The sequence below is a fragment of the Rhea pennata genome, chromosome 3, assembly GCF_028389875.1.
Source record: "Rhea pennata isolate bPtePen1 chromosome 3, bPtePen1.pri, whole genome shotgun sequence".
Taxonomy (NCBI): Eukaryota; Metazoa; Chordata; class Aves; order Rheiformes; family Rheidae; genus Rhea; species Rhea pennata.
This window is the reverse complement of record NC_084665.1, coordinates 65154902-65226990: the sequence shown is the minus strand read 5'-3', so window position 1 is coordinate 65226990 and position 72089 is coordinate 65154902. Positions and strand designations below refer to the sequence as shown.

The following is a 72089-nucleotide window of genomic DNA, read 5'->3' as shown; positions in this document are numbered from 1 at the left end:
ATCACATGGCAAAGTGGGGAATTTACAGAATGACCAAAGTTGGAGACTGACTGGACTACTGCTATTAGGCCTATCAACCAAGGACAGAGGCCTAAGATCTATGGATAAAAGCATATGTGCTTTGGTATCATGCCACTACTGCCACATCTCCCCAATGGAAAAGCTGGTTCACTGCATACTCCAGAGTTCGTTAAGTATCTAGTCAGCTGCCTGGGTGCCTGCATTGTACGTGTATTCACAAAATTGTGTGAAAAAATTGTTGGCATGCAGTAGGCAGAGCCTAAATTTGAATATTAGCTTATCTCTGGATAGTTCAGAGAGCTCTAGACAGGCTGGAGAGTTGGGTGGAGAGGAACCTCATGAAGTTCAACAAGGGCAAGTGCAGAGTCCTGCACCTAGGGAAAAATAACCCTAGGCACCAGTACAGGCTGGGAACCGACCTGCTGGAAAGCAGCTCTGCAGAGAAGGACCTGGGAGTGCTGGTGGACAACAAGTTGACCATGAGCCAGCAATGTGCCCTTGTGGCCAGGAAGGCCAATGGTCTCCTGGGCTGCATTAGGAAGAGTGTTACCAGCAGGCTGAGGGAGGTGATCCTGCCCCTCTACTCAGCCCTGGGGAGGCCTCATCTCGAGTACTGCATCTAGTTCTCCAGTACAAGAGAGAAATGGACTGGACTGGACTAGAGAGAGTCCAGTGCAGGGCTACAAAGATGATCAGAGGGCTGGAGCATCTGCCCTATGAGGAACAGCTGCAAGACCTTGGCCTGTTTAGCCTGGAGAGGGGATCTACAAATACCTTAAAGAGGGGTGGCAAGAGGATGGGGCCAGACTCTTTTCAGTGGTGCCCAGCAACAGAACAAGAGGCAACAGGCACAAACAGAAACACAGGAAATTCTGCCTGAATATAAGGAAAAACTTCTTCACTGTGAGAGTGACAGAGCACTGGAGCAGGTTGCCTGGAGAGGTTGTGGAGTCTCTTTCTCTGGAGATCTTCAAAACCTGCCTGGACGCAGGTCTAACATGCTCCAGGTGACCCTGCTTGAGCAAGGGAGTTGGACTAGATGATCTCCAGAGGTCCCTTCCAACCTCAACCATTCTGTGATTCTGTGATTAATGTCTAACCCCACCTTCCCAATGTTTTGTTATTGTTGTCTTAATAACTGGGCCTCACGTGACAAATCTCACCTCAGGAAATCTTATGGAATAGGTTGTATGTCTGGGCTACACTCAAGTTGTATCCTTATAGGTCCAGTTTTGCTGACATGGAAAAGTTATATCAATTCTACTAATAGTATTAAGTCAAATTATTTAAATGACAGTAAATATCATAATCATCAAGTTTCTACTGGTTATTGTCTGCCAAGGCAGGGGAACCAAAAATGTGACAGATTTCACCTTTGGGAAGTCAGATTTTCAGCCTCTAGGTCTGCCTCATAGACCTGTTAATTTCAGTGTAGCAAGGGAGGCGTTGGGGATTCACATAGATTAGACTGAGTGTACACCTAGCTCTATGGAGGAACTAGACTGAGTTTAAATTCACAGTGAAACTAAAATTCCCAGGTCACCCATTAAACTTTCTCATGTGGACAAGCTGTTAGTGTCAAGAAACGAGAGAACTGTCACGTTCTCACTCCTGGAGGTCTACACTTACCAAGGCAGCTGGGGATGTCCGCTGTGCTCCCTCTTCCGAGCAGATGCAGAATTTCAAGACGACAGATAGGCTGCCTTTTGAGGTTTCTTTGCAAAGATTATTGCTATTGTATCTAATAGTCAAATCTGAAATGCTCATAGAGTTTTCAAAGCAAGTGCTCATTTTCAGGCATTACAGTGATGTTTTTTCAAAGTAACACTTAGATGTTTCCATCTTGCAAATCACAAGATAATCTTAGTCTTGTGTGATCTGCTTTAGAGCTTAAGGTGTGTGTGGTTTTTTTTGTTTGTTTGTTTGTTTTTTTTCCCTCTGGGCATAGTAAGCCTCCTGCTGTCTACTGTCTGCACATGCTTGTAGTCTGTTATAGTTATGAAGCACAAGGTTTTTGTAAGCCTTTATCTATAAAAATCTTTTGCACTTCAGCCAGGGCTCCAAAGGATAGGGTGACAAACAGGATTCTCAAATTGCAACATTCAGAATTGCCACATTCAGCATTGCAGTATTTAATTTCTAGGCATGATGCCTAGTGCGGGGCACAATCTCGGATGAAGTGTCCAACTGCTGGGAAGAAGTTTCATTGCTCTTACCTTCTCTGTCTTATTCCCATACTCCTACACTGCATTTTTTTTCCTGTCTTGCCTTTCTCAAAGTGTTATATTCTGGCCTATTTTTACTCTTTGACTGCTGTTTTCTCTTTCACTTGCCTTCCTGGCTGCTGCAGAGCAGCTGGATGGAGCCCCTGCAGCAAGGTGCTGAAAAGGAAAGGTGGCAGTGCAAGGCCTCCATCTCGCCCCTTTCAGCAGGGACATCGGAGAAATGCTGCTACTTCCCTGAGGCTTCAGCCTTAAGCACAGCTTGGGAAGAGCTGCTGGTGGGTGCCTGCTAAAGACGAAGGGGTGTCCCTTAAATCAGGTTACTGGCACTGCAGTAGGTGCTGGGTGGGCTGCCCCCATTGCTACTGGGATCCCACAGCTGAGGGTAGCTTGGTCACTAGTTAAGTGCGTTCTTCCAGGATGTAGCAAGTGACTTTTACAGAGCAGGGGATTGAATTTAGGCTTCCTGCCTCCCTAGCGGCTGTTTGTCTTGGAGCTGTGTGCAGTATTGGGCAGCTTTCTCTAGTCTGCAATAACAGCAAGTATGCAAATAATTATTAGTGCAGAGAGCAGGACACTATGTGAGAGGCAAAACTGCTGGGCTGTGGAGTAACTTTTTTCAGCCTTTCTTTCCTGGGCTCAGTAACATTAATTGTATTAAAATAATACAAATTTTAACCCTTCCACTACAGCTGTACTTTGCATATACCTTTTACAGGTAGAGTTTCTTTCTGCTTGTGAGGAAACTTTAAGTCCATTGGTATTTGTGTCTGTGTTTATCCTGACAACTGATATTTATATCAGTACAGAAAGGAGAATTATGCACTGAATAGTGGTGGGGATGTGAAATAACTTTGTCATGTGCCAACAGCTGCAGAAAAACTGCTCATTTTACTGTAGGTAATAATATTGCAGTGATACTTCTTCATATTAGACTGGCAGAAAAAAAGATCATTTGCATTAAGTTACATGGCCGTATTTTATTTCTTCTTTGTAATTAGTATTTGAATTACATTGACTTCAAATAATTGTAGGACAGGCTAGAAAAAAAAAATCATATTGTATTAGCTGAGTTTTAGTCACTTGTTTCAAGGTAAAACTTGCAAAGGAGCAGCTTTTTCACCTATGAAGACAGACAGGTGCCTAGAGGGGCTCAGATATGCAACTCTGAAATTCTGCATTGACAGCACATACCATTTCTGCAAGTGCCATGAGTAACAAATCATTCTGAATGGTCTTATAATAGAGAAAAGAAAGAGGAAAATAAGTAGTTTCACCAGAGTGTGCACATGTTCACTTCCAGAAAACATTTCCTCAGTAAGCTGAACTGGAATTGCCTGCTCATTTCCGCATACTGCAGAAATAGTCTTCTGTAGCTCTGTGTTTTTCTGTGCCTGAGGAGGCACATACTATCCTAGATAACACTGAATAACAAAACCAAATTCACTTCAATATAAAGTTTAGCAGAGTCAAAACTGCTGCTGCATCAACTCACCTCTTTCCACATAAGCATGCAATTGATAGCAATCTGTTTTCAATTACAACAGGTAGTTAAAATGTCAGCATATTACAGGGGTTAAAACATCTCAAACTACAGCTTGAGAATCCACATTTTTGCTGACTGGAGGAGTAAATGAATGGGCATTTTCTGCTAAAGCAGGGTACATACTTTTTTGTTCAGTGAAAACATTTTGCTACTTGTTTAGTATTTTCTTCCATATTGCAGAAAAAGGACATGACCATAATCATTCAGGATGGACTCATAAAACAGGGTATCATTTATGTTGTTAAGCCAGAGTTTCTGTAATTTTAGGCTTCTGTTGAAATACAGCATGTCAGAATGGATATTTTCCCTCAAAATGATTTGGCACTTAGAATTTGGACTGACCTTTAAACACTGAAACTGTGGGCTGTGATATAAGCTCTGTCATTATCTTTATTACAAATGCTTATGTTCAAATTTAGCATCATTTATTACTTTATAAGAATGAATTACTTTGAAGGGAGACAGAACAATTTTAAGTTTTTACTTTAATTGTACTACTTAACAGAGCAGTATTGGAACAATCTAGTACTGAGGTCCTCAGACCAGAGCAAAACAGGTCTGTTTTCCTGCACTGCCCTATATCTTCTGTATAATCTTAGCAAGTCACTTAGTTCAAAGATTTTTGGAGTGTTTAAGTCCCTTTGACATCTCTAAATATAGATCAGATTTTCAGAGGCATATTGCAAAGATAAATTTTAAAGGCACTCTGAAACCAGAGGTATTCACGTGCTTAAGTCCCATTGAAGTCAGTGGTTTCTCAATACTGGGTTCTTCAGAGAACTTACCTAGAAAAAAAATTCATTAGCTGGGTTGCTGTTTAAATGACAGCAGTCTCTGTGATCATAAGAAGAGGCTCCATGGTACAAACCTTCCTCGTAGTCCAGAAAGAAAAGCACAACTTCTGTTGTACAGCAAGTAACCCTACAGAAATCTAGTTTGTGCAACTGCTTAGATGGTGAAACACTGGCTGATAACAGCGATATCATTCACATCATCCTTTATCCTCCACCCAACTTCTTGTGATTCCATGGAATTGAAAGGTTTTCTGAGTTTATGCTAGAGGCATAAACTGAAATCATTAGAGGCAGATGACAATGTTTTATTTTCAACCACCTGAGGTATTTGCTACGAAGGCAGAGGCAAGGTTAGTGAGTTTTATTTGCACTTGTTGATCAAAGCACATGGGTAAAGAGAGGTATACTGTGATCATTTTTAATGTTTTTTAGCTGTCTTATTTGAAAGGCTAGAATTCTTCAGCCTGAAATCTTGAATTCTGAGGGCTGAGATACAAAGGCTAAACTGACTTTTGGTCACCATGTCTAATAGGGACTTAAAATTCAGACAGTTTATTCATTGCCACAGTTCTGGGAATTCTTTTGGCTGTAAGGTCTTTTTCCTCTGAACAAGTGTTGTCTCATGGTGTCTGAACAGTTTGTGTCTGAACTTTTTTCCTGTAGCATCAGAGATCTGGAAGAGATTATTCAACTGAATGATTCAGGGATGATTCTTTAGAAAAACTTTCTTGCTGGCTGAAACCTCAGAATTTGAAGGTCTCTGAACACACCCTTGCATCATAGGCAGTAGGATTTTTGGTTTTCACTTTACAGACAGGGAGATAATGTGTTCTTACTTTCTACAAATAGAGGAGACTTTTTACTGTACTAAGATATGGAAACACTTCAGTTGTTCCAGACACTGTCATCACAAAAACTGGAAGGAAACGGTCATGAGTTCTTGCGTGTGTAATTTGACAGGTTCCTCATCTCTGTCCTCAAATCAGAGGGAATCTAAAGCAAAACCTCACAGTCACAAAAGCAAATTGTACACGGACAATGTGCAGAATTTGCCTAGTCAGTGAAGTCTCTGAATCTGACATCTCACCTTTGGGTTTTTGCCTTAAGACCTGAACAATAGCAATAATAAAAGTATCGGAGTAGCTTGTGGTCCTAGCAGAAGTGATTAAGGTATTGCATTACTACTGTTTTGCCACAATATGTCAGTATAATCCTATGCATTGTTCAGCCACACTTTACATAGTTCTCTGGGTTTTTTTGGAAAAATATTGCCTTGGGATTTGGGATTTTTCTGTTTCCACTTTGTTTTTCCATCTGTAGAGAAATATCTGTGTGCATGGAGTAGAAATATGATTCTCCTAAGAAAACAAATGTAGAGTCATTTCAGGAAGAAAAGAACGACTTGATTTTTTTTCATTCTCAGCTTTTTCATGCTTTTCTTCGAACACATAAAGAAGAGAGTGCAAACATTCAGTAAAGCCTCAGTTCTGAAATGCATTTTTTCCATGCACAGCTCAAGCCAACTTATATGGGCTCAGCAAAAACAAGGAAATTATATCTGTAATTGTGGTTTGTGTTTTTTTTCTTGTATTTTTAAAATTGCAACTCACTTTACTAAACAATTCTAGTTTTTACTATGGCAGTGAAACAGTCACATCTGGTATTTTTATATGGACAGTGGCTAAGATACTGTCTTCAAGCAAGTAAAAACAGATGATCTGTTTTGTAGTATATCAGATTGTGAAAGCTGATTGAGATTTTGGGATAGCCTAGAGCAAGCAAAGAGTCTATTCCTCTTCGTGCTGCACAGGCTCTCTCATGTAGCTGGGATATCATCTCAGATCGACTTTCTTCCACATCCAGTATGTCCACTACCACAGACTAGTACCTGCTCAGTCCTTAACTAGAAGTTGTTTTTGCCACTTGGCATGAATTTGTCATGGAGGTTATAGTATGCAGCCCCTTGAATAAGGGTGGCCAGTGCAAGAGGGCCTTAAGGGAAGTGTGAATCTCTTTTCTCCTACACAGCCACTAAGCAATTATAAGTAGATCTGAGCAATTCTGTGTTTTCCATATGACAAGGATATCATAGGACTTGCTGGACAGGCTGATCTTCCCCCAGGGAGCTTATCTGCATCATCCTGCAACCAACTGAAACTCTTCAAGGCTAGTAGGGACATAATCACAGAATCAGTAAGGTTGGAAAGGACCTCTGGAGATCATCTAGTCCAACCTCCCCACTCAGTAGGGTCACCTAGAGCATGGTAAACAGGGTTGCATCCAGGCGGGCCTTGAAGATCTCCAGAGAAGGAGACTCCACAACCTCTCTGGGAAACCTGTTCCAGTGCTCTGTCACTCTCACAGGGAAGAAATTCCCCCTCACGGTCAGGCAGAACTTCCTGTGCTTCAATTTCTGCCCATTGCCTCTTGTCCTGTCGCATGGGACAACGGAAAAGAGTTTGTCCCCGTCCCCTTGACACCCTCCCTTCAGGTACTTGTACACATTGATAAGATCCCCCCTCAGTCTTCTCTTCCCCAGGCTGAAGAGGCCCAGCTCTCGCAGCCGTTCCTCATAGGGCAGATGCTCCAGCCCTCTAATCATCCTCGTAGCCCTACACTGGACTCTCTCCAGTAGCTTCATGTCTCTCTTGTAGTGGGGAGCCCAGAACTGGACACAGTGGTTGAGATGAGGCCTCCCCAGGGCTGAGTAGAGGGGCAGGATCACCTCCCTCAACCTGTTGGCAACACTCTTTCTAATGCAGCCCGGGATACCATTGGCCTTCCTGGCCACAATGGCACATTGCTGGCTCATGGTCAACTTATAATCCACAGTATGCCTTGATAAGTGCCTCAAAATTTGCTTCTATCTAAGAAATATTACTATTAATACGGTATTCTTCTTAATATAACCAGCTGGTTTCTATGTTCTTTTGGGCCTGCTTGCAGGTTGCCCTAGGGATTTGGGTGTAGTGCTGCCAGCCCCTTGTTTTGACCTACTGGCAGGTTACACTTCTGTCTTTGTCTTGCTAAAGTCTTGAAGTACAGTAAAAATACTAGCAGTGCCATTTGGAGTGGATTGTGAACATTAGCAGATGATTTTAATCATGATTATTTGTGAGGATACACTGCATTCTGTGTTACTAGCCAAGTTGAATCTGTCTGAAATACCCAGTAGAGAATTAATATTCAGTTTACTATGTATAAACTTCAGTAAGCTCTCTGGACCCCTGTGGTTACATAGCTTTGTTGCTTCTTCTTCTTCTTCTTCTTTTTTTTTTTTCTTTTTTCCTAGCAGGTGCAACAAAAGTCCATGAAGTCCCAGCTCACGCAGACATTTCTGTCAGAATTTTGGCTTGAGGTGGGAGAAAATGGGAAACTTTAGCTCTGATGCTGACACAGATAGCTCAAAAAGGGAATTCCTGAAAAGGCTCCATCACCTGAGATACACACAGACAACTCACAGATTATTTTTATTTTGTAAATATCATGCTCTTTTTAAGGCAGTGAGGACAACGACACTGAGTTGCCTAAACATCCATAGTAATGATGAAATGCAGCCCAATAGTGTCAAGCTTTAAGCACCACACATTTCAAACAGAGATGTGGTTGTTTTTAAACATACGAACAGGATAAATATGAAGAGCCATTGTGCTAACTGCTGTAACTACAAGTTGAGCAATTGGAAAATTGTCGTTAACTTAATGTCTTACAGACAGTGTTATTCTGGTAAAGCTTATTTCTTTGAAAGAAAACAGATCATACTCATTTCCAAGAAATATCCACAAGCATTTGGGTAAGGTTTAGCTCAGTTGATTAGAGCATTGTGCTAGTAATGCCAAGATCATGGGTTCAATCCCTGTATTCAATCCCTGTATCACTTGTTTGAGGGTTGGACTAGATGTTCTCCAGATGGCCCTTCCAGCTTTACCAATTCTATGAGTTGTTTTGCTATTTCATTTTATAAGTAAAAGATTTCATTTCAGAATTAAAATATCGTTTTAATATTTATGAGTTTTTAAACTTCACAAATATTTCACTGTATTTTCATATTAGAATACTTCACAGAACAGTGCTTTTACAGCTACTGCTGTACTAGGATATATAACCATTTCAATAACAAATACTTTTCTTTACAGTGTTCCAGATACATAGCATGATACCTGAAAGAGCCGCTTCTTCAAAACATGAACATCAATATATTAGATTGTTTCCTTGTAACACCAATAAGAAATTCCATTAGACCAAGGAAATAAAACATTATTTTCTTGAACTGAACATTGAATATTTGCATAGCCTATTACTAATATAGAATGTTCTGATTGTATCTTGTGATAATGTCAGATAAGGTCTCTTGCCAATAAAAGGAGTACAAAATGCACTGAGTTCATAAAATCAGGTTAAAACAAAAAATATAAAACTAGTAAAGATCAAGAAATGAATGACTAATTTTTGAAATTAATTTAATGGTACATTTTGTTCCAAATCGAGGTAGAAACTAGATTCCTAAAAATCAAATTCCTCAAAAACATTTCATGTTCTGACCATTCCTAACTAGAAAGAACTTTTTTTTTTTTTTTTTTTTTTTTTTTTTTTTTTACTTAATCACAGCTACATAGATATTAGCTAATGCGGTGTTTTTAGCCTGTAAAATGTTTGTCTCATATTAATTTTATACGAACACAACAAATTCACGTAGAGCGTCTCCTACAGACCATTCCTGAGAGACGACTTACTACCCTCCTGGAATAGTTACACGTTAAAAACAATCATTAGGTAATGAAGTCTCTTTATTCATTGCAAATTTTAATAGCAAAAATATAATTTTTATTTGTTCTGTTGTCAGAACAGCTTTGAGTAAGAACGTCTTGGTCCACTGAATATGGAATTACCTGTTAACAATTAAACAACTGAAACCTTTATGTTTTTCTTATACCTCTTTGTGTTTCTCTTTATACCCAGAGACTCAAAAAGATAGACATAACTAGCAATGGCTATCTGGCTTTATGAAACATGCCTTTTAATACTGAGTTGTAGAACTACACCAACATTTCAGCATTTGGGGATTTCTGCAGTAGCAAATTTAGAAGGAAATTGCTACATTTGAACAAAATGGGATTGTTAGCTGACTGACCTTGGGCCAGTCAGTGGAACAGGGAACTCAGAAAGTTTCAACTCAGTTGAGAGAGACCTGGAGGAAAACCTCCAACCTTCATTCTGATTGCCTGACTCTTCTGAACCATCCAAAAATGCAGAAAAAATCCAGCAAAAAAAACATTTTGCTTAGGAGGGCAAGTGAAACAACAAAGACAGATAAACATGAATTTTTTTAACATTGCTTGTTCTGGGACCCTAATAGCTGACAAGCACATGATTATTATAAGACTGTGCTACAAAACTCTTAAAAGCATTGAACTGTTGGAAAGAATAAAGCTCTTAAAAGGTATCAGCAAAAATCAATCCTCACAACAGGGTGGAGGCTGTTAAACCAAACTTGCAGAGGGCTTGTGAAGTCAGTAATTGTGCCCCAAGTGCAAAATGCAAACAAGTGACCTGACCAGCAACAATGTATAGCTGCAAACATAGACACTAAACGGTTCTTGCATTTGAAAAGGGCTGGTGTATTTGTATGGAACAAAACTATTTTGTAAGTAACTGCCTATAGGCAGGGAAAAGATACACCTGTAAGTATACAAAGTTTGTATATTCTGCTCAGAGAGGCCGTTTCAACTATTTCAGAGGCATTCTCACAGGGCAAACAGCCACTTACATGAGGATTTCAAAAGCTAGAGAGAGAGGAATTTGTCAGTGAAAGAGATAGCAACGACTATTGGACAGACTTATTCACTGCAGCCATTCAAGAAACAAGCACAGATGCCTAGTGCCTTTTAGGATACTTTGAGCATCCGGAACATTTGTGCAAGTTTTGGCAGAGCTGCAGTCCTGTGGGACACCTCACAGCTGTACATCAGGTAGCTACACTTAGGTGACTGAAGTTTTCCCCTACGTACTGAAATTTTATCTTAACCTTCTAATAGGAGAGTTACTAGGCATAAGCTGGACCCTGATGTCATGTCTATATGATTTCTAAGGTCACAGTAAGTAATTTGAGGAGAAAAACGTGGCAATGGATTACAGATGAGAAAATTTTGGTGTATACACTAGAGATGCAGGGTAGCTTAGCCTTTGCAATGCCCAGGGCCTTCCACTTACAATTCTGCAGCCTGCCTTTCAGTTTTAGCTTGTAACTTTTCAGCTGGTTGTTGTGGCTGTGTTTTTCAGAGCCTCCAAGACAGTATTTTTCTTCTTTTCATGCTCTCACCCTTGTGCTATAATCCTTATGGACTTGTACCTGCAAACCCCAATACAGCTGTCATGATAGATTCTCATTGTCACCAGCTTGAGAATCATCCCTTTTCTTTCTTTCTCCCACTTTTGTGGCTTCAGTTTAAATTAAACAAAATCAAAACTTAAAACATAGCAGAATAGAGAGCATAGTCATATTGAATAGTCAATAGTTTTTCCAATAAGGCACATGCACAAACCTTAGCACCCCAGAGTGCACCTGATTAAGCATGCTCCAGTCAATGCTATTAGCATCATAAATGGGAAAAATCAATACAGAATTTGAGTGAATCCCAATGGAAAATATATAATCTTTGGAGAAAAGTGCAATGAAACTCACCACTATCATCATCTTCTTTACCACATGCTGAACTGGAGAGGACATGCAGTAGTCATACAGAGGAAAAGGCTTGTCTGTGGGCCTACATGCTTCTCTTCACAACTGGCTGCTGGGAAGAGTTTTCCCTTTCTCTTTCTGCTTTTTTCCTCCAAAAGTAAATATCATCATTAGAGTCATCAGTTATGGATCATGCTGATAAAGCTTTGTGCATATAACTGTGTCTCAGCATTCCTAGTGTTACACTGGGAAGATTATTTTTTTATTGTAAGAGCTCACGAGCCAGATTTAGAGGCAAAATTAGTTCTATCTTGGCTAAATTGTTCATGTTATAGCAGAAGAACCCACAAAGTCAGAATGAAAAAGAAAAAGAAAACTAAATTAAAAAAACCAAAGTATACTGACACAATAATAGAAAAGCTGAATTCACAGTAATTAGAAGGATATCATAAAGCATAAAATAAAAGTATTGATAGTTTGCTTGCAAAACAAATTGTTAAAATGTATGAGAAAGGGAATCTGATTTTAAAGACATGACATCACAAGCTAAGCACATTTGAATAATCTTGTGGAAAATGGAGTAAAAAGAATGAAACTGTGAAAGTGAATGTGAAAAGAATGCAAAAAGAATCTGAATAAGATCCCATTTTGGTACTACCTCATTACATGTTAATCCTGAATAGCTTCTAGAAGCTGGTTCTCTCTCTTGCTGAAATATTGTAACTTTACCATATGCACAATACCTTAAAAAAATGAAATCATAAGTACAGAAAGGTGCAACATGAGTTAAAATCTCTCAGCTGCCTAACAAGACATGTCTGTATAATATCATACCTGAGCATACAAGGCCACTGGCTCATCCAGAGTTGCTCCTTAGTTGTTTGCCACAGAAAGGTAGATTTATAGAAAAAGCAGGAAATACTGAAAATGATGGAAGTATAATATACTTTGAGTTGTCAGGTTTTGAAACACAAAAAGATGAGATCCAACACAAGCAATGGGAAGAGATGAGCAGAGCAGCAGCTGAGGAAGTCCAATTCAGAAGCATAGGGAGAACTATTATTTTATACATTGCATTCCAGCTATTGTGCCTTTTTCGCTGGAAGCAGAGAGGACCCACCCCCCCATGAAAAAGAAACAAAAGCCACAAACTTGGAGACAGAGCTACTGTGACTGTGCGCCCCTTTAGTGTGCACAAACACAATACTAGCGATGCGTTGAAGTAAAACTGGCCAAAATGACCTAGACTGAGGAAGACTTTTTTACCTAATGTTTATACCTGCTATATATTAAAAGCAGTTGCAAGCACCATCTCATACTTCCAACAGCTGTCTAAAGGAACGTTATAGTGTTCATTTCACCATAACTGATTTTGATAGCCAAAACAATCCTCCTACATTCAGACAAAGTAGGAGATGTGACATTTTACAAGTAAGCAATCAGTGTGATTCCAGGGAAGAGCCACGCTTCGGTAGAAACAAGACCTGGTGAGCTGTGTCCAGAAACATGCCCTGTCAAGCTCCAGCGATAGTCAGATACATTATAGGACAATGCAGAGGGACAAAGCAAAGAGGAGAGGGCAAACTGAATGGCAGACAACCTTCAATTAATTTTCCATAAGCACCAGCATTGCTTCAGGAATAGGATCAATAAAAACACTTCCAGACAACTATTTCTAATGAAAAAAATAACTTTTATTGAAAAAAAAACATTTATGAAAGTATCTTCCATAGCAGCATGTTTTTCAAGTGAAAAGCCAAGAAGTTTCCTTTCTGTGTGGCCAAAACCCGGTATTCTTGATTTTCCAGACTCTAAGAAGTTTTTTAATGCCAAATCCAGGTTTCCTGGAGGAGGATAGGAATTTTTTCTAATCAACAATTCTTATCAGTCTTTATCTAATTGTTCTAGTCAGAGCTCATACTCCAAATAGTAGCCTTGTGGAGTACTTTCAGTGAGGCAGTATTTCTTTGAAGGCAGGACAATTGAGTATCCTCTCTAGAATTCAGAATATGACCATGACCCGAGGTAGGAAACCCAAAAGAGGATTTCAGTCCGAACAGGGAATGCTCACACCAGAAGCTAAAGTTGTGCTGATCATCATGTACCTTTTACTAATTATGGCCCTCTGATTTCAACAATGCAGACTGACGTATCAGCACTATATTGACATGAAACCAAAGAATCACCTCCTCCTTAGGTCATGCCTCTTTTCCATTGCAAGAATTCTGCTCCTGCTCATTGCTTGCAAATTTCACAAATTGTAGATAACAACTCATGGGACTTCAACAGAATAAAAACGCGTATTATAAGGTTTGCAATGCAATGGCAAGTGATTGCTTTAGTCTGGGAACTAAATTTTCAATCCTTTTTTTTTTCTTTAGCAATACCTCATAAAAGATTCTGAAAGAAAATTTTGAAGGATAATAGAAGTTTACTCATGATGAGCACCAGCATCATTTCTTCTCCTTTGCAGAGGTACTCTTGTTTTGTGTCCTGCTTCCTTTGTGGCAAACTAACTCTCAGGGGGTTGATTTTTATTTTATTTTCTCTTCTTTTTTCTTATAAGGCAGCTTTTACAGATTGTTATCTTTGATCATTTAGTAAAAATGTCATTAAAACCCATTGAGAAACCTGTATTTATAATACCTTCCTTTTACACCATTTATAATAAATTCCCTGCACTTTGGAATACTTGATAACAACTGATGGATCTGATGCAAAAGGCAGTGTCATTTCTTAATGTGGCAGCACCACTGGGCTATGTGAACCATTCTCAACTGAGATCAAGTCATGCATGTAAATAAACCCCAAGTCCACATCTGATAAGAACAGATATGTGGGAGGTGTGAACAGGACTGACCAGATGCTAGACCATATGATAAACACTGAGTATCATGGCATCATATAAAACTGAGCATTTATATGGTGCAGCTGGCCATGCATAATCTTCTCCTAATTTATAAGGCTGGAGCATCTGGTCCATTGCTGTCATTCTATCAGCTTTTTTGGAGCCCTGTTGTTGAATCTCTCGTAGTTAAATACTGCAGTTCTATGTGCTAGTGGGACAGGAAGTTAAAACCACTTACTGTGAGAGATAAGCTGTTACTCCACCAGACTGATAAGGTAGTGTTCAGCCATGGTCATGAAAGAAAAGGGTAAGCTCTGCTGGCATGATCTTCACATCAAATGGCAGACTGACAAAGATAAGTAACCACAAATTTTTAAAAGATACAATCTTTATTTCTCATCATCAGGGTCCTCAGTTGTGATACAGGGATTTGGGAAGCTGAAGCCGTTGCAACAGACTACGCTTGCAACTGCGGGCATTCCCTGGTGACACATCTGGCGAGGTCTAAGAGGAATAGGTTGCACAAGTTCTGATTTTACTTATACTGTTAATTACAGTTATACTACTTAGTCTTTCCTGCCTCGTGTCACAGGACCAGAAATAAGTGTTTATTTCTCTGTTTCCTGAAACATAAGCTGGTATTCAGCACTTTGTTAGTGAGTGCCTACCTTGTAAGTGATTGAAAAAACAAGAGGAGGGAGTTCTCAGCTGGGCCTTGCAAATTTGTTGCAAGAAATATCAGCTAGCCTAAAATGCTAAAATGTCAGTGGACATTTTCTCATTAGCTTTAGGTATGCTCCATGTTGGGAGATTGATCGTGCAAGGTTGCCTCTATAATCAGTAGAAAGAGAGGTGCCAGAGGGAGCAAAAGAGCTAGGCTCCAACTCTACTTCCCTCTCTCCAAATACTATAAAAGTGCCTGGGGACCAGCCTACAGAGGAGTACCCTGGAGACTTGTCATGGAAACCAAGGTTGCTGTGGTCTGCCTGTGTCCGATAGTCCCTTTGCCCTCAACCCCGCTCCAGTTTCATCTCAGAAGTCCCTAAATGGTTCACAGCAGAGATGATACTGGGAGGGGGCCAGCATATACACTGCTGATACAGTCCAGCAGTCAGGGTCAGTACCACAAAGGAAAGGCATCTTATGCTGAGTGGTGTCCACACTTCCAGTGTACCACCTCAGTGCAGTGGGCCAGTCCTGGCCAGGTCTGGAGAGGTGGTTCCACAGCAGAGAGGCTCTGTGTGTCCACAGGGAGGAAAGGAAAAGAAAGGAAAGGAGGGCCAGAGCTCACTTTTCCAGGTATTTCCAAAATGACTTGTCCGTAAGAAAGTCCTTGCTCCAGTTCAGACCCTAGGGGAAGGCTCTTCCTCCACTCCACCTTCACAGAGACATGAACAGCAGGGCAGTGTGCAGGGTAAGGCACCAAGGAAGTTGATTTTAAGAATTAAACATTATCAGAGGCATCTAAAAGCTGTGGGTGCGGATCACTCAGCCAGGATCTGCCACAGTAAAGTATGTCTCCCTGTACGAGCCTGACATCCTGCACGCACAGTGGGGCATGTCATGGAACATGCCATTCTCGCTGTTCACGGGGCAAAAAACACAGCACCCATCATTTTACCAAGCCAGTCCTCAGTAGAATTACATTTCTGAGCAGAGCTGAAAGAAAATTTGCATTTCAAATATAAAGAGAAAATTAGCTTTTGCAAAGCATTGCGGGGCTGGTGATAACAAATCATGGCACGATCAGAATGGGAGAGGTTTTTGCAACTCTAGTTTCTGTAAGCCTGCAATGTTGCTAAGGAAGTGGAATCTGGTTAGTGAACATAGCACAAGACTTCTTCAGAGTGTTTATTCACTTTCCCAGCATAAGTGCTGCACACTTTCTGTAAGTTTATTGAGTTAAACTATCAAGTTCCCAGCTTCTTTGTAGACCTGTAACATGACAGCTGCTGTATTTTAGATCCCTAAACAATTGTCTCTGTCTCTGACATAGGTGCAGTATCCAGCATTGTCAGAGTCTGTTCCCCAACCAGGCTTAGTAGATGTTACCGTAATATAACTTTACATTGTTTAACAATGCAGCATGAGCTACACTAAAGAAAGAAGAGACTTTGAGAAAGAATTTGAATTACTGCAATCACTTTTTTCAGGTTGTGATAACCCACAAGTGGGCAAAGACATCATTACTTGAAGGCAAGACAGGCTCACTCTTAATAAACTGCCTGGATGATTTTATTCTGGTCTTGTCCAGCACAATAGAGGTGGTAGGGCTATGTATGCTTGTCCAAATGCTGGATATTGCACACTACATACAGGTCTTGCAGTCTATCACCATCTGCTAGAATCTGGAACTTGTCATGGCACTAGATACTGTATGAAATGCTGATAAGTCTCTTTTCCCAAATAAACTTATTTAAATTAAGAAAAAAGGTGATATGGGCAGAGTAAAACAACTGAAAGAAAGGGAGAGGAGCAGAAAGGGAAGAGTCCTGAAGGAAATCTGATTTTATGGACTAGGTGTGGAGAAGGAGCTAGGTACCTGTAACTCATTGAAATATCACAGAATCACAGAATGGTTGAGGTTGGAAGGGACCTCTGGAGGTCATCTAGTCCAACTCCACCCTGCTCAAGCAAGGTCATCTAGAGCATAGTAGACAGGATAGTGTCCAGGTGGGTTTTGAATATCTCCAGAGAAGGAGACTCCACAACCTCTCTGGGTAACCTGGTCCAGTGCTCTGTCACTCTCACTGTAAAGAAGTTCTTCCTCATATTCAGGTGGAACTTCCTGTTCCATGGCCATTTGTGCCCATTGCTTCTTGTCTTGTCACATGACACTACTGAAAAGAGTTTTGGCCCCATCCCCTTGACACTCTCCTTCAGATCTATCTGAACTATCCCTTCAGATACTTATACACATTGATAAGATCCCCCCTCAGTCTTCTCTTCCCCAGGCTGAAGAGGTCCAGCTCTTGCAGCCGTTCCTCATAGGGCAGGTGCTCCAGCCCTCTGATCATCTTTATAGCCCTATGCTGGACTCTCTCCAGTAGCTCCATGTGTCGCTTGTCCTGCGAAGCCCAGAACTGGACACAGTGGTCGAGATGAGGCCTCCCCAGGGCTGAGTAGAGGGGCAGGATCACCTCCCTTGACCTGCTGGCAACACTCTTCCGAGTGCACCCCAGGATACCATTGGCCTTCTTGGCCACAAGGGCACATTGCTGTCTCATCATCAACTTGTCATCCACCAGGACAACCAGGAAATATAGTGCACGTTATAACCAAATGGTGGAAATATTTAATACGTAATGCCCTTTCACATTTGGTAAAGGAAAGAGGTATCCGCACTCACTTAGCCACAGCCTCCTCCCAAGCACCTGCTGCTACAAGGTCCTGATGCTGCTTTGAACAGCACTGCCTACAGGTGAAGTGTTAGTGACAGAGTATGAAAAATGCTTTGGATGTGGTTTCAATAAACTAGGGCCTGCCACTCAAACTGAACTGATTCACCTTTGTGTATGTGTATTAAAGGAAAAGTGGAAATCGATTCTGTAACAGAGCTTTCTCTAGAGCTTTGTTTACACTCTTATCTGGTCTGCTCTCTCTTCCTCTCATTTAATTCACACACATACATACATTTTTATACACACACACACACACACATATATGCATACTCACACACACACACACACATACACAATCATATATATGAGTATTTAGATTCTCATTTTTTACATACCTTATAGAACTGGAAAAAGTAATTTCCTCTCTATACCCTGTGATGGCTTAGTGGTGAGTATCACTCAAACTTTGCCAAGAAATCTTTTTCCTTGGGAGATGAAGACTAGTAGGAATCGGATCATTAGAAACCATAGATGGTAGTCAGCATTCATTCATCATTTACTGTATACTGGTTAAAATAAAGGTCTCTTCCCTGATCCCTTCCTGTCACTGACTGAAACAGAAGATCCTTTCTATTTCAGTTTAGTGAGCTGCTGCCAAATCACATACTGGTTTCACTATCAGAAACAGTTATTTCAAGGGCCCTATCAACACATTGAAGCATGTGGTATGCTATTGGATTGTACAGTTCTTATTTTAAATGAAGGACACTTCTATTTTGACCTTTGTTTTAGAAGAAATAAAATCTTTGAAACTTCTATTTTAAAAAAATTATTTTAATTTCAAGGCTTAAAATAGAAAAACCCTAGAAACAGCCTTGAGGATATATTTTCACAGGTGTTTTTGCTGTTTTTTTATTACAATACAAGACTATTTCCCTTTTACTTGCAAATGCATACGGTCTTAAATTGTAATATAGAAAATACAAGTAATACTTATGCTTTGTGTAGCCTAAAATGATTATGACAAATCAGTCATTTAGTGCAGCAAAGATTAATTTAAAAACCGTCCAAATATGTATTCCAGCCATGTCCTAAACCACAGATGTCCACTTATTTACATCTGGGTTCGTGACAGGAAGTATCTTCCACTGTTCTCTCTGTGGGAAGAGAAAGAGAATTGCCACTCATGTGCACATTTAAATTGCATGATACTAAATTCAACTGCGAATGCAGTGCATGCCATCCTGCTGTATCCCTCCAATACTTCTACTGGCTGTTCAGCAGTCCAGATCTGATCTGAGCTTGCTAAGATTTACAGTGCTGGGTAGCTCTTCAGCAACGCAAGGGAATTACCTTGAACCCAGCTGCCTCCTTAGCCTGAATCCACTGACTGACTTTCAAGAGGGACCAACATTGTGTGTCACATTATGAAGAAGGGAAATGTTTTATAGTTAGGGCAATGAGCTGAAAACAGAAGCACAGGTTCACACTTTGATGCTTTTCCGGTTTATCCCTAAAAAGGACCCAGATCAAAACTTTTTGAGGCTAATAGCACTGAAGTCAGCTTTGGCTTAGGTCTTTACATACGCTGTGCCTTGGCAACTGCAAGGCAGGATTAACAACAAATCTTTCTCATTTGGGTGTATGGTGTATCAAGATAGCATGGTGACTGAGGCAGGTAAATGATCTTTTCAGATTAGCTAATTGAGCTAATTCTTGCCTTTCAGCTCATGGAAACTCATGAAACTTGGTAACTGATTTATACTTTAAATACATTACACGTGAAGAATGCCCATGAAGGGAAGACGGACATGTTAGCTGCTGTTGGAATAAATCCACCAGGTAAAACCCTGAATAAAAATACAGAGCTTGCAGCAGAATTACATGTTAACAAAGTTGAAGTTCATTCATTTTCTTAGTTAATTATTACTTCACAACAATAAAAGTTGATGAAAGCAATATTATGTATAACTGTTTGAAGAAAGGGAAAGGGGAGGCATTTCTGATCAATTTATACAGGGGATTTTCTAAAGTATTTACTGTAACTGTCTAAGCACCTTGCCAGCATGCAAATAATTAGCCACACCAATTTTATTTTGTTTGCCTTATCTTCCTTATCTGATGTGAAACTAGCTGAGCCATAAAAACTCTGGCTAGTATTGCCCATATCTCTCAAACAAAAGCAGTTCCTATGTGATGCTTATTTTTCTTCCTTTTGGATAATATCTCCCTCTGGTGAGGGGATGGCTCCTGACTTCCAGCATCCCCCAGAGCCTCAACGGGTGACTCACCTGCCGCAGTGGTGCCTCCCTGTCACAGCAGCACCGTGCACTGCCGGCTGCTGTATGCGCTGCTGCGGTCCAATATTGGCACGTAAGTTTTTGCTATGATGCAGTAGCTGATGCCAGGTCTCAAATCTTCTATTGTAATAACCCTGTCTGCTCCTTCATACACCAAGGTGCTGTGTTTCTTCAAACAGATGGAGGAAAAACAGCCGGTCAAGATCATTGCCCTCGCAAGCGCATCTATGGCTACAGTTTAGTAAGGCCTGAGGATACAGAGCAGCTCACGGAGTTGCATGAAGTCAACATTAATAATGTTGTCTTTTGTAAAAAATACCCCAAATAATCCTCCTCCTGTCCCTTCTGTTTAATTAGGCCTACAAGGATAAAATACTCTCTTGCTGGGAAAGGATAAAGAAGGGAGAAATTACAACTCCATTCAATCAAATTCAGTTCCTGAAAAATAAGCCTAGTTCTTTTCAAATATTTGCACAGTCATTGATGCCCTCACCATCCTGGAAGACTATTTCAACTGTAAAGCAGAAGGATATGCCCCCCACGGTCCTGGGTCCAGATTTTCAAGGGTGAAGGGCTTGTATTTGAATATTCACTTACTTCATCTAGCAAATTGTTAATTATGAAGACTTGATACAGCAGATCATAATAATTTGTCATTGGTATGTTGCTGCCTCTCTTCCTTTTATATGGAGAACGTGGAGCCTGGAGCTTTAGTGTTATGGATTTGTTTCTGTGAACCACATTTACTGATGGAGGTCCTATCATAGCTAAAGAAATAAGCAAAGTTATGAACATGATTATAATTGTTGAAAAACATTTCACAGACCACAATTTAAATCAATTTAGCCATTTAGCCATGTTACCAACTGGTCCTGGTGCTGTATTTAAAGTTGAAGTGCCACTTTGTAAATTCTTACTTTGCAGCGGTTATTGCTCCGGACATTTGGGGGCTGACGTTTCCTATGTTTGCATTTTTAACTTGGAGCCAACCTTTCTGAACTCTGTCAGAGCTCCATGGTGCTGACTGCAGGTTACTCAAGTAAAATGCTTTGTATTCTTTGCCCCCTTTTTTTTTTTGGTCATGTTTATCTGTGTGCTTGGACTGTATAAAACAGGCACTTGAACTGTTTTGGTTATGTGAAGGGCAACAACTTCAATTGTTGCTTTCAAGGGTTTTGCAACCTGCTTGGTTAAGAGTAGCAGAGGGTTGAAACTAGTGCCTGCGCAGGTGTGTGCAGCCCCCAAAGATGCCGGAAGATACCTCATGCCCCTTGCAGCTCTCCAGGAGGAGCATGCGGCCCAGGGCAGGATGGTCTGTTGCTATTGCAAGATACCACTTCTTGTCAAAGCTTAAGGTTTTGTCTGTACGGAGCACTTGAGTTTGTCTGCAGTTCAGGGCTTTGAAATGAGTGGAACTGACTCATACAATACTTATTATATATTGGCTAGTGAGGGAGAACTAGTTAATACACAGGAAGCTTTGTGGTAGGCACACCTGTACTATTCAGTATTTTGACAGTCCTCCAATTTATCCTGCACTATTAAAATGACTGTGCTTGCTGAAGCTTTGCACATGGCCGTTCTGTTATACTAAGGTCAGGAAAATACATAAACGTTAGAAGATTGTTGGTTACGCAGCTCTCTGCTTTCTTCTCCTTTTTTCCACCCAAGAAGAGCTTCCACCCAAGCTTCCTTCTTTACTACCTTGTGGCCAATCCTTCCAGTAGCTCTGAAAACTGCTGAAAATATCCTGTGTATTTCCATGCATTGAGGAGGAGGTGAGTTAAGGGCATCAGGCATTTCAGATCTCCTAATTACAGATAAGCAACTGCTTTACTCTAGTTGGTTGGTACTCAAAATGGGAAAAATTATTTTATCATAACACTTCACCTGAGAACTATTAATTCATGACTTCTTTACATAAAGTTTTATTCCTGAAAAAAAGATTGTTTGTGACTGCAAATCATGAGCAAAAATGATATACTCCATGCTACAGAAAAGCTAGTTATTTCCTCAAACAGCCCGTATGTTTGTACTTACTTTCTCGCCATGGTGTGAATCTGCAGCTGAGATTCCAGTCGGAATAGACTCCAGCTGAAGCAGCTTTTACTCTGCCATAATAAGGCTCTTGGATGTTCGAAGTCTCTTTCGTTAGGTCACAAAAATGATTTTGAATCCCCCAGCAGTCTCCTTTGTTCTGCCACGTGCTCTGCCCATACCTGGGGAGAAAGAGGAGGAAAGGTATAAGCTTTAGACACCTCCAGCTGAGTCTGTACAGATTTTTAATGGTTGATCTTAATTCAGCTGTAGCATCCACAGTTCTGCCGTGGAAAGTAACTCTCCTTCAATTTGTTGATATGGAGGACTGATTTCAGGGCTCTTTGGGAGCCGCTTTTGCCACTCAGGAGAGGTGGGTGAGCTTTGGCTTACCAGACGTATTCAACACCAGACAGAGTGACCATTTCAGTCAGTCAGTTCCTCCGAGGCAAACGTGGTTGCAGGTGTTTATAGCCAGAGAAGCTGATGCAAGTGTGCAAAGACAGGAGTTTTGAGAGGTTTTTATTGATCTCTGAGAGTTGACCCCTAGCAGGTCTTGGGTTTGTCACTAGGGCCCCCTGAGTCACTTGGTGCTGTAGGGAATGGGCCCCACTGACATGCTTTAAATCTCGTGTGGTGGCAGCAGCTGATTGAGTTAGCCCTGCTTCAAGCAGGGCTTTAGTCCAGCCGACCTCCAGAGGTCCCCTCCAAGCTAGATTTTCCTGTTCTACTGTGCCCTGAAGGCGCACTGCACAGTGCTAGAGATGTTTGTTATCAGCCTTCTTCAGGCTCTCAGGCTGCATCTTACGGGCTATTGATAAGTGAATGATTGAGCGCTGTGAGCAGAGCAAAACAAGGGTATTCCCTTGGCAAGGAGACCCAAGGAGGAGCCTTTGTCAGCTGAGAAATCCCTTTGACTTACAAAGCAGAGGCAGACCAGGGCTACGTGGGAGGCTGGAGTTCCCCTGGGTACTTACACTTTATACTGCACAAAGTAGACAGTGTCTCGTGTCTCGCTGGCTCTCCCGGGCAGCCAGCGCAAAGTGTTGTTGAAGTTTAATGAATGAAACGTGACTTTCTGCGGTTTAATCAACTCTTGCAGGTCTTGACTTTCCAAAACCAGCATCGCTGTAAACAATAAGGAATAAGAGTGCAGTGTGTTCATCAGAGACTCTTCCACATTCAAATAGCTGGGTATTGCTACAGCTCATTTGGTTTCAGATTAGCAGACTGCAGGGAAATTAGATCTTCTGCATCTCTTGTTTGAAACTTTCTAAGTTGCAGTGACCAGAGCTGGCAGTTAACAAACACATTGAGTAGTATGAAAAGGACATTTTTATGGGTTTTTTTTAATTATTTTTTCCTCAGTGATGCTGTGAAAGATGGCTTACAGATGTCTCCAGAAACAAACACTTCAGATCAATTCACAGAGCCTGCAGGTAGCAGCTACATCAGAAGTTTAAGTGCCCTTTCTTCCACATAGTTTAGCTTTAACTTGCAGGGTTTATAGCTATATTTCATGGGAGAGTTCTCATGCCTTCAAGATCCTTGTCATGAGGACAGTTACCATAGTTGTGTTTATTGACTCTTGTCTAATACAAAATAACCTGAGTTCCACTGCTTTTCCCACCAATACTGCTTGAAAAAGCTGCTGGACAGTTTTCAAGCTAATCTGTTTTCCAACTGAGGTGGTTACAGAGGAGAGAATCCATTAACATCCTCTCTGAAATAAGGAGGTCCTGAAAGTATTAGGATTTAGTGACCTAGAGGACTCTATATAGCTGCAGCTTTATCCCTGGCAGTATCACAGAATCAGGTAAGCCTTGTGCTAGCTGAGCTAAAAGACTGGTAATACAGCTACAAACAAATTTAATGGGCAACACGTTCTTTTTAATGTCTGTTCAGAAACTTGAAAGACAACAAAATGGACCAACTTAGAAAGGAAAGGGCTTTTGAAACCCATCAAAATATACTGAGATTTCTTGAATCACTTGTTCAGATTCATTAACAGACCAAGCACCCCCTTCCCCACATCAGAGAAAAATTAAAAGCCTTTACTTACTAGTTGTCTCCTCCTGAAGCAGGTGCATCAATAAGCAGAGGGAGGAGAGCGTGATCCACCTCATCTTCAGAAAGTAGCTCCATGACTGAAGAGCATCTCTCTTCCTCTTGGGCATATCTTATGAGGAAGTAATTGTTTAAACATGCCAGAGTTCCCCTTCTTTTTAGAGATTTCCAAAATCCCCTGTTGGCTTTAGTTTATTTTAACTTAGCCAAAAAAACATTTGAGTTGCTCTAAAGTAAACATAAGCGATTGTTTGTACTTGGCAACTGTGGTCACTCTCAGGTTTGGAATTAATTATGAAGCAAACCAACATGAAAAAGATCCTTTTCTAGGGACTAATTCCAAAGGATCTGTGCCTGGCAATATAGCATGGCCCCATAAATTTGTGAAGTCTATCTCCTTTGGGGTTTGCTTGCTATGCTAAGTGCTTTTTTCTTTGAGCTTACTGGTCACTCAGAGCTGAAGAATATAAAGAATCTCGCTGTAATAATGTAAAACACCTACCTCTGGGATGCCATCTGCTTTGGAGGCCTGGCTTTGGGTGCAAAACAGAGAGTGACATTTTTAGGGGTGTTCATGGCAGGGTGTCACCCGGGATGGGGAATGGAGGTGAGATTCTTGGGCATGCTGAGGGAGCACATCCGCCCTCGTGCCCCAAGAGATGCGGGAGCCGTGGTGCCGGGGGCCGCAGTGGGGCGCTGACCTGGGGAGGTGAGCCCAGCCCATGGGACCAAAGTGCTGCTCCGCGTTGGACTTTCTGACTGCCAGGAGTCATATGCTCTGGCCACTGGGGGTGTGCCGCAGGGCTGTAAAAACAAACCTGGTAATCTGCTGTTACTGTCCTTGGTGTGGGGCGGTGCAGCTGAGCTGTGTGCACCTGCCCGTGCTGGACCCCCGGGCTAGCGGGTGCCCCAGCTCAGCAGCCAAAGCCATCTACACCAGGCGAGAGTCAAGCTGCGGCTGCAAACACTGCTCTTGCATGTGGCCGCCTGCCTGAAGGCGTGCAGATGCCACTCACGCCTCTGCTAGGTAAAAAACTCAGCCAAGCCTGGTGGTGGTGGTGAGCACTTCACCGGCAGCGGCGGCTGGGAGCTGCCGTCCTGGGCTTCCCTGACTCCCATCCCTTGCTGCGAGCGCCTGCATGCGGCTCGGCACTCGCACACCACTGTATCGATCAAAATTCAGGCCACGCTCTCCTTTCGAAAGCTCGTCTCCACAAACATCCCAAATTCTGTGTGATGCAGCGTGGTGCTATTTAATGGAGCCCACCAATGTGAAAGCTACCTGTTTGTAGGAATAGAAACAGGAATTTGCCCAACAATCATCTTTGCCTTGGGAAAAGGTGGAAGTAAAACACTCACCAGAGCAAAAAAAAGTGCAAGTTCCAGCTGAAATTGATGTATTTTTTTTAATTAAAATCACTCAGTTATACTAGGCAAATGGGACAAAATCTAATCAAGGAGCGGGGCTTATATATGCCTCAGTCGGATTTATTCGGCACAGGGTTTCGGTTTAGCTAATCTAGTATACTTCATTATTCAAGGACAGAATTTGCACTAGACACATTAAAACTACAGACGTGTAACTTTGACAATTAGCTAGTTAAGCCAGTACAGGGGATTACAGAACTGAGAAGAAATGCACAGAAGAAGAAAAACATTAATCAAGGTACAAGGTAGAAAGACATCTCTACCATTAGTGTCTGGGAATTTTTTATGTATTCATTTCCCAAACGCATTTTTCAAAACCCAATGACCTTTAAGCAGTTCCCCACACCAAATATAATTAGTATTTCATCATGTTATATGAGCTCAAGTGCGGGAATAAGGAACTTTTACAAACCAATCACCAGACTGAAATGTCACCAAAGTTAGTCATACTTGCCATAGGCTGTGTATTTACTTACTGCAATTGCAGCCACACACCTTGCTGTGTTCTGCACGCCAGGGAAGTGCTGGGCTCCGGGCTGTGGAGCTTTGCCAGCATTGCTCTTGACAGCAGCTCCTACCATCCCCGCAAAAGGATCTGAAAAGTAGAACTTAGGGGAGAGGAGGGCCACAGAGCTGAAGCTCAGACTGCCTGTAGCCTTCAGAAGCATTTCTTTCCCAACCTAAATAGAGTGCTGGGCTTTGTGGTGAAATTGGGAAAGAAATGCCAACCGGTTTGAAAAGTCTGGGTTTCCTGGGCACCGCACTCTGATCGCGCTTTATCTGGAAAACAGTGTGGCAGTCTAGAATAGTTTGAAACTCTTTGCATAACTTTGAAATTACTGAAATACCTGCTAGTCCCACATTTTCTTACTCTCTCATGTTTCCTGAGTGCATTGCGCTTGGAGTGATAAAAATAGCTATATTCAAACAAGTACCAGCTGTATGCACACATGCACATACATATGTATACATAAACATACACGTCATACGTCTTGAATTTAATAAACTATATGTATGGCAAATTTTGTGAAAAATTCAAGATGAGCCTAATGTATAGGCTAGTATGTTCTGAAGTACTGTGTATTTTAAATGAGAACTTTTAAAAAACAATAAAAAAGATCCAAATCAAAAATGTGAAATAATAACCGAAACAGCAGAACAGATGGTTCCACAGATCCAACAGAAAGAGTGGTCCCTTCTCACGTCCTGCAGGAGCACATGCAGAGCATTGGACATGAGCAAATTTTCCCTTTCCTGGAATAAAAACATATCTAAATGCTGAGTAAATAGAGTTCATTCTCTTGAGATTTGGCTATTGCTACACAGAAGTAAAGTCACATACATTCATGCTGGAAGCTGCCTGACTCATTCAATTCGATAGCACCCTCTGTTCTTTCTGTCCTGGAGAAAATTGTTTCCCATCCATAAGAGCAGGAAGGCGAACCCCGAGACTGCTACCAGCGCACCACCTGTGGCTCTCCAGGATGTGGTTCTCTGATATTTGGTGTGGGCTTGGGTGTGGGAAGACGAGGGAAGAGAGGAAACTCCCGAAATGTGCTTCATAGAGCCTACTTCTAGTAACTGGCAGAGGCCAGACGAATCTTTCCCCACGCTTGGTATTTTATACTGGGATGAATGGACAATAAAAAAATGAGCAGTTCTGATTATTCTGGCCCCAAAGAATATTCCCAGTTATAGCAGCAGTTTTCAGTCTTTTATCCTTCTAAGCAACCAGCAGAGATTCCTAAAAAATTTGCATTGGACAAGGGCTCTGGAGGGCACCTAGTCCAACCTAATGCTCCAAGCAGGGCTAACTGCAGTCTTAGCCAACTCTTAACCACTTTAATTGCAAAGAGACATTTTTTTTCCCACTTACATCTAATTGGGATTCCCCTGCTGTAGCTTGACTCTTGCTTTCTGAGATAAGGCTGTCTCAGGCTTTCCTCTGCTTCCTCCACCCCCTCGTCTTACGTAGCTGACCACTGCAAGTAGCTCCCCTGCCACCACCCAGGGCACCTCCTCTCCCGGCTGAACAAATCCAGCTCCCTCAGCCTCTTCCAGCACAGCAGGTATGCCAGCCCTTTGCCATCTTAGTGGTGACTATGACAATAAATCACTACTTAAAAAAATATCAAGCAATGGGAACTGTTGCTTTTTTTTTTTTTTTTTTTTTTTTTTTTTTTTTGCCGTTCGGTGAAGAGACATTGCACTGCAGAGAGTTATTGCAGAGAAGCTGCTAAGGAAGCGAGACTTACTTTCACTGTTCAGTGTTGCTGTTCACAACTTCCTGCCCACAGGTGTGAACAGCTCCGTGTTAAAAGGCTTGGATCAACATTTTACAAATTATCATTAGAAATTCCAAATGCTGTAACTGCACCTTGGTAGTGAGAAGCTTGAATGAAACCAAAGAAAGTGTTGCTGAAGATTTACTGGGTAGCACGTAATTATTTCATATACAATAGTTATTTAACCAAGTGTGAAACGCGGATTGCCCCATGACACTGGTAAACAACCCTAGCGCTCATTAGGAACTGTAGGTAAGACCAAATATAAAAATTGCTCAAAGCGTTTTATTTAAATGATGAGTTTCTTTAAAACTGTTACTCTGTTCTCATTTGCAAATCTCCACGATTTTTCCACTGCTAAGAATTGGTAAAGTTAATTTAATCCTACTCAGCAAAGACTTGTTTTCCGTTATGTTTTGGATCCCTTACTGAATCACCTGCTGTTTAAAACCCACCAGTTGAAAGGCATGTAGAATTAATATCCCAGTGCTTTCTGTTTTGGCTTAACTGATTTTAATAGCATAGGAAAGATACTGGCTGCCCATTTGGCCAGTAAAAAAAAACCACAGATAAGCCCAGCACGAATGCTGCTCGTGTTTCCTTGGTCGGCCACTACGGTAAAGAAAGGCAGGCTCAACGCCTGGCGGGACGGGCGCTCGTTCTGCTTGGTACACTGGCGCTAGCAGCAGCTGAGGCAACGCCTGAAATATTGCCAGCGTGGGGAGGATGTGACCCACGGACTCGTTATCTGTAGGCTGTTTGTGGGACGATATGTTACCGATCACCGTAGCCACGTCCAGACCACAGACCACGCTGGTCTGACTCACCGCACACCACACGAAACGAGACTGATGGGAGGGCTGGAGACACCTTGTGCAAGAAGAGACAGAACAAACTCGGACGGCTGCTTCCACGCCTTGGGCTAAAGAAGGTTGGCTACTTCGGCTATACAGCCTGGGAAGATCAGGATTTCCTGGCCAAGCCAGCTGTGGAGGGAGGACGCTAAGCGAACAGCTCTACGGCTGAGCCGTGTCCCTGGCGGAAGGACCTGAGGCTTCCATTACACCCACCCTCCTGGGCAGAGGCTGCGTTAGGGGTTGGCTCAGGCGGTGGCCAGCCCGTCCTGCCCCCAAACAGCAGGAAGGCTGAGGAAGAGCCCACGTCGCTGACTGCACGCTCTCGTCACCACTCTGGTGGAAATCCAGCTTTCAGAGAGAACCTGCCCTAAGAGAGCCGCGGTCTGTTGGCTCCCTCGTAAACTGATCTAATTAGTAACTTCTCGCAACGAGGGAGCGGCTTAATTTTGAAGTCTGAGCGCATCAACTTCAACTTCCAGTCAGTAGGTCTTGATACATCCTCACAGGAAGTCTCTTCCCCCCCCCGCCACCCTGCTTTGTTGCGTACACATAAAAATCCAGCAAGCATTCAGTCATGTTTGTAAGCATCACACCTTCCAGCCTTTACCTTTCAAATTCTCACTAGTATTTCCACGTCCTCTGAGCAATGCAAACTCGAGAATTAAACTCTTATTGCTAACATTAATTTTACCATAGCTGTCATCCAATTGCTATTGATTTAAATGTATTTTAATTTTACTATTTTTTTAAAAAATCATGTCATACAGATACTAGGTTGACGCAATCTTCTAGCATTGCTTGGGAACCAGCCAGCTAGCTTCTCAGGATATCATCTTCCGTTCTCAGCATAACTTTCTCACAGCTCTCAGAGATTGCATTGGACTGTGCTGAGACCATTTAACCAGAAAAATGAAGGTTACCCTGTAATACTTACTTATTTGCCAAAATTTTTTATTCTATTTTCTTCTCACGGGAAATAAAATTTGGCAGATTCTAAATAAAGTTGCTAGTTTTGCCGCACAGCCTGGAAGTGATTGATATAGTGAAAGTCATTCTCAGTAATTAATCACTCAAGTTGTTCCAAGTTGGATTCAAATAGGCTTTAGGTGGGAGAAGATAGTATACTAGCCTGATAAAAAGCCAGGTTTCGCCAGTCTTCCCAAGACAGTGAACAGAGGGAAAAAAAAAAAAAAAAAACCTTAGACCTTGGGCAAGAACAAGCAGGGGGGATACAGACTGCCTGTAGAGGTGAATGCACATGGCAGCGAGGGAGCTTGCTCTGCAGAGCTACGGCCTGCGGCTCAGGTCATCCCCTGGAGCTGCCCCGCTCCCCAGCGAGCAGTCCTAGCGGTGCTCTCCGCCTCTCTCCCTCTCTCCAGGTGCTGGCACCTCCTTGCAGCCACTCAGGCAAGCTTTTGCAACCCATCCTTACTTGGGAAAGTACCTCACGTTTACTCGTTTGCTGCAGGTCACAAATACAGCTGCTGCCTCAACTCTATCAAACCTGGCAGCAGAAAGGAAATAACCGCATTATGTACAGCCCCCAACTTTTGGGATGGGACTTTGCATTCCCTTCCACCCTTCCCACAACTAAATGAGTTGCTATATTTGTGGAAAGATATTTTTGAATGGATAGGGTTTTTCTAAGTAACTTTACTGAATCTCCTCAAGAGATGTCAGCATCGGAAAAGGCTCGTTTACAATTTACATTGCTGCTTACTGTTCTATTCCATACGTATTACAAATATTTGACAATTGCAGAATTATTTTTGCAGAAGATAGGCTGAGCTAGCAGCCAGAACCATGTGGGTTGTTAGCTGATGGTTTGCTGTGTCTAATATAAGTATGTATTTATAAAACTGTGGCCAGACAGTAGGGAAAAAACCTTCTTTGCCACAAAAATAAATGAAAAAAATATTTTTTCAGCCTAATCAGCTGGTCAGTTCATTGTCCAATTGCACAAATGAGTCGGAAAGCATGAGTGAGAGCTGTATACAAGCACAATTAAAAAAAAAAATCCTTAGGAGAGAGAACAACTGTGACTGCAAACAAGTAACTCCTAATAGATTAATAAAAAATAGCTAATCCATCATTAAAATTTCTGACATGTATAATAAGTTTAAATATAGTAATTAATGTATTTTATAAATTCAGTAATTTTTCAATGGAATTTAAGGACAGTCTCCAGACTCAGGCATCATGAGCTTAACTCAAGTTATTCCCTGCTGCATCAGTAGCGAGAAGGCAATTTCTCAGCAAGAAGTTGCAAAGCTAATGACCTCGCCAGAATCGGTGCGTGAGCCCACATCTCCCCTGCACGATCACCTGCTGAAGTACAGCAAAGGTTTAACCTTGCATCTGTAAGGGAGAGACGCCTCTTTCAAAGCAAAGGGATGCAATCACGTCCTCAAGCTCAATGGGAGTTTTCAACCACCAACTCTGATGAGTGGTATTTCACCCACAAGATCTCTCAACAAGAAGTGAGAGTGCTTTACTTTAAAACTCATTCTTCTACATGCTAATATATCTGGCAAATAAAGCACAGCAACTGGCTATATGTAATTTCACATGGATATATCACAAAGCATTTTTATTCGGTTTTAGTAAAGCTCAAGCATATGTAGTACACGTAACCAAGGGAACAAACTGAGCAAGCTTCAAAATGTAATTTATTTTTCAGTATAGAAGCTAACAGTAGCAAAAAGGAGAGCACATATTTGTCTTTGCAATTTTTTTAATTCAATATAAAAACATTTAAAATTTACAGTATTTACAAGCAGTTTGGTTATAAACTTGAGACAAGAACCAAAGTACGCTCAGCAGGTCCATTCTGGATAGAATGTTGAGCTTACCATGGCCAAGATGATTTGGGTTAGATGTTGGAAAAATATTTTTGAAGGGTAACGCACTGCTAGAATAGATTGCCTGGTGGTGGTGTGGAGTCATTAGACACGTTGGAGGAATGATGTGGGTGTCTGCAGAAAAATGAACTAGATCTCTGGAGCTTCTGTCTAGCCCAGTGATTGCATTAGTTTAGAGAAATGAAAAATGTGTTAATAGATACAGGTTTCATACTTAAAAGATAGTTTTAAAAAAATCACACTGAAGATATCTATGCAGGTCACTATAAAAAAAAATCTGTATTTTGGCTTAAATATAGAGTACTTATAAAATAAGATGAAAGGAGGCTTTTTTGAGACACATTGAAACTATTAATGTGAATAAACTGTTTACGTGGCATTACTTCAAAGCAACCAGTTACTTCTAGCTTTATTCGAGGAAAAACAGCTCTTTGCATGCACGTCTCTTCTCTTGGCACCTTAACCAGCGAGGGACTACAAACATACGTACATGTCTGTTCGAAGCAACTAGGTCCACTATAAGACGTCTTGTTTTCACAGATGTCAGTAGATCTGCTGTGTGCATTTTTTAAAACTCTATTTATATGAATAAGCATAAAAACAGCACCAAAAACAGCATTTGGTGCTTCTTGCCAGCAGTTACCACAATACTATTAAGTGCAGAATTGATTAGAAAAATTGCAATGTCCAAACAAAAAGGACAACTAAAGAAATTCTTAGAAAAGTTGTTAGCTGTATTTGTTAAGTCATCCCCATGTTTTCCGTCTCAGGAAGTCACCACACCACAAGCTGCTAGATACTGGACTGTATGCTGGCAGAAGTACCACTGTGTACTTATCTTGTTTCTAGGGTTTCTGTAAGTACCACTACTGAGAATTGCTAGAGATGAGACTGTGGGAAATGGAGTTTATTTAACCCAGGGGATATATTTTTGTTTCATTGTGACCTCACATTTTCAGTTAGTCACAGCTAACAAATAATCTGCTACTTTATGCTCCCAGCAAACGTCTCCAATTTGCAATCATAAAACGTGAAAGCTATCTGAGCAACTGAAATATCTAGATGTACTCCTTGGTTGGCTCAAACTGCCCCATCCCACTGACTTCTAAGGTTAAATATGCAGCACTTAGATGACACACCTGTACTGAAAGTGATGCTTCAGTGGCTTTTGTAACTAGCGTAGACATGTTCAGGTATTTAAAGTTACTATTGTGATAGTTTCAAGAAGAGGTTAGTAACATATGTATATGTTGCTTACTACAAAATACCTAAGTTCCTGCACTTGAGTTTCAGGTCACAGAGTAACAGTGCCTTTCCATTACACAGAACTACCCACCATGCCAAATTCTTGTATTTATTTGTGTTACGTCTGATCAATCTTAACTATACCTACCCTTAGCACCTGGCTGGTCCCTTCCACTTACAGGGCTCTGTATGCCTCAAAAGATCCAGGACAGAGCAATGTATAATGCAGTACTGCAAGGGGAGCGGGAAGCAAAACAATCTGAGGTCACTTCGTTTCAAAACCTATCTGCCTTCACACAGGCAAAAGGTATCACTTTTTTTTTCTTCCAGAAAGGCACCAAAAAAAAAAAAAAAAAAAATCGACAGAAGAAAACTATCTAGAAGAGAAATCACTTTGTGAGCACACCTATTCATAGGGTGAGTGTTAATAAATCATTTGCACAGAGAACAGTGCCAGATATTAGAGTTTCAAAATGCATTGCTAACACTGTAAATCTAACATTTCTAAGAACTTACATAATTCTGACAGAATAGTTTTGAGGTAGACAAACCAAATGAAATGACTACTATGGCTAATCCCTGACATTTGTCAGGGACAACATTTTTGGGGTGCAACTGACAAGAAGAAAATAAGTTGCCAATCGTGAGAAGATGAAATACTCTTAGCAGTAGCAAAGAAAATGGTTACTCAGCAAATTAATGTCCAATTAAATACTTTTCCAATAAAACAAATGATACCCCCCCAGCTTTCAGTACCCTAAATTTCCCTGCTAAGCAAAGCCTAACTTTAGCACTTATCTGACTTTTATAAGTTCCCAAGGTATTTATTGCAGTTCATCTTTATCAACAAATCTACAAAACTCGAAAGAAAGGACAACAGCTTCAAACTCTGTACAAAACACAGCTACTCATCTCCTTAGTAGCACAGATGGCTAACAGTACACTTCAGCGTTAATCCATATGATTAATCAAAGTCAATTTAGTTGAAACTTCAACTCCTGCTCTTTTGCTGGAAATACACTATTAGATTCTGAGAATCAGTCACCTGCACTAGTTGCTAGGAACTCAACCCAGGATATGACACTGAAAAAATTACATGGTCCAAACTAGACTTAAATCTAATGCAGAAACACAAAGTCAGTTAAAACATACTGAAATCTTTCTAACTCAGCTCTCTGTTAAAATATAACTGCAACTTTTGCCTTCTTGATTCATCTTTTCCTCAAATTATCAAAATCTGCTAGCAGAACATCTTCCTGTGAGTAGAGAATGGAAAGACAGTTCTCTTGAATCCTTCAGGAATTGTGCATCTATCACTGTGGTTAATGGCTGACATCTGTAGGAAAGGAAACAGTTCAGTGGTTCCTCTAGAAACTAACTTTATCGTATAAATATTCATACCAGTGAGGAACATAAGCACAGAAGTACTACAATACTTGTTTTCTTTCAAAACCATTTGCTGTAATATGCAAGATTTATGAGTTTTTGAACATTTGATACACCTATAAAAAAACTTTTAAAACAAAGACTTTTGTTTAAAAAAAAAAGTGTGCAGACACACCATCTTGCTTCTGTAAAAAAATATCATTTTCCCCTGAAGTAAGCTTCATTAAAACCTATTATAAATATTTCAAAATAACAGAAAAAGCACACTTGCCATAACATCTTGTTTAAAGAGAAAATAGCAGGATTATAGGTGTTAGACTCGCAACACTTTAAAATAAATATAAGAACTATAATTCTCATTCCTTGACTTTCAAAATTATAATCTTATGCTTTAACATTCAATGTGCTGTCAGATGACTAACTTAGGAACTAAAAACCATCACACTGCTTCTTTATTGTTTTGAGATGTATTTGAGAGGGAGAAAGTTTGGTGTAGTTTCTGATTTATGTCACAAGAACTAAAAAATGCTAGTTATTTCCAACCTGCTAGAAAACAGCTTAGTTGTGACTGGCAGGACTCCTGTTAATTTCTATCAAAAAAAAAAAAATCACACTGCCCTAAGAATAAGAATAGAAATGCTCTGGAGGAAAACAAGCTTTTGAATTTTGAAAACATTTTTTTAAGAATTTGTGTAACCAGATTTGAAATAAACTTCTTTCAATGAGGATCAATCAGCCTGCTAACAGAGGAATTCAAGAATGTGAATTGGTTACACAACATATTTAGGCAACCCAAATCGACGCAGCTATACATAGCTATTATAAAAAAAAAAACTTTTTAGAGTCACAGGAAAAAAGTCTAATGTTTACTAATGGAAACGTAGAAAGTAATAATCTCGCAGTGCATCCTTCTAATTGCACGATAAGACAAATAGTTGATTCTTGGCAATGGAACCACATTTCTCAGTTCCTGTGTGGTGCATGAAAGAGCTATAGGTATACTCTTAGAAGAAAGAGTAGGAATTCTTTTAATACAAAAATATTCTTTAACCACTTAAGAGAAAACAGAAAAGCAACAGAACATCTTCAATAAAGGCACAAACTCTCAAATATTTGTTGCACACCCCTAACATAAACAAGTGAAAGACTTCTTAAGTATTCAGTTCATAGAATTAATTTCAAAAAGGATGAGAGACAGAATTAAACAATGATACAGCAACTGCTTTATATTCCTTCATGAAATATCTGTTCTCCATAGAGTACTACTAAAAAATTAAGTTGCTACTTCCTGCTTCAAATAGTATTCTATGCCACATACACTAACACTTATGGAAGTGACAGGTTACTATGAAACTTTTCCCTACTTTTAATGTTATTCTTAGGTACTATTCTCAGTTGCATTTCAGAATACCATTTTAGTAAGATATATACTGGCTGTTCTGTTTGGATCAGGATATTTTAACTCTTTAGATGTTGATAATATGATCAATACTCTCTATAAACTTCAGTAATGCTGTTCTTCATGAGTTCTGGTTAAACGTTGCAGTTACCCTGGTTAGTCAGTGGGCCTGTATGCAATCACAGGTCGTTCTTCACCAACATCAATCAACATATCTAATGGCACATGAGGTTTGTCATAGCCTGAAAACTTGAGACAGCTGCTTGGACTGACTGTTCTTTGTACTTCTCTGGTAGAAACCTCAGGATCTGAAGAGTTACTGCCTGTCTCTGTTTGATTTGACATTTCTCTGGCAGAAATGAAGTAACTCTCTCTTGCTTTATGATTTCGTTCATCTTCAGAGGATACTTCCTCTGTACTTTCCTGCATAGAAGCCTCTCCTGTGTTGCTTGCTGCCTCTGGCAAAAGAACAGAAGATGCTTCTTCACTGGAATTCTCAGGATTAACAATTTCTCCTTTTTGCTCTACCTTCATTGGGTTCACTTCATCATTCACTAGCAATGCTGGCTCATCTGGCACGAGGCTTACCACAGAGTTGTATTTTATCTCTGATTTTGGTTCTACAAAGTTGTCTGTGTTTAGGTTTCTTATCACACTGACCTGAAATGAAAAAAACAAAAACAAAAAAAGTTTTACTTTTGTGTAAGTTATCAACTTATCAGCTTTAGCTTCTGACAAAGTTCAGAGGTAAAATACATGTGTGTGTGTGTGTGTGTGTGTGTGTGTGTGTAATATAAATTTAATTTTATTCCAATCATTTCCAACAGAAATTAGCAACATGAGACTCTGGCAAGTTCATTAGCCTATAGCTATGACTCCAGCTGTTTGATTAATGCTTTCAAGCAAGTTCACGAAAGTGATTTCAATGTGCAAGTACACTGCAAGGACCAGTTCCACTCACAGGTACAATCCTCTCCTCCTACATTTTAACTCATTTGGAGATCACACTAACAAGGAGAGGAGCGGGGGGGGGGGGGGGGGGGGAAGCAGCAGTACTTTCTCTTGAACCAGTTTCAGCAACCTTTCAAGCCCATCCATCCACATGGGCATAATATGTAATTATTATAGTTTTTTAGCACTGTCTCAACTAGGAGAGAAGAGAGCTTCCAAAACAGATCTTTAAAATTATATGAGAACCTTTAAACAGTCCTGCTAGTCACATCTCTGCTGAAGTCTTCCTGGTCATCCCTCCAATATCACTAAGCACTCTATCAGTCCTGCAACAAACTTTGCTTCCCTTTGGAAACTCCACTGGCAGAAGCACGCATCAAGTCCTTCAATGGCCAGGCTTCAGCATGTTTTAAATAGACATGCTTTCAGGCTGTTTAGTTTCTTCAGATTTAGCTTGATTTGGTTGTTTTTGGATTTTTTGTTTTGTTTTGAAGGTATTTTCAAGAATACACATGAAAAACAAAAGAGGGTAGGTTTTCAGCTGTGTAAAACTGTCCACCAAAGCAAGCACAAAATTTAGGCAAACTGTTACTCTGTTCAAGAGTTTTTTCAAATTTTGTAATTCACTACACATGTATTATGAAGCATGAGCTACTATGGATGAGCTAAATTCTTACTGAGATGTACATAATCACTGTTTTTTGAGATACTTTGTTAGATATTTTGACTGAAAATATTGGTTGAATCAAGTCTGAAAGGAAGGATGTAGGTATGCAAGAAAGAAGGTGGGGAAAAAAATAGTGTGGTTTAAGTAAAGTTCCAAATAGGCAAAAAGAATCTCCCATTTTGTACTTTTATAAGAACTGAGACAACCATCAAAAATCAGACCATTAAATTTAACTGTGCTTAACAAGGATCTTCCTTGATCAAAAGGCCTTGAGGCTGTATCTCTACACTTACACCTTTACAGTGCACTGGCTTTAGCGGAACTGATGTCATTCCTTCAATTCTCACTTCACTCCTGTACCATCCCCTTCAATTGCCCTGGTATCTGTTTATGATACTGTGGTCTATGCTGGATCAACGAGACTATTCCAGTTAAAAAAAAAAGAAAAAGAAAAAAAAATACCAAAACAAACATTCCATGGAAATGAATTACTCATAATCTGAGTTTTACAACAGTTGTGTTAGCAGAACGAGGGTGAGATGATCTCTTAAAGTCAAGGAGTATGACTGGAAACTAGTTAAAACAGCATTAAAGTGGCTTCTGACACTGAGAATATGCCGCACTACAATGTAACAGCCCTTCAGAAAATGAATATCCAGAGAGAATGATGGCTGTTATATGGGAGTAGTCAGTATACTACATAAAGAATATACAGAGTAATTTTGCATGAGCAAAATTTGGGAACTAACCATACTTAAGAAGCTGATGTTTAAAAGATAGTTGCAGAAAGTAGAATGCAATCAAGAAGGTGCAGATACTTAAAAACTTATGAAGAGTTGTTAGGATTGATGTTGTACCTCTTGAAAATCTATTTATACAGATATATAGAAAAATACTGGATATTTATGTCATATTTACATTGATCTTGAAGAAATCAGAATCTGCAGCTTTTTGGAGTACGAAAAAAAAATCTTACTCCAATAGTCACACAGTAAGTGATACAAGAAGATAATTACTTAAGTTAGAATACTTAAAGAACATGAATTAAAAATGAATGCTATACAAAATATAGCTAAAAGGTGCATTTACAACAGTACGAACCTTCCTCTCCCCCGCCACATGCACCTGCTATACTACAGTAAAAACAAAAGAAATCAAACCAAATCAAGGGATTTCTTCCTGTCCTTTACATCCATGTATAAATCTTTAAAGTCATATTCCTAAAATGTGTCATATTCCTAAAATTTCACAATGCTTGCTGGCAATGCTTAGTGAGATAAAATCCTGAGGATAAAATACATACACTCTGTACAAATACATCCAAGATTTTGTTCTCAAAAATAAAATCAGTTTTTTGCCTAAAGCAACATGGAGTAGACACTCTTACTTCCATCAATGAAACGTGGAAGCCACTGGAAGAAAAAAAGCCTCATAGGTTTCCTGGTACTAAAGGCAAAGAGTCACTGAGTCACAATTTATACAAAATAATTTAGCAATTCACACAGTCATTTCTAGTTTCAAAGAGAAGAATCAACAGATCCCATTGCATTAATCTGAATGCCATTCAAAGCATCTCCAGTAAAAGGTGCAATTAAGACATAGGTTACTATTTGAAGAGAAATATTTACTATAGTTAATACTTTTCTTTTGTGTACATAATACAATATTGATAAACTGAGAGCCAACAAGAGAGCTTAAGCTGCATCTCAGCACTATTTTCTGGCATGATTCATGTGCTCAGATATTTTAATATCTCCAAAAAGAACACTTCAGGTTATAGGTCTTTCACCACATTAATAGACTAGATTGTTGCACAGGCAGAAGCCTGGCTCCAGGATACATATAAATGACATTCTCCTCCCCGCCCCCCCCCCCCAAAAAAAAAAAAAAAAACAGTAACAATCAAGGCACTTAACAGTTTGTCTTAATTTTATTTTCCGAGGGTTTGTCCACCTAAACACTCTTAGTAATTTTCAGGAGCACGTTCCCTGGAGGAGAGTTTGAGAAGTCCATTTCAAGTCTCATTAGGGCTTTGACAAAATCTACATAGTCTTTGCATGTTTTCATAAATTGATGCTGGGTAAATATACAAAATAGAGGACCCTTTTGCTGCCCTATAAATGTCAACACAGGGAAAAATTATTTCACAAAAGCTAATAAAGCAACTTATCTGTTGTCAGAAAATTGTGGCAGTTACCAGTTAATAAAATTACAGGGACAATTAGTCACACAATTGGGAGAACCAGTTTCTCCAAATTAAAAAATTATGTTGCAAAAGCATAATGACCAAAAAGTCAGAGTCAAAGAGAAAATTCTTGAGTGTTTCATCAGTATTTCTAGGTGCTCTGCATATACACTAAGAGAACGCAACCTTGTCATCTCTGCCAGGCTTGGAAAAAAGCATCAGCAGATGGCAGAAATGTTGATTTAAGCATAAGTTTAAACCAGCTGAGACTGATATGCCCAAGGCTTATTCCTGAACTAAGGAAAGGTTCCTTTTAAAGTGGATAAACTCATATCATAAACCTTAACACCAAAATCTGGATATTATGCACAGGACAAACTGGAATTACTGAAGATGGTGGGTGGGAGGAGAAACATCTTGAAATACTTTTAGTGAGATATCTGAAAAATAATGAACAGCTCTTTAATTACAGTGGGACTGCTGATAACATCATATACCTATGACCCAGTAGAAGACAACTAGCATGATGAAGTCTTGTAAACAGTGTGCTCCATTTCACAAGATTCATATTCCTAATAGGGTCCCTCCTACTATGAATAGTATTATGAACACAATTAAACTAAGAAACTCTCTTAAGAAAGCATCCATACTGTTAGTCACATTTACATGTTATTTCTTGGAGTCCTAAAAAGCTTACAGAAGACAATGTAAGTGTTTGAGATCTAAATTGCAATGGATTTTTTTTCTTTTCTTTGACTATATGAACAGCAAGGCAGCTGCATGATGATGGCTTTTTTTTTTTCCCCGATGACGGAGAACTTCAACTTGCTGAAAGTCATTCAAATGATTTAATCTTTTAATATCTTTTAGTGTCTACTTAAAGCTGTTAGGAAGCAGACCTCTGGAAGGCAGCTCTCCTAAAGTGGAACACCTTGCCTTGCCTGGTAACATACAGGAAGACTCTATAGATGCTTCATTTTCAGACAAGCTCACGTAAAGCACAATAGTCATGACCTGTATGGAAAGATACGTTTAGTGCAGATTTAAAGTACAGTGACAAAGTACAGGTCTAAGATGTCTGAAGAGATAATTCTCATGTTATTCATATAACCTGCACTGAAACTATCTTTGCAAGCTTTACTATTTAGATCAGAGAATTCAGTGGAAATGGACAGAAGGTAAGGAACTTTACAAACAGTTCTAAGTCTCATACAGTTCCTTACAACAAGGCATGAAACACACATTCTACTTGTGTGATGTTCTTTTTCCTAATCCCTTAGGCATGGTATCACAATAGTTTTGAAAAACCAGAGCAACAAGGCATTTACTGGGCATAGCTTAGAGTCATTCTGGATGAAAGTATTTTTTACTGTAACAAATTATCTTCATGAAAATTGCATATACAGGTAGAATATATCATTATGTATTCAGATTACTACACTTTGGTGTGAACAAGAAGCTTAAAGAAATCAATGTCTCACTTTTCCTGCAGGTACGTGTGCATGATATCTGGGTCTAGTTGTAGATTCCCTCTGATAAATTTATCTCATCTGATTTTCTAAGTCTACAGCATGCATGGCTGCCTCTGAGCTTGTTCCAAGGCTTCTGTCACAGTCCATGGAGAGGAACAGGCATTTTAGAGGGTGCTTTGCCTAATCAGATTTAGATATTCATTTCAAAATGAGATGAATCATGTATGTGCTCCATCAACTCTATAGCAAGCTGTTACCTAGTTAGTAAAGAGACATAGCATCACTACTTTGGATATCTCCATTTGTTCAAAGCAATCTCACCTCCTAATATTCTATTTCAAAAGAAAGCTGGCTCCAGAGGAACCTTGGGTGTTGAGCTACCCCCGCACCAAAATGGAGTCATTTTAAGGGTCTGGAAGTTGAAAGATATGGAATTGAAGATCACTGCCCAGTCTCTCTAGAAATCATATGAAGCTTTCTGTATCTACTAAGAAGATAAAACTTGATATGATTACCAGTTAAGGATGACTGCTGCCCCATATGACAGTTCTTGAAACTTGCTGCTGATTGTTTATTTGTGACTAATAAGACACTAGAAATATAATATAACAGTACTTGTCCAATGCTCTGCTCTGGTCTGGTGTAGAAGACTAAAAGTTCCCTGCAGACAAAGCTGAGCAGCTGCTGACTCCTTTTCCCTGCAACTGCCCTGTGTGAGGGCAGATTTCCTCGAATGCTTCTTCCTTCTCTCTACACCACTACAACTGCTTTTTCTTAGTCCACACATTGCTGTAATAACATTAAATGATCACAATATTACCATAAAATGAAGACATCTCACAAATGTCCCTATCATTAGAATGAATACAAATGTATGCATGTGCACACACACTCAGCTTTTAGGAACTAAGTTTTCAAAATGGATCAAGTAATGTTGCTTCAGTTAAAAAGAGACTGAAGTCTAGTCCTAAAATAGATACAGAGCACCTGGTTTCAGAGGCTGTGAAAATCTTAGACAGATATAAAATCTAAACCTCTATGAGATCATACTTAAAAAAAAAAAAAAAAAAAAAAATAAGAGAGAGAGGGAGAGGGAGAGGGAGAGGGAGAAACAAAGCTGTTACAGTTATAAAACTTAGATAACCGGAGAGTAAAAATCTGATAGAGAAGTTTGAACTTACCAAAGACTTAGGCAGTTTTATATTCTTCTTCCTTAGTTTCTTGAAGCCACAACATAGAGTCAAAATTAGACTAAAGCTCAGGATAACACCAAGCACAATTATAATATTTTGTGTGCCTAGGAAGTTAGAGAAAAATTTGTCAAGAAATTTGGAAAATAAACCACTGCTGTATCATTCAGAATAACTTTATAAACTAAAATAGCTTAGAACTCTTAGCTGCAATACGTGAATGTACCAATGTATCCCCTTTCTCATTCAATAACTTGAAAATTTTGTGTCATTATTTTTATACATTGTTTTATAAATTATGAATACAGCAGTGTTTTTATAGAGATAAAGAAATTTTATAAATACTTTTTCATTCCTTAGAGATGATCAGCGTGGATAAGGTTTTTTTTTTCTTTCTTTTTTTTTTTTTTTTTTTTTTTAACTTTTTTCATGTGATGATATTTTAATTGACATAAGAATTACCACACACGTAATCTATGTCCAATAAAACTATGAAGTCTTTCAAAACATAGAACAGCTAATTCCCCAAGCATATTGCTTTTCCTCTGCAGAAAGAAAGGACACATGACTGCTTTTACCAATTTTATCCCTTTTCTCTACTGAACTTTTGGTCCATATTAAATGACACTGAAAAAATCTGTAAAAGATACAAAGTTGGCTCACTAGCTGACTTCATTCTCTTAAGAAAAAAAGATGATGATACCTTAATTTTTTTACCACGTTTATTGTTACTTCAAACTCATGAAGGCCTACATGCATTTTCTTTGGAGATACAATTCAGCAAAAAGCAATCTGTTACAAGATGGATGTTGCGCTTCTGAAAACTGTGCAACTCACCGAATGATCTGTTTCTCATTTGTTAATTATACTGATGATCATGTACAGTCAAAACAAATTCTAGAATACCAATGAAGCAGGACCCCCCCCCCCCAAAAAAAAAAAAAAAAGAAAAAGAAAAACAGGATCACCTGAAAATAACATATTATCTTTAGAAATCTTTAGAACTGGGAGAGTGCATTTGGAAAGAATGACTGTTTTCACTTTTCTGATACTTTCCAAGTATCAGTCAAGTCAGTGCACGGCTATACCAGAGTCAGAATACTTAGCTAAAATGAATCTCTGGTCAGACTTTGTATGACAGCTCTTCAGTTACATTCTTACTAAATTTTTAGAATCCTCTTACTCAAAGTCTGCTCAAGAGGAACATGAATGCAGCCTTCCGACTTGGTGCCAAATATTAGATCATCATACAAACTTCCCTTCGCCGAAACACAGTAAGTGGAATCTTCAGAAGGAACTGGGATGTTTAGGCTACATTTTCGCATATTACAATCGTCCGCAATGAATTCCTCTTTACTCTATAAAAAAGCAAAGCTCTATTGTATCATTTGACTAAATGCAACAAAATAAAAATTACAGCCCTTCCAAAACATAACAACATTATTTGATATGCGGTTCTACATATCTATGCACCTTGCTAAAGCTATGAACCTCGTCTATCAGTGATTTCCAAAAAGAGAACAGTTTTACTTGCTACCTTAAGGAGTTATATATATTTGATCAAACTATGATGCTTACAGCTAAAATTTTCAGATGCATCCAAAATAGGCTCTGTTGATAGTCTTTATTTACATTCCAAGTTCACTAAATTCAATTTCTAATTCCATAAAAATGGTACCTGGATGCATTTGAAAAGTTAACTCTATAAACAAACATATCTGCTATGAGTTTTCTCAAGTTCACTCTCCATGATTGCTAAACAAATGAAGCGGTATCAGTATCTTTAAAATTAATCTTCTGATACAAAAGGTCCACACAGAGCAGTGAAAAGGGCACAAATAAAGTTACCAACGCTTTAGCAGGAGTGCAGAAAAAAGAGCATGTAATCTATGCAGCTTGGTTCCTATGAGTGCTGCTATATGGAGTTCTTTCAAAGAATTAACCTTTTTGTAGAAAATAGAAGCAATCCTAACTTTTGTATACAGCTCATATAATAATCTTTACTATTAGACATACATTTGGACAACTAACATCTAGATCTGCATGTCATGTTTCTCATCACTAGATCCATTTGAAATTTTAGGGTTTCACTTTGCATCAGTAGTCTTATGTTACATTCAGCTGTTTTTCTGATAACTGTTACCTTTATTTGCTAAGGAAGATTAAAAAAAAAATCTAGTATTAAAGAGTGGACTCCCTGCTTATGTATTTAAAACACAAATATTTTACTTTGAAGTTTTCACTTTGAAACTTACCTGATTTTTACTGTCCCAAAAAGTCACTGTATATATGAGCTCTGAATAAATTCCTCTGATCCAAGGATAAAGCTCCACAGATGGAAATGGAGGATGGTAAATGTCAACAGTGATTTTGTCACCGTGCCTTGAGAGATGCAATTCAGGTGGTCCTATTTTTCCTGAAACACATTGGACTTTTTCTATTAGGTGAAAGCTTTTGATATAGTATCGAGATATAGAAATCTAATAAAATTTGCTATTTACAGTTAACATCCAAAAATGCATTAGAGATTTGAGAAGAATTACATGTTTATTTTAATGCTGTTAATATTGTACAGCTGTAGTACTGAGAAGTAATAAAGGCAGATAGACACAAGCATGAATCTGTTTCTGAAACAGAAGCAACAGAGATGGCCAAAAGAGAATTTTAATGTTAAAAAAACCTCAGCTTTCCTACCTATACAAGGTCACACAATTCAGCTCACTGATAACAGTTAGGAGGAAAAAAAAAAAAAAAAACAGACCACTTAAACATTTATGGATAAATAAGAACAGAACACAAAATACTTCTGACTAAATCCTACCCATAAACTATGTTCAAATGAAAACAATACACCACCAAAAAAAGGTTATTTGAAAATCTAAACAAGTAGTGACTCGAACAATAGTAGTTAGGAAGTCTGATTTTCTGTGGCAATAGCCTACACGAATTTTTTCTCTCTAACGATCTGACTGAACATATTTGTCTCTTGTTCAATGGAAACATTACTTTGGGTCTTTCTTCCATGCATCACTGCCAATTTTCTGCAAACTGTGGAACTCAGCATTATTTCCATGACTTCTCTCCCTTTGGCAAATGGTTTAAACTGACCATTGATTCTAAGTCATGAGAGTACTAGGTGAGGGAAGAGCAAGGAAGAAACAGGGAATTGTACAGGCAAACAAGGAGACACTCTCTATTCCTACAACTCTAGCAATGCAGAAATCCATCTCTCTCTAAAGCACAGCCCAAAGCTATGAGAAGAAACAAGCTCAGGGGCAATATCCTGCCTGAAGGTCATAACTTGAGAACGTAGCAAGCACTAAGGAAATCTCCTAGGCCTTCCCCTCTCTTGTGTGACATCTTACTTCATGCTCCCCAAATACTGCTGGGGCTTGCACCACAGTTTTGGAAAGGTTGGCTTGAAGTCTGGACACACAAATTTTACAGTATTTATGTAAAATAAAAGTACTATTCCTATTATTTGCAGCCAAAAGCATTTAAATGAAGAAGGAATAACTGTTACTTAACCAGACACAGGGGACTTTTGTAGTTTCTAGGTAACACCAACAGACACCTGAAGCTGCCAGCGAGTGCAGTTATAGTGACAAGACATCACTTGGCTGTAGTGCCAAGACATCACTTCACTGACCCCTTGAATACAACTTTTATGGGATCAGAGCTTCCAGTAGTAGTTGCCAGAAGGCAAGAATATGGGAAAGATGCACAGAGTATATCACTAACACAACTCCCCTGCTTTTGAAAGTTTTGAAAAATATTCAAATACCACAGTGGGAGGGCAAAAACATCCCTACAGAGGTAGAACTAAGAGACTTGTACTGAACAATCATACTTCATTCCAGCCTGGACTTCTGACTTTATGATATTCCCAACTGGGACACAATAATGTACTGAACAAACAAACAGGCAATTCTATTCATTTTTTAAATTTTGAGAGAAAATTACAAGGTTTAGAGTATAATGGAACTTACCATGCTTCTGAAAAACAAACTCACTTGTCTCAGCATACTCTGACTGTTCTGACTCAACAATAGCTTTAACTCGAAACCAATGGGAAGAAAAGAGGTCTTGTATTTCCCCTGAGAGATCACAAAAATGAGCTGAGATGTTCACACAAGCAGAGACGGCCTTATAAAAACCTAAGCTGTAAAACAGATCAAATAATAGTTAATACAGTTGCCACTTACCGCACAATATGCTGCCTGTGACAAAACATCTGACAAATTTTGCTTTAATTTACATGTAGGCAACCTTCACTTATCACTATATGACTTCACCAAACAGAAATAAAACCATTTATCATAGACTGATTGCTTTTATATGCTTCTAGAAAATATGAAGTACAGGAAATAATGAAAGAATAAGAACTTACTTGTAAGGTTTGATTTCCACCGTGAAACGAGGGGTTTCAAAAATGGGTGGGTAATCCCAGTGCAAGAGAGTCTTGAAATTTTTTGATGTTATTACAGTTTGTGTTGGCAAAGGTACTAGAAACAAACAGAAAAATCTGACTTAGTCAAGCATGAGAAAAGCCAAATACATTTTTGAATTATTTGAAGACAGTAACATATTGGAAATGACTGGAAAAATTAGACAAAAATCCAAAATACTTCTCCCAAAGAGGACTCAATTTGCTACGAGTATGAACACAACAGAGCCTTGCAGGCTAATTTTCTATTCTTTTCTCTTGCAGAGATAGTCTTCTTCCTATACGCAACCCAGAACCTCTGGTAACCCTATTGAAAGCAAGTCATAGAATCGGTAATGTTTGGAGGGACCTCTGGAGATCATCTAGTCCAACCCCCCTGCTCAAGCAGGGTCACCTAGAGCATGTTAGACAGGGTTGCAGCAACAAGGACCCCCCCTTGCTGAAGCCCAGGCTTGAACCAGGGACCTTTAGATCTTCAGTCTAACGCTCTTCTAGCTGAGCTATTTAATAGTCAGTCAGTCTCTCCGGTTCAACAGCTGTGATGATTACATGGCTACTTTGGTATTATACTGATTTACTACCAGGACAGATAATATGAGTTTACTGAAGCAGAGTAGCCCAACTCCTGCAGATCAATCTTGTTCTTTGGGAACCTGATCGGGGGCGCGGGGGGGGGGGGGGGGGGAGGAGGGGGGGGGGGAAGAGAGGGGATGAAGGCTGCAGAAGCCAGGGTCTGTTCTTCAGGAAAGCCCTGCTGTCTCCAGACTCAGCCTTGCTAGACGTCAATAGTCCTCCTGTGGAAAGCCTGGGTTTGGTATGAATTTCTAGCAATGACATTTTTAAGTCTCCTATGATATTTCTTAAAATATTACAATAAATTGTCATTAAAATGTTATAATGAACTACTAACATTCATAAACAAAACCAACAGTGAAAATACCATGTAGTTCCACATACAGGAGAATATTTGAGACACATTTAGTATACATCAGAGGTGAGGTAGTAAATAATACAGGAATAAAAATAGCATTCATGTTTTCCTCAAACAGGAAATACGTCTGTGCTAAGCACCAGCTGGGATGGGGGAGAGATCAGCTGCAGGGGAAGGACAATAACACAGTACCATAACTATTAAAGCATGCCATAGCATATAGAAGACAGTGACAAGTGAAGGTCACTTAAACCATTTTAGTTATCACTTAGCTTCTCAATGTCTGGTTTGGCATCCTTAATACTCTCTTAATACAGCTTCTGCAAAATGCTGAAAGATAACTCATATTTGACCTGCTCTAGGCTGCTTCTTGTCCATAAAGTGAATGCTCCAAAGTTGCTCTGTGATACATTAATGAGGGAAAGTAAGCAATTTTCATGTCTTGAGAACAAGACCACAAAGGTAACACCTGACAAAGTAATTTATAGAGGCTCAGATATGCTATTAACCACAAAGACTTGATACACGCTATATACATCACTGCAAATAGTGCTGTGGTTTAGTAATTTTCTAATATGTGCAAAAGTGGTATTTCAGTTATTGGAAAAAAAGGAACACAACCATCAGATTCTCAACCACAAGAAAAAAAATGTGTCGAGTTGATAGAAGAGGTGTCAAAGCATGTAAATGCTACATTGTGCCTTAAAAGTAAATATTGATGCAATAAGCCTTACAAAATTTACTGTAGTGTACTATTATACAAATAAAACTGTATTACATAAATAAGACTGTACTTGATAGAAGAGTGGAAAAATCAAAACCCAGAGATTATTAGAGCTGCTAGTAGAAGCTTTGCTTGGCTTCTTTGTGAGTACATAACTAAAAGTCAGGTAGTTGTAACTACATATCATTTTGCTCTCTGCTCCCTCATACTTCCTCCTGTACCCACATTTTTGTATTGTTTTGTACATAGACCGACTTATGTTTACTTAGTGAACAGTCTTCAATATTATTGCTGCTATAGATCATTAGACAGTTTCCTGACTTAGTTACAAAAAGCTATTCAAACATGATTCCTAAGATGTACTATTCCATCTAAGCTCTTCTATGGTACTTATTGCTAAATTATGCTAGCAAATGTATTTAAATCTATGCAAGTATTTTCCCAACACCTCTGTAAGAGAAATGATCATTCTTGCCATTTTACCCTTGGGGATAAGACAGCGGAATATAAGTTTAGAAGGAATATAAGGTTTAGAAGTACATGTGAATACTGAGCGCCCAATTAGGATCCAAAAGATTTTACCAAATTGCTTCTCCACAGGTCCACAAAAATCTAGTCAACCTAATTGCAAAAAACTCTTGCAGAAAACAAGCCTTCTTCACGAAAAGATGATTTTCCTCATGAATTGTATCAAATGAACCACCTTCCAGTCATCAGTGATATCACCACTGACATGTCAACATCCCATAGCACAATGGCACTGCAAGCTGGCCTTGACCACTTACAGGAACAACTGCACACACTTATTGTCATTGTTCAATCCTTACTTACAACTTTGCTCTCAACGACCAAGCTAATCAAACGCTACATCTCCCACAAATTACTCCTTCTCTGATCTCTCACTTGTGATCCTCAAGACAGACCTACATGACACCTTTCAGCATGAGCTGAGAAATCAAGATAAGCCCCGAAAATGGATCAGCTTGTGATCACGCATGGAAAGTCTACTTTTAATGCCTTGATGAGACAAATCCCTTTCTTCAAGTTAATTATCTCCCCCACCTTGTTTTGACATAAATAATCTTAGTTGACCAGCTCACAGCCTCTTACACAGGCTATCTGCCTTCTAAGGATTTCTCCTCCGTTCAGGCCCCACCCTAGTGCCAACGCAGAGACAGAGCTTTGCGGCACCTCCTCCCAACTTCACAGCACTCCAGCATCAAGACTACAGGCTGCAGAGAACACATTTTCAGAGCACTAACATTTAATGTTCATAGATACTACTTCCGTGTATTGCTAGTTAAAATGCCACAACAGGCTTTTTTGAACACTGTTCTATTAAATCATAATGAAACATTAACTTTTTAAGCATGCTACAGTCTTCTGCTACGTTGTTCAGCAGGCACAACTAGGGAAAGGTAATAGTGGCTAGTGACACAACGGTAACCTTTAAATATAAAACTCTCGATTTATAATACATTTCATCAACTCAGAACCAGCAACACTCAAGGAGCAAACTCAAACAGCAAGAAGCTAAGCATGGGAAAAGCATGAAAAAATGATCAGCAAACCAAGACATGATATATGATACAGGACATTCAACAAGTTCAGTTTTGCTTCCAATTTAAATACAATCATTTCCTTCCTCACAGGTAGCTCCATTCACCTTGCTGTATCAGATGGCAATACTGGCTAACAGAAAAGCAACAGAGACTTCAGGAAGAACAGTTTTGCCTAGAGGCACAGAAATTACCCTAGGGATGTGCAATATAGAACTACTTCAGACAGCATACCTATGTCCAGAGAATATGTGAATAAAAGGAGAAGGTAGGTGGGTAGACCAGTCTTAAGATTATGGAAACTAAATATGCTTGGATTTTGAGGATAAAGAACTGAAAAGTTAAAGTAGGAAAGGGAGGAGTAAAAACAAACACAAGCAAGATTACTGAATAAACTAGAAATTGAGCATTTAGTAGAGAAGATCAGATGTAGAAATGCAACCACTTAACGTTGATCTCAGCAAACTGACAAAAGGATCAACTTTAAAACAACATACGCTGCTCACTGAGAGAAATGTATTTGCTCATATATAAGCAGCTCAGACCATTTAATCAATCTTCCCATATAGGGTACAAAGATCTCAGCAAATGTGACATGCATTGTTGTGTACAAATAAATATATATAAAAAAATCAATTATCCTCTCAATATGTGTTTAAATAAAGTATTAAAGCTCTCGAGACTTTTGCCTCTTCAGCAGACTGTTACACAGCAGACAGGAAGGAAATACATGCAGGAGGAAATCCTTTGAGATTCAAAGGCAGATGCCACTGAAAGACCTGTTTTACTACAGGTATTTGCTACTTTGTTTCAGGCTGCTAAGAAATAAGGGGGGTTTGTTTGTTGTTTTGAAGTAATGGGAGCAAGCATATCTAGCTGCACTGTCACAACTACATTCTAAAGATTAAGGATGGAAGACAATTCGTAGAACTAATACAGTAGCTGCAGACAATATATGGTACAGTGCTGCTTCAAAAACATACAAGCAAGTATGTTTTGATTATACAAGATGAGAAACCTAACCAGTCCCATTTTGTATGTTCACTTGCCTTTGTCAACAATGTCATATTGTACATAAGTTCTCTCACAAATCTCAGCAAGTTCAGAAACATGCAGATTGAGAAGATTTTTTTATCTGGTTGAAGATTATCTTGTTCACTATATGTATGTTTCTGAAAAACACTACATGGAAGACATCTGTGAAATACAATTTTGGAGCAGCCACATATTTAATAAAGTTATTTTTAAAGTATATATAGAAATATCCTGTCAAACATATATATACACACACACAACATACATAACGCATACATACATATACACACACACACAGATGTCTCAACTATTTGTTTTGCCTCAATAATGAGTTATTCAACAACAACTAAATCAATAAACTAGAGAAGGGGACACTTCACAGGAGTAAAAATGAAATAGCCTTCCAATTGATGTTTATATCCTGTGCAAAGTAAAAACAAACAAACAAAAAACCCTTCTCCCATTCTGATAGGGCTGCGGGCATTAGTATAAATACAGAGGCATTTGCTGCCACTAATCACAGAAATGGAATTTTACTGAAGGTGTCATATATGTAACAGTTTATTCTAGTGAGTCCACAATGCAGACTCTGATACAGCTTTCTAAGGCAAAAGACTTAATGAACCAGAATTCCTTCAAGTTTCACATGCCTATTGAACACAATTCCAAGCATTAAAAGTACAAATTGAAAGTGAGAACTTAAAAAAACTATGAAAGAATAATTAAAAATAAATCTTTTCTAAGTCTGTTCCAGAGCCTTTTTTGGGTTTTCATGAAAAACAAATTCCTATAATCGTAGAGTGGTATCTCAACAACAAGGACAACAGTTTCAAGACACTTCAATATGTCAATGGAGACATCAGTTTGAACTTCGTTCTGGATTCATACCAGATGGGTATCTAGCCATTTAGGCTGGAGTGTTAAAAGGCAACTAGCCACAATGCTAATGTAATAGTCTGTTCTGGGCTACAGATTGGGAAAGCAGTGTGCATCCCTCAGGTGAGGCACAGGTCTGATGTGAGCTCGTGTAGACATTTGATCTCCAGCCACTTAAACTGCATCCAGTTAAAGGGCAGCAGCTTTGGAGACTTTACAAATATAAAAATATGATTCTCCTTAGTTTTCACCACTACTGAAAGGAAAGACAAGGAGAAAAAAAAGAAAACAGATAAATCTGCACTACCCTCAGAATGCTTCTGCAAGGCCCTTTTGCAATGCACTGACTTATCATGGAAGAAAAAACAGAAGGTGGCAAAAGGCAGTTTGCACTCCAGAAAACAGATTAAGAGAGAAGCAAGTCCATGCTAAGGGTAAAGAACAGCAAATCAAAAGGAGTTAGCCTTTCATTGGAAAATGTAGAATTTCCTGCTAGAACAATCTCCTTTTGATCATTTAGAGCTTCACTGTGATCTGTTCTGAAGTAAACAGAATTGGTCTATGTTAAAGCAGAATACAGCAATCTGAGAACTGAAAGAGAGAGCTAGGAACACCCAGAACTGAACAACAGAGTTTTGGTAAGCAAACAGTAGTGCCCAGCACAGGCTCTGCAAGCACCAAATACCTGCTTCAGAGAGAAATGGGGAATGCCTGTCAGAGAGAGGGCTCTATCCATTGCTATGCTGCCCTTCAAAGCAGCATGGCACAGTTAGGATGCAGACAGCCTGTACATCTATTTCTAATACCCACCTCCTGGCAGGTCAGGTCCTAAAGGTGCACAGCCCATCACATGCCCTTGTCGAACAGCTGCAGCAGAGACACAGCTTGCAGGTTGGCTTGAGCAAGCAGGCTGAAAGACAGGCAAATACCAAGCATCAAGGTGCCAGGAGAATTTTGCTCCTGCTACCTGCTTGGTCTTCCTTAGAGTGGCAGCAGCCATGTAGCATATGGAAAAGTTTGCACATGCTTGCCTTCACAAGCTCCCCTCTGTTCCCTAAAAAGGAACCCAAACATAGACCAGTCTTGTAATGTCCCTTCTATACTCTGGTGGTACTTCCTGAACAAATTAGCAAAAATAATCTTAAATCAGTGCATATAACAGCAAGTTTTTGCAAAAAAATCTACTAGATGTTCTCAAAAGATCTCAGCAACTTCAAAAGAGCAATCTCATTCAAGTTTATAAATGAAAAGAGTTCAAAGACTAGGGGTCAGAGTTAAAGCTATTAATAAAAAATGTTTATTGAGTGAAATAAAATTAAGTAATTTAATAGAATATACAAACAGAAATATATACTTTACACAATATTTAGTACCTTTTTTACCTTTTTACTGCTACTATTTACAACAGTTTTTACTTTCTCAAGGCTCAGAGTTTTGACACTAATCCGGAGAGCTTTTTTTATTTTTTATTTTTTTTTTATGTTATTTATGGTAAATGTCCCAGGAAGGTACTATGCTGTACTAAGAGGACTGACTTGGATCACTATTAAAAAAAGAAAAAGTCAAGAAAAAAACATGCACAAATGGAATTTTTCAAAACTGCTGTAATAGTAACAGTCAAATATTGTTTTACCTGTTTTGTGACTATTCTTCCCTTTTAATAGAGCTTAATACTACCACCGTAACATATGGTATCTAAATACAGCAATCTATCATCTTGGTTTTTTTTTTTGCTTGTAGTTGTACAGAAGAACTGCTGACTGCCAATAATTATAAAATAACAAGCCAAAAAGACCAATGTATTACCCAACAGAACATACACAACTGGTGACCACATAAAGCAAGTACACACATTACTTCAAAATCAGGCTTTCAACATGCAAGAAGTACCTGAATTGCTACCACAGTTCAAAAAGTATTATAACCTTGAGCAGGTCTATTCGGGACCTCTCTTTCAGAACACTTAGATGCAGACTGGGGTTACCATCAATAAATGCCCAACTCAACTGATGAGTCACAGGCATATGTATTCAGACAAGGGCTTGCTTACATGTTAAGCATCCAGCTGTAGGCAACAGAGGTGTTCAGCTGCTCAGAAAAGAGCTGTTAGGCTGTCTGACTGCTCCAGGTAAAATTGTGTCGTATAACAAAGGACCAAGAGCGTTGATAGAAGTCCATTTCCTCCTCTTTGTTAAACTCTGAGATACGTATTACACCACTAGAGCTCTGAAAGCCCTGGTAAGACTTAAGAAAATAATCACTCTGTTGCCAAGGAAAATGTTATAAACATGTTTCAGAATTCCCCTTCTACTCTAATGTTTCCCCTGTAAGCCAGTATTGCTGCTATGTAATAATGAAATAACATCGTTAGTTTTTCATTAGTTAGTTAGTTTTTCACTAATTCACAACAATGCCTATTAGAAATCCTTCCACAATGTTTTTGTTCACTAAAAATCTACAGTTTTGCTTAAACAATGAAGTCTCTGGAGGATTATGGTTATAGAAACTGCTTCTAACCTGAGTGCTAGCCATCAGGAAAACTCTCCTTGTGTTTTCAAAATGTAACTCAGGAACGTATTCTACTCCTTTCATCTGAACGTTTGCTGCATTCATGCACAGAAAAAATGAGCTTTTTGCTTCTAAGCAGCTCACACCAGCTACTCCACAGTATAGTACTGTAGTTTTACTCAAAGGTAATCATTGTGTTGGACAAGATTGGATTACTGCAGGTTCACTTTACTATAGAAGTGATTTTCTGGCATTTTTTAACTTCAGAATTTCTTATAGCAACGTAAGAAGTCTTACATATCATCAGCAATAAAAGCACGACTTTACAGGATGCCACCTCTGGATGTCCAAAGTCAGTACTCAGCATATCAACTCTACTTACTGCTAAAAGTGTGAAAAAATGACTTCTCTGCATGGTTTACAAACCATGCAGAAAAAATTAAACAAACTGGGTGCTAAAGATCTAAACTACCAATGACAAATGAGTGGACAGGTTAACATTTTTTTCTGCTCCTAGCCCATGGAAGGTAAACCTAAATTGTCTTCAGAAGTCTTGTAAGGCCAGAGTGTACCCCACCACGAGGGGCAGACAAGTTCAGGCACTCCAGAAAGGTACAGATCTAAACGCAATGAAGCCCTGATGAATCACCATTATGCATTTGCAGAATCTGATGAGCCTGTATACATCAACACTTCTGTGACCAACTGCAAGCAGCGTTTTAGATCTTGTTTTTTTGGATAAAGGTTAGTGGAGTACTGCTGCTTTCAGCTAATGGGTGGATATGCTTCCTGGTTTTAAGCTCCTTCACAGAAAGCTTAATATGCATTACCTCATACATCTCTCAATGTTTTCAAAAATTAAGCGCAGCTGCATGTTCTCTTTGACCTGAGGTATTAGCCCCAAACCTCTGGTCTTATTAGCCACTCCAACTCCAAGCAAAAGCAGATTGAATAATTCTTTTCTTTTTCTTTTTCTTTTTTTTTATTCTTCTCCCTAATAACTCTGCCTGAACAGAGACAAAATCCGAGGTTCTTTGCTTGCAGACCAGCTCCCTTCCCAATCAGTACTGGGCTGAAAGCTGTCCCCTCGGCTTGGTCAAAGCCACGATCCTAATGCCTTGTTTGGATGCAACTACATCCATGCCCTACACTCCCCATCTCTGCTTTAAAATCTCCAGCTTCTGCTTGTATAGACACATACCCGTATAAAACACAGTAGATTAGTCCTGCTCTGTGCACATATTAGTAATACGTCATGCGCCAAAGTGCACAAATACCTGAGAGAACGGCTGGTATCTGCTATTTTACAGTAAAGGACTGTAATCATTTACTATAAATGCCATAAAATAATGAGTAGCGCTATTAATAGCAATGAGACAGCAGAGATAGATCTCAAAACGCCTTAAATATGCTGTTTTATCAGAACTAATTTGCATGCATCACTTCCAAAGAAAAGCCTTACCACGCTCTCCAGCCCTTCTTGGCTATTAACCGGTTACCGGCCTGCCGCACAGCACGCTACCGAACCCGTCGAGCCGCTGACGCTCCGCCAAACAGGACCCCCACCTCCCCGTGGCACCGTCGCCCTTCAGCGGACAACAAGGGGGCTGCTCCTCCCCCGCCCCCGGCTCCTCTCGCCGGCGCAGGGCGGCGGCGCCTCCGGCCTCGAGCAACCGCGCTCCGCGCGGGCGGTGGGGGCGGGGAGGCAGCAGGGAGCGCACTGCCCGCCCCGGGCGGCGCTGCCCGGCGGCGCCGCTGCCCCCGGCCGCCGCGGGGCGAGCCCCGTGCTCGCCGCGGGGGCCCGCACGCCTTGTCCGTCCCCCGGCCCCGCCCGGTACCTGCGACCCGCCGCTCCCCGCGGGGGGCCGCGCCCCGGCTGGGCGCCAGCAGCGGCGCGAGCGCCAGCAGGGCGAGCGGCAGCCGCATGGCGCCCGCGGCCGCTGCGAGGGGGCGGCTTCCCGCTCCGCTCCTGCGCGCGGGCCGCGGCGGCGGCGACGACAACGCCCGCGGCGCCTGCGCGATAGCGGCACCGCCCACGGGGCCGGGGCGCGCGGGCAGGCCCCGCCCGCTGGCGGGGGCGCGGCGGCCGCTGACGTTCGCCGTGTGATTGACGAGCGGCGGGGGCGAGCGGCGGCAGGGACCGCGCTGGGCGGCGGCAGGGCGGCTCCGCCGGGCGGGCGGCGGCCGTTGGGCTGGGCTGGGTTGAGGGAGGGGGCTGGGGGGGACTCCCCCGTAACGGCTCCCTGCGTCCGGGCGCGCCGCGGCCTGCGGGGGCTCGTTCAGTCATCGCTGCGTCCCTCTACATTTTCTTTCTTTCTTTCTTTCTTTTTCTTTTCTTTTTTTTTTCCCTGGCTGGTGATACCGCTTCGTGGCCGTCGGCCCCAGCATTTGTAAACGTCACGTTGGGACTTCCATTCTCTTTATCCCGATTTTTTTATTTTAAATACACGTGAGCTGCCCTCTGATTTCCCTCGCCATGATGTTTTCCTGTGATGAAGTGCTGCAGATCTTTAAAAAATCTGTTCCAGCTGCTTGTTTTAACTAATCGGGAACGAGCTGCTTATCTACGCATGGGGATCTAGAACAACAAATTTAACTGTGCTGTGTCAGCATTTGTTGTTGAAGGGTTTTTTTTTAGTACTTTGAATGCATACATGTAGGGGATTCTTAATTTATACAGAGAGATTTTATTTCTTGCAGAAGCTCTTGTAGAGGATTTGAGATTAACCCATAATAATTCACAAGTACTTATGTTAATGTTAGATTATCCTGCTGCCTTTGGAGAGTCCTATTTTTTCCACCCTCCTGGTTTCGTATCTCCTACCCAGTGTCCCGACACCAGATTTTGTGCCTTACTCCTTTAAGCTCAGTTTGGACAACCAAACCATTTGTGAGTTCCACAGGGAACCTCACCCCCATCCTGAACCAGATCAGAAGAAAAGCTTCTGCTACACACAATCACAAGTATAAGGAGAATGTAACAAAATTTTAAGCTCCTATAGGAGATTCTGCAAAGAACTCTTTTCTCCAGACCTAAACTGGAAGCAGCTTGCAGGACCTTAATGCCCATGCCTCTTCCCAGGCTTTGAAAGGGACAGAAAGGAGGAAAGAGAGCTACTTGAGGGAGTTGTCATGTTTCCTCTTTCTCAAGCCTCTGATGGAAAAAAAAATTACAGCTCTTTCCGCATGTTTATTTCCCACACTAAACTTTGGTCTACTTGCTGGAGGAATGGATAAAGGACTTATTTTTCGTGCTGTTTGCCACATTGCTATCTTAATCCTCAAAACTGAGGAGAGGGCATGATTTGCTGTGAGAGGAGTGAGCAGTTAGAAGGAAGGCGATCCTACGCTAGCACTGAAGCTGAAGAAAAATGCCTCAGTGTACAGCCTCCGAAATGTTTGTGTCAGCCCAGCTGATGTGGTGGTGGGACATGGTGCTATGGGACCAGTGGGTATTAAGAGAGCCAGGATCTCTTCCCAACTGCACTATTGCTGAAGAAAATGGATTGTGAAACTCAGCTGTCATTATGTAGCAGCGTTACACTCAGCATGTCTCAGAAGAGGATTCTGGTAGAGTCCCTTCCTTTCTCTTGAGTGTAGGCTCAGCTGGTAGACTGACCTTTGAACTCAATGGGAATGCAAACACAGCAGTGAGCTCTATAATGAACAAGATTTTAACTGTTTTGATTGAAATATCTGCTCACTGGTATGAAGATTTTAACTTCCTGAATGGCAGCAGGCCCACGTAATATTTTATAGCTCATTACACAAAAATAAGTGAAAACAAGGAGTCACCAGCTCTTGATAGAGATTAGATATTCTGATGATCTCATCTGAGAGTGACAGCATGCCTAGCATAGGTGTCGTGTAAACAGAGCTTAAGAAGAGATTTCTTTGTGATAATACTGCATAGACTTCTTGGAACCTTCTGAAAGATGAGATCAATGGAAAAAAAATGATCCAGCTCTCTCTTTCAGTTAAGGAAATGTAATGCAGACTCATTGACTGTTTTGTAGTAGTAATTTAATGAGTGTTTGGCAAACTCCTGAGCCAGTATAATGTACTGGTCCATACTGTTCGCTTATTAGAGCTGGCGTTGGCACACTTTCTCCTTGCACCAACAGAACCCTCCCAAACAGTTACTGGCAGGTGATGCTCTAATCTCAGGGAGGATGAAGTCCATCCCCACCAGAATATTACAAACTTGCTTAAATCTTTCATTGTCTTTAATTGTTACGTGTTGGGAAGAGAAAAAAAAAACCCAGCCATTAAGGTGTAAAGAGTCTTAATTTCCTCCTAGGTACTTCTTTTCATGCTTAGCCCTTTTCATGCTTGTCTTGGTGAGAAAGTTGTTGCAATATGCAACTTCTTATATCATGGAACAAGTTTCCCTATTGTTTGTTTGTTTGTTACCTATCAATTGTGTCACAGAGTTCATGTCTATTCATGTGTGCACACAGTAGCCCTCAGTGGGGATTTTATAGGTCTGCAGAAATAGGCACAGGTTCTTTGTCTCACATGGTCTGAAATATTCCATTCACTTCTGTTTGTAATGACAATCATTGCGGTTATTTACATGTTTGCTCACAGATCAGGCTGCATAGTGGACCTTTAAGCTTTTGACTTTGAAATGTTCAAAGTGCTTTGAAAAACTAAGCTAGATACAGTGTTGGTGTGAGAACAAGTCTGCAGCCTGTATCAGAATGTTGTTAGGAAATGCATGTTTGTAAGGTAGTGCCACCTCTTCTTTAAATGCTATAACAAAAAAATCACGAAGACAAGTTATCTTTGACCAGAGCTTTTTCCTAGTGATTAAAAGCACTAGCTATATTCACCTTCAATAGGTAGAGATAATAACCCCTTTCCCAAAAAGCTTATCAGTGATCACCTACACATTCCATGAATCCTAAAGAAGTTTGGTGATCCTTTCACACAGATTTCAGGTAGAAATACACACCTTTAACAATCATTCTAAATTTCTGTCCATCTCGATTCTCCGCAGCTACCATTCTTTCTCTGAAAATTGCAGTTCCAAGAACCTGAGAACCAAAGACACTAATCCCAAAGTAGTCTGAGGTGTACTATTATCAGAGACTTCTGTCACTCTTTCCTGAAGAGACAAAATGCCCCACTAGCTGGGATGTGATCCATAGCCCAGGGCTAAAGCGCTTTTAAATGCCTATGCTGTATATCCTGTAATTATCCTTGCACTGTATCCTGAAAAATTAGATAAATGATGCACTATGAAAATCACTGCATCACTGAGTGCTTTTATCGGTCTAGCAGGAGCTGTACCGACTGGTCACCTCTCCAACAGAGCAGCGGCAATGCACACTACTTAGCAGTTTACCACCCAGTCAAGAACAACAGTTTGGTTTGAGTCTGAGGAAGGTGCTTGCCTGAAGCATAATAATAATAATAATAATAAAAAAAAAAAAGAGAGGAACAGAGGAACAGAGTAACAAGGATGGTTTAAGAAGAAAGATTGGGTTGTGAGCCAACCAGCAAGTCACTTAGAGGTTGCTATATTTTCAACAAAAGAGCTGTTCTGCTGTGACTGCTATGTGGGAAGATAACCTTTCATACTCTGTTAATGGTATTTGTGTAATGAGGATGTGACCCAATATGCACCCTGAGATGAAGCTAACTTAATGAGCAGTAATGTTGAGCAGCTTCTCATAACAGCCTGTATGCTCTGAGCTCTAATACCCTGATAGTTCTGAGATGGAGGGAGAGTCATTATCTGTAAAAGGAGAGGCCTAATTTATTTGGAGCTATGAAAACAGTAAAAAAATAACTATGAGATTCTGACTTTAAGTATATTTGGACATCCTGAGACCCTTAAAAAGAGAGAAGCTAAAGACAGTAATTGCATTTAGGAGAATGTTTATTTTTTTCGTATTCTGTAATCTTTTGTAGTTTATAAATGAATATCCCACCCACAGATACAGAACTCAGTGAAACCTGAGCAAGGTTTGCTTGGCAAAAACAACACTGTTACAGAAATGAGACTGATCTACTGTTCTGGTTAAGAAGTGAGGAAGGGATACCCTGATATCCCTGGGTATGGGAAGGACAAACATGATAAAGAAAATCATGGTGTAGTCAGAAGCTCTGTGCAGTGCCGTGGTGAACTTCTGTGTGTTTACATCTGACGTACACCTCCTGAGAGCTGAAGTGTAGACCAGAAAGATCATATCTTCTGTAATGTTCTGGAACAGGGTGTCATTAACCTAGGTGCACAAATGTCTTCTGATAAAGAGTCCCACCTCATAAAACATGGTAGTACCATAATCAGTCTAAATCAGGAGAAAATGCTGGGTCCTGTGTTCTTTCAGTAATTCAATTTCTGTAAGTCCCATGCAAAATCCTTCCCAAACATTAGCTATGTTTTAGAGATACTGTATATAGTACATTAAAGACCCATAATTATTTTGTTGTACAATCAAAATCAATCTTGTATAGACCAGGCTGTTGTTCCATAAAGTGCTGGGGACAAAATAAAGAATGTAGATTGGTTGCTGTGCTGAATTTTATGGATTTGTAGAAAGTATTTTGATTGCATGAATAGACACTCACAATGGTAGATACTAGAACTCTGTATGGTATCCAGTGATTAAAAATTCACAACAGGATCTGTCATATGTCAGCATAAGCATTAATCCATTTGATCCAAATTACATACTTTTTTTCTTGCAAATCTCTGACTATTCAAGAGCACAAGAGAATGAGAAAAATAAGGAGATCTGAGAATGGGCACAGGTACTTTCAAAAATACACGTAATACAGAAGAAGAAATATTTTACAAACAAAATTGGAAGAACCCAACTTTTAATGTATTTTTTAATCCTCATGACTGGGTGGGTTCTAGCTGAATTGTAAGTGTTCATAGGATTTGTTATAGGGAATTTCTGAATATGGTGATACTCTTGCTTCATCTGTGGCCCTTCCATTTCCATTTTAGAATAATCTAAGAAACTTTGCCCATTGAAGGAAAACCAGTCACTGTAGTCTGGCAACAACTGACAAAACATGAAATCTGACTGGCTGAGCAATGTGCGTGGCCTGATGAGCCAAGCAGCAGGTATATGACTCATATTGGCTGTCGCAGGTGCAGTTTTTGCCTTGTGAAGGTATAATATGGGACATGATGTGAGGACTGGCTTTGGAAAATAATGCCATTAGTCCACAGGAAACTAGACTTCATTAGTTCCGCTGTTCACAGAAAAAAATTGTTACATGAACATGTGTTTTGTTAAACAAGTCCTATTATCTGGAAAGGGAGGAGGACAAATAAACTGTAATTTGAACAAATTTCAAAGAAAGAAGATGGAGTCAAATGGAAAAATCAACATATTAAAAAGCATCCCAGACAAGCTTTTGTTTTATTTTCAGAAAGTTCCAAAGAGAACTAAATGGTCACTGCAATCTCCAAGGAAAGGAAGCTGAGGATTTCCAGATACTCGTTTGTAAATAATAACATCCTATTTAGCCTTAGGTATAGTTGAGGTGGAGTGGGCTTCAGTTTAGGGTGTATTCCTGAGCCAGAATACCATTGGGCATTTCCATGCACATGTATGAAAGATATCTCAGGAAAATCTCAGAGGAGAGACTAGCGTTCAGTTTATTTTATTTTATTTTTTTCATATTATATTTGCACTCATCTTTTCAAATTTATCAGCAATTCCTTTTTATATTAACTCTTTGTTAGATAAAATTTATTATTTTTATATTGTGCTTATCTGTTGCTTAAAAAGAACTGCAGCACATCTGATAAAATAGTGATAAATCTTACTTTTCCAATAATACCAAATTCCTGTGGTAGTAAAGGTAAAATGGTAATGAAATAAAGTCACTAGGTACCTGTAACCAAGGATAAATCTGGGAATTACAGAGATTAAATAGATTTTGTTCCAAGTTGTGAGGGTTGGTTGTGAGTCTCCCCTCACCCTAAGCCAGAAGAAGGAAAGGAGACTTTAGATAGGCATTTTCAGCTCCTCTGTAAAAGGGGCAGCCAGGGAAGAAAACTGTCTATGATAATGTGAAAACTCTGCATTGTTTTTATGCAAAGTATTCTACATGATCTGCATTGCTCATTACTGCCTATGCTGCTGAAAGAGGGGCAAGCGGCTTTATATTCCAAGTTCTGAAGTGTGAAGGAGTGCTCTAACAGAGGGGAAGCCAGTACATCGTCTGAAGCCAGAATAAAAGCTTAGTCTTCATTTTGCACAATAATTTTTCATGTTGAGAAATTGTTGCTGAGCTGTGTGCTAATTAATAAAGAAGAGTATTGAAAACAGTATTGGATTATGATATCCGTTATCAGGCTAAGTGTTAAATCCGTTAGATTTAGAGGAATATCTATTCTGTCATTTTAAGGAAGCAGAGAGATGCCTTTTGCAACACTGCACTAGACTGCTCACCTCTATCCCAAGAGGATGAATAGAGTCAGAAATAGGTGCAGTGAAGAGCTGCTACTCTGAACAGTGGAAAATGGATATACCCTCTTTTGAGAGGCAGCTAAAAAAAGCTTGTACTGTCCAATTTGGTAAAACAAATATGGCTGGGGAGGGAAATGACTACTTTCTGTAAATGCATAGGTTTTTAAATGAAAAGACAAATTTAAATCAAAATTAGGAAGTACAGAATGTTCATGGCTAAATTGAAGGTGCAAATTGGAAGAAGCTTTCTAATTTTCATAAGGGTTAGAGCTTGGAACAGTTTCCCAGGAAGGTTAATGGGAGCAAAAAACATAGTTAGTTTTAATGAAGAGTGTGGTCATTTAAGAAAGAAATTATGTGACAAGATTATCTGCTATAGCAGTGAAGAAGACTCTGGTCATCTATTTTGATTACTATTAAACTAAAGGATATTTAAAATATTATCTAGTAAGAATATTTTATTTTAGAGTATATTTTCCTTTTTAAAATATATAGATAACCCCTCAAAAATTTTCCTTTTTAAAATTTTTGTAGGACAAAAAATAACCAATACCTCTGCAGGAGAAAAATCTGGTGGCAGTACTTTGAAATAGATCTACAAAAATCTAAAGTCTGAATTTTGAGACTTGGCATGAATATAATATGAGCCTATACTTAACCTGACAAAAGGGGGGGGGAACCCACGTAGTTTAATAGGACTCTTTTCAATTTCTATTGGACATAGATGGAACTTTTAATCATAATGAAGCAAAATGTCCAGCAGAGCTAGTGACAGACGAGAGAGTTTGAAGATCTGGCACCCACTGTGTCAACTTTCTTAAAATGTTCAGTATTTATTAGAAAACAAACCATGACTCCATCTCAGTTTTTCCTCTTAAAGGGAACCAAAATCACTATAAACTACTCTTAAGTTAGAATCAAAAGGAGTATCAGTATGTTCAGTAAATAACATAAACCTAAGACAGCCCTTCATAAACAGCTGATCTTATTAATATAAAATAAATACGAATTTCACTTTTACATTACAGGCCAAGGAGGAAATCTTTATTTTCATATTAGTGTCAAAGCACCAATAATATGGTAAGAAGAAGAAAAATGTTATGTTTTTTCCTCCTCTTTCTCATAAGGCTTTGAAGAAGCAAATTTTGATAAAAGTTAAGATATCTCATGAAAAATATCTGTTAGATATTAAAACTGTGACATAAAAATGGCCAAGAATAAACTCCCTTTCGGAAAAGGGTCTTGTTTATCAGTGCAGATACATTGGGACAAGGCCTAAGGTTGGCTGCAATTGTCTATTGCAGAACAATGCTCCTGTATTTTATACTTCATGTCAACTTATTTAGCCTCTGGATGTAAGCCAAAAAAAGCATCTGATTTTGTTTTGTTTTGTTTTGTTTTGTTTTCTGGCAGTCTATCATGTGCTAAGATGTCTCACCATGTGCTGCAAGACTAGCCTCAATCTATTGTCAATTTACCATATACATTGGTGTTTTAAAGAGGGGATCATGAGGCATGTGTGATATGCCTGCTGTGGCTGGAAGAAGCTTATCTTCTACTGGTAAGACATTAACAAAGCTACATACTACAGAAATGTAAAGTGGGCCTAAAAGACAGAAATAATTATTTTAAAGAGCAGGGCTGTAGTCCCAGACAATTGTGTTCATAGCCAAGTCTTTGAATTATTTTGACCAAAAAGGAAATGAGCAATTTTTCCTCAGAAGGCAGAAATGATAGACAAGCACTTTATACAATTTTCTGCTATTTTCAAAGACCAGTGGGTTGGTTGGAAAAATGGAGCCATGAAGATGACTGTTATCCAATGTGCTAACTGAAGGTATTAAACTTTCTGCTGAAAAACAAATGGTAAATAACCCACTGTTATGTTTAAAATCCTGTGCCATAAAGTATATGAATGATTGAATTGTTCTGATATTTAAATGAACAGTTGTGGCTGATGCCCCAAGAACTGTGGTCCTGACAATTTGTGGGATGATAAGTGTTGCTCTAATTATTTAAAACAGCATACAGACTACTTAGAACATAAACACAGCAACTACTTTTCTTTCTCTGTTAGAACAAATGAGCAAGCGATCTGGTTTGCAGCCAAAATGCTACACACAAACAGAACAAAATAAAAGCTTTGATGTATAAATGAATCTTGGAGGGTAAATGCAACTGAGTAGTGGGAGAGGGGGCCTTTATATTTTAATATTTGTCTGTCTGTATGGCTGTTTTGATGACTGGGTAAAATATCTGCATTCTTTTTTCTTATTAACTTGATGAATGAGTCAGCTTTCCTGTTTCTGTTTATATCAGCAACTCCCAAGCTTCTGTAAGATCTTCAGGACAAATAGAATTAAAGCAAAGGAGGCTGTAAAGAGATTGCTAAAGAACCCAAAAGGAGCACTAAAACAATAATGCAGAAGTCAGCCTCTGGTGCACAGTTTCAGAAGAATTAAGGTAAAAATGGCCTGCAGCGTACTGAATAAATGCTTCACCTTTCCAGAGGCAAGAATACAGAATGAAAGTCTTTATGAGATTTCAAGAGCTGCCCTCGTGTGTCAGTGAAAAAAGTAACTTGCTGGTAGGACCTGTAGAAAGAGAGAAAATGTTGCAAGCAGTACTGATTTTTTTTTCCAGAGATAGGAATGTCAGCCAAGGTATGGTCAGAACATTGGAGGGAAAAGATACAGATTTGTTTCTTTGTTTCGTGCTTTAGTCTTGCGTGCTTTGTAACTGTAGATGAAGAAATAGTGCTGTAATCCGGAGAAATGGTCAGCAAGTCCAGTAAATGGCTATTGTCAAAGGTTTCTGTGGAAAACCTAGGTGGGTGTGACTGCAAACTGAAGAGGTGACTGGTAAAATTGGGACCATTCAACAAGCACCTTGGAAGTCAGAAGACTCTGAAATCACATCTCAGTACAGGCATGGATTTATCAAGATTTATGAGAGCAGTAGTCCTTGTTCATTAGCCATCATTTCATGTCTTGATCTCCTCCTCTCTCCATGGTACAGGCAATTCACCTGCAAAGCACTGCTCTGCAAACCCTGCTGCTTTCCTCCAGCACTGCCAGCCTACATTGCAACTTTCTGGCACATCCAATCCCTGTGTTTTCCCCCTCTGCTCCTAAAGCCCATCATTTTGGCATGTGATGTGTCTGAGGTTGAGGTGCATCTTGTGGGAGGGAAAAAGGGAAATGAAGTCACTCTTTTATCATTCATTACTGGCTACATGTAAACCTGCAGGAGATGCTCCAGGCCTGACTTGTGTGCAGGTATGCTTGGGACATGACCTTCAGGAGAGAGAGCAGAGCAGCCAGCCCAGCAGTCATGACAAGCACAGTACTTCTATTTTTATTTTCTTACATCCAGGGGACCTGTCTGACACCTGGTGCATGTTTGTTTTTAATCCACCATTACAGTTGTTCAGATGTGACTACGCTAAGATCTGTCAGGTTTAGAGAAACACAGCAGCTGTGTAAAACAATGTACGGTCAAGGTATCTTTCCCCCACCTGTTACTCGTTCTCTGGATCTGCTTTGCTGCTAGAGCCGTTTGTTCAAGATCTTTCTGGTAAGTGGCCATAAACAAGGTGTGAGAACTACATCAAAGTGCACTGAGATGTTGAAACTGTCTCTCTTGTCAGCCCTCAAACCTGTGCAAATTAAGGCCTAATATTCTTGCATTGTATTGGTATTAGATATGACACTTCATGTGGGACTGAAAAAGTGTTAAATACTGGAGTTTTAATGTTGTAGCATTGATAATACATCTATGTACAAAAACCCCAGCCAATTTAGAGACTGAAGGAGGTAGCAAAAGAGCAAAAAGGAAGGCACTGGCTTAAGACTTAGGAGCCAGAGATCCATTTCTGTTTCTGCCATTTACCTTGTCAAATGACTTTGTATAAGTGACTTCTTCTAGCACTTCCTCAATTTGCTCTCTTTCTAATGTGAGCAACTAATAGGTGCTATTGTTAGTACATATGTCGTACAATAACTACAGAAGTTATGTAGTTTGGAAGAAATATGCTTGTAAGGTGATGAAAAAATTAAATTACATCTTGTGTGTTGCTAGGCACCTTTAAGCTCTGTGTTAAAAACAACATATACACTGAGAAGTAGGTATAGCTACTTCACTAATCTGCATTTTTAACACTGTAAAATCTACATGTTAAGTGCTAACCTAGCACAGAGGTCTTAAAGCCATATTTAACTTGACTAGGTATAATTTAACTACTTTTAATGACACATAAACATTCTCAAGAACAATTTTCTATTCTCAAAACAGGGGCTGCAAGACTAAATAACATCCCATCTATATGGTCTCCTGAAAATAAACATGTATTTGGTTGAGATTGTAGCAAGCCTATTTTAATTTAACTCCTACCATTTGCTTTCTGGTTTGTAGAAGTCAGGATGTTATTAATGTACATAAAGATCACTCTATAGGGGAGCAGTAATCAATCACTAGGAAATTCATAGCTCTTCCATGCTGCGAGTGAGCATTCACAGGTTGAAACGAGTTTTGCAGGTCTAACTTTCCACCTTGTTAGCTTCCCTTTAAACTTAGTTACATATATTACATCCAAAGTCAAACTGAAACTTTGTATAGGGATAGACTGAAGACCTCAGCTGTTTGCAGTTTGTATTTAGGAAAATCTAGGAGTATTATTGTAATTGTGCTTATTGATTGGGATATTTGCTTATGATGAGCTTATGTGATTGAGGTCTTTGTACTATCTCCAGCAAAATTCTACTTGTGTGTAGAATCTTTATTTTTCAAGTGAAAAAATATTTTTAAATTTTGGAAACAAATTCTCCAGAAAGCACTTCCTCTCCTCCAAACTGTATCTTCAGAAGGACAGCATGTTTGCAAGGAAAATGTTTAGTATCCTCATTAAAATAACACTATCAAACATTTTCTTCCCTTTGTTACAAATCAGGTATAGTTGGGAATGTTATATCAGGTTATTTGTAGGAAAAAAAAAGTGTTGATGTGGCACATTGTACCTATTTAGAATCACATGGTGCCAGTAATCAATGAATATGGAGAACTTGGCTGAATCTGTTGGTGAAGTCTTTTGCCAGATATTAAGAGGTGTTATCAAGAGGAGGATCTCTTGCTATATGCCTTGTATCTACAACAGTGTACATATCCTATTCCGAGAATCTGTATCCTAACAATCACTGTCAAGATAAGAACTGAATGGATCTTTGTTGCTTCTTATGAGCTCCCAATATGGATCTATGTGTCAGAGAGCTAATATGACCGTATAAATAGGCGAACATCAGATAAGATTAGAAGGGATGCAATACTATCACCATAGATAAAGTAATTGGGATCAATACTGAAATGTAATAACCGTTTGTGATGCCTGGGTTGCTTAAAAAATGCAGTGTCCAGGAAAGAATAATTTGAGATCTGTAAACACTTCCTGGTAAAGAGACACTAAAAGAAGTCAGTTAGTATAGTTTACTTGACAGAAGGCAAAGCAGGCTCTACCTCGATGTAGAATAAATTTCTGACAGAATATCTTCAGTTTGGCAGAGGAATCATTAATGAATATAATGTAAAAAAAAAGAAGTTGTGCATTTTTAACAATATAGACAGTTACCCGTTAGAAAAAATTACACAGGCAATTGATGTGCTCTGTAGCACTTGACATTAAAGCAAGAGCAAGCACCTTTCTGAAAGACACATCATCATTTAACAGGAATTCCAAGATTAATGCAGAAATTAACAAACACTGCATGCAAAGTTGACCATGGTCATCTCTTTGGATATTCAGTTGTGTGATGCACAAAAGAGTTTGCAAAAATTACAGGCTGAGTCTGGTACGAGAATGCAAAATACACATGTTGTGCAAGAGCACTATGAGAATGCTATGAGAAACTAGAGAATGTTTTGACTACTACTTCCCTGAAAGAGTTTTGAAATCCTTTTTCTACATTAACTGCGGAACTATAAAAACAGAAGAGAGTCTCTGTGCTCCTAAATAAGCTGATATTATGCACTTCTGGCCTAAAAGACAAACAATGAACAAAAGAACCCCCAGGGATTTCATAAAATCCAATTCTTGCCTCTGGTAGTGCTGATAGCGTAGTGTTACTGCTACCTCTTTCTGACCCAAACTACTGAACTTTCAACACCAGTGACTTCAGTAGGAAGGAAAACTGGTAACAAAACCAGTTATTTTCCTAACAAAACCTTGTTTATTTACAATGATATATCATAATTTGCTTTTTTTTTAACTTGGGATTTAAGCAGCTGGAGATAATTTTCCTGTTCATTGTTTTTTCGTATGTGTTTTCAGTACAGAAGTAATCAAACAACTGGACCCAATTTCAAACTGTGAAGCATATGGGGGAGAGGCATGAGTGGAAAGAGCCCCTTGGGGAAAGGATTGGTTCACTAGGGGAAGAGGAGGAGTGATTTGAGCATTAGAGAAGTGGCATTTGCTTCTTGAGACAAAAAATGATGCTGTAGCCAAGGGAGAGATGCTTGATGACACTTGTCATCTAGGCCCAGGTGTTTTACGTTGTAGCCACGATGCACCTTCATCTCATGCTATGTAAATGAATATCCGGCACTACTGTGCTTCTCTAGAAGCTGGACTTGCTGCCCAGGGCTGTATAAAAGCAGCTCAAGAGACCTTGTACTCATGCCGCAGTTCTTGACTAGCTCTGCAAAAGCACTGGAGAACGGTGCTGGCCATGATGATTCAATGGCATTTGTACAGCCAACAGTTGTCTGAGCAGGGCTGAATGATTCAGGCAGCAGATTATGGGATTTTGATTGTGACAGGGACTGGTACTCTGAGACTGCTGACATGCCTGTCTGCAGAAGATGACACTGACTTTTTCCTGGTGCAGGTACCCTGGAATCAGAGCTGGAGTAGGTGCTATGTATTTGCCCATTTCACTGACAGGAAGTCCATAAATTGGACCTGGTGTTTGATGAAGGCTGGCTGTTTGGTGAAGGCCTTTTTCTGCTAGCACAGTTATCTCTGAGTGAATACTGAAAGGAGATACCAATGCCATCTCCAGCCCTTGCACAGCTGATTTGTGTAGCACCTGGCTCATGAAACTTAACTTGCCTTTGAATGTTGCTACTAAATGCAGCACAGACATAGTGAGGTGTATCTCAATCCATAGCTGTAGGGTTTTTTTTCTTCATGTAGTGTTCAAATGGTTGATTTGTAAATTTGCATGCTTTGAAATTATCTACATCAATGTCTAGAGCTAAACTAGAATAGAGCAACAATTGCAATACAGAGAAATTGACCTTTCATGTCCTTTAACTGTGCACAAACTAATCTGCTGTTCAGCAGCAAGGCCGGTTGTCATTGTCTAGTACTTCATTTCATACGACTATTTCAGGTAGTATTTTCTGATATTCACATACTGGGAAATAGCAGTGACTGATGGTGTCTTATTTTCCTGGAACTAACTAGCCATACTAATCTACCATATCTGCCACAAATGGGTTTCAAAAGTGATTGCTGTGGCTGAACCTGTCTATGTAGTAATGAATGCACTCTGACTTACAGGCTTGCTAGCACTGAAGATTTTGAGCTAGATTCATGTGCTTGTTCAGTGTGTTTCCTGTTCTATCTTAAACCACTTTAGTCAGCATTATGTGGTTTAAGTAGACAGTTTAAATAGAGGAGCCAAGCAATGGTCAAATGAAAGCTGGAAAATACCTGTGAAGAAGCAAAACCTGAATAATAAAAAGAGGTACCAGCTAGGAGCTAACACCTAGTTTTGGAGATGGTAGCCAGTGAGAAAAACTCAAAAGAAACATCAGAAACAATAATATTTGTGCATGCTCCCTTTCGCTTGCCAGATTTCATCTGGTCTTGAACTTTTTAGCAAACCCAGGGTTAGTCAAAGAGTTTTTCTTTCCAGTTGCTAATCTGGAAGTAGGAATGGGAACATTCCACTAGTTTTCAGCTTAGTGGTTTCAGCTCAAGTCTATTTAAGTCAATTGGTCCAGTGAAACTTTTTTGGGATACTATGAATTATCATGAAAATTTTACCATCACCACCTACCCCACAGAACTGAAAATGGAATTTTCACTTCACAAGGCTGACCATGTTGCCTTAAGTTTTCTCTAATTCCAAGCAACAAGAGCATTTTCAATAAGCATTCCTCCTAAACGTCCACTTGACTGGGGTTGTTTATCACTTTGAACTGAACATTCAATGTATGATGGTAGAAACAGGCCTCTGAGGCAGGACGTCTCTGGTTTTAGAAATGAATTTCTACAGGATCGTTTCTTGTTATAAGTGTCAGCATTTTAGAATGATAAAATACAAACCTTTCTGCCATTCTTCATGATCAGGCCTCCTCAGAGCTACCTTTCTTAAGAAATTCATTCACAAGCCCTCACAGCAGTGTACTGACTTTGCTACGTTGTATGTGGAACTCTGGCCCCAGTTATCAGTGACAACAGTTAAGTTCAGTCTGCCTGTAGAGATTTTGTTTTTCACTTACAAGAAAAAAAAAAAAAGCAAGTGTTGCATGAGCTGTTATTATGATCTGTATTTCTTTTTCTGGATCTAGGAAATGAAAAGAGAGACAGGCTGGTTACTCTTTGAATGTCATTCTTCCTCAACCTCATAAAGAATCCTTTAAGAATCCTTTTTTTTTTTTTTTTTTTTTTTTTTTGAGGAAGGAAGACCAGAAAAGTTAACATAAGCAAAATAAGTTATGGTTAGATAGCAGGAAAATGTGGAACTGAAATTGATATAGGCACCCAACTATTTTAGCATTAGAGTAGCTTCAGTAAAAGATAGGTTGCCACACGTGACAGTGTGCTCCCCGCTGCCCCCGACGTGCCCTCCCTCCCTCTCCAATCTGATTCTCTGTAAATAGCACATAGGCAGGGGCAAATTGGGCATATGCCAACTAAAATTCGTCTAGTATGTGAATACAACTATGAGGCAATCATCTTAGTCCCTAAATAGAGGGCAGCCCAGAGCCCATTGAGCTCTCCTGCACGGCAGCAGACTGCGCAGCAGAATCTCCCTTTGAGCAGGGATTCCTCTCAGGGTTAAACTTTGCAAAATTTGCTAAGTTACATCTCTGATTGATAGTGCACATAACCCTTTAGACATAAACCATTGTCCAAGTCTGGGACTAAGATTGGATCCAGCTGCAACCGGACTCCTCTGAGAAAGAGTTTGTAAAGTCAGGGGGTCTATTGTGAACCTTGTGACTCAACAGAAGGGTCTCCTTGACACTTTCATTTGACCATGTCCTCCATGCAGTAAATAACAAAGTAGATCTTTCCATCGACCCTTGTTAAATCACTGTTTTATTTATGATTGAATTTTGTTAAATTACTACCTTACCTCAGTAGAACACATTACTGCTTCTCTTTTACAAGTAAAGTGCATCACTCCTCACTCATCCATGACACCACATTCCTGTGCTCTGGCTACTGTAATTTGTTTTATATCATTCCAGCACGTATGTGGAATTTCAAGAAAGCAATATATCCCTTGTGTAGGTCTACAAGTAGGTAACATGATTTCTGCCAGGCAGTGCCTGTTTTCCATCTTCTCTCCTGTGAAGGATGCATAGATTTCTCTTCGTGCAGGGACATTGTCACAACATTATATGGGAGACAGCTGAACCATTTGGAAAAATCAACAGCTGTTCATTACAACTTCTCTTCTGGATGTTGCCACCCCTACAGCTGAGCTGCTGCAGCAGATGTAATGCATGTTTTTACATCATAAAATTGGACAAAGTAAAAGCTAGCTTTAACAGAGAT

At 39.7% G+C, this 72089-nt stretch overlaps 2 protein-coding genes across 3 annotated transcripts; both read right to left on the bottom strand.

The window, feature by feature from the left end:
- Positions 1 to 19764: 19764 nt before the first annotated feature.
- On the bottom strand, positions 19765 to 25864 carry IL22RA2 (interleukin 22 receptor subunit alpha 2). The gene is given in 7 exon segments (XM_062573059.1): positions 19765 to 19920; positions 20349 to 20518; positions 21792 to 21970; positions 22766 to 22916; positions 23851 to 23925; positions 23928 to 23967; positions 25760 to 25864. Coding segments are annotated over 7 exon segments (876 nt in total).
- A 5120-nt stretch (positions 25865 to 30984) lies between these two features.
- IFNGR1 (interferon gamma receptor 1) lies at positions 30985 to 55787 on the bottom strand. Of its 2 annotated transcripts, none has more exons than XM_062572490.1 (7): positions 55700 to 55787; positions 46172 to 46286; positions 45771 to 45943; positions 44037 to 44197; positions 42965 to 43139; positions 41773 to 41888; positions 30985 to 35976 (listed from the first exon to the last, which is right to left on the bottom strand). In XM_062572490.1, the coding sequence occupies exons 1-7, from the start codon at positions 55785 to 55787 to the stop codon at positions 35473 to 35475; spliced, it is 1332 nt and encodes a 443-aa protein (XP_062428474.1). In that variant the 3' UTR covers positions 30985 to 35472. The 2 variants fall into 2 exon arrangements, with proteins under 2 accessions (XP_062428474.1, XP_062428473.1); XM_062572489.1 differs by lacking the exon at positions 55700 to 55787 and adding an exon at positions 52164 to 52395.
- Positions 55788 to 72089: the final 16302 nt, after the last annotated feature.

What these genes read in the sequence shown, in the direction of transcription:
- IFNGR1 (XM_062572489.1), bottom strand. Translation starts at nt 52,353, where the DNA reads ATGGCTGCTGCCACTCTAAGGAAGACCAAGCAGGTAGCAGGAGCAAAA. An exon ending in GTTTGTTTTTCAGAAGCATG is followed by an intron (nt 44,198 to 45,770) that starts GTAAGTTCCATT and finishes AATGTGTTTCAG; the next exon opens with GAAAAATAGGACCACCTGAA. An exon ending in TAAAACTGCCTAAGTCTTTG is followed by an intron (nt 35,977 to 41,772) that starts GTAAGTTCAAAC and finishes TTTTCATTTCAG; the next exon opens with GTCAGTGTGATAAGAAACCT.